We start from the raw sequence: 68,730 nt of genomic DNA, 5'->3' as shown, positions 1-68,730 counted from the left end.
GAGAAAGGCGCAGTGGCAGCTGCTACAAACTTCTTCTGTCCAGACCATTCCATGGCATGCACCCATCTCGAGTTCCCTATCCATGTCAAATCAAGTGTGTTTTTCAGTTTTTTATGTGTTTAAGAATAAAGGCGAAATGTAAGAATCCTTACCTAGCCAATTGCAGATGAGATCATACTCTCCTGCATACACCAGCAGCTTGATTCCATCCTCCAGCATTGCAGGGATTCCTACTTCAAGATTCCTCATCCAGTCCGTCACCATAGCCTCGTACACCGTGGAGCTACAAGACACGAAGTCTATGTCTCCGACACCAAGACCATCTCTCACTGATCTGAGGTTCAAGAAATCCTCCATGGTGGAGAAGTCGTAGCACAGGTCACCTTCACACTTCTTTCTTATGTCGTAGTACTGCATATGAAGGTGAATATGATGCTTTCATCACTGGTTCATAAGGCCTCAGTGGAGATTCTGAAAAGTAATGCTTACATTTTTACCACCGGAGAGGTCCACTATGCGGTTGAAGATGCGGTTGCAGACCATGTAGGCAGCCAAGCAAGACGATCCACCATCAGCACCTAAAGAAGCAAAATAGAGTCATATTTTGCCTCAAGCAACAAAATAGAGTCATATTTTGCATCAAGCAAACTAACTCACCGCAAAGCTTGATTGCCTGTTCACAATCTGAAACTGTCTTCATCATCCTGTTGTAATCCGATTGCTGGATCAATTTCATGTCCAATGCGTAGTCAGTATACGCTTTGTACTGTATCTCAGGGTTAGTAAGCCCGTTGCCAATGGCGAAGCCCTGAGAAGTGATGAAACAAGGCAAAAAACAGGATGAAAACAGATTTGAACAAAGGGTGCTAAAGGCAGCAGTTCAGAAACAAAATATACCTTAAGATTAATGTGAAGTCCCTGCTTGTCTTTGTTCCCTTGATGAACACGAGCAGCGAAAGCAGGAATATAGTGCCCAGCATACGATTCTCCAGTAATGTAGAAGTCATTCTTCAGAAACTGTGGATGTTCCTTAAAGAAGGCCTACAGAGAAGAGCATTCATCAGCGAAAACCAATGCAAAAATGTGGCCAGATTCTGCGCCTACATAAATAGGAGACGAACCTGTAGGAAGTCGTATAGATCATTGCTAACACCCTCCTCATTGTGCCTGATATCTTCATCATCAGAGCTGTAGCTGAAACCAGTTCCAGTTGGCTGGTCGACATATATAAGATTTGATACCTGCATATGAAAGAATTTGAATCTATATTAATATGCTAACAACGCTAAGACAGAGGAGATTATGAGCAATCAAATCTTGCACCAAAGAAGACCTTATCCCATCCAAAATCATTCCATGCTAAGGACATGTTGCTAGTTATGTGGAAGGGGCCATTTTCGTAGAACATAGCCAACTCACTGCTGCATCCTGGCCCTCCTGTTAGCCATATCACTACAGGATCCGCCTTGTTGTTCCTCGACTCGAAGAAGAAATAGAACATCCTGCAACCATCATCTCACCAAGCTAAGCATCTCAACTTGCAAGAAGCAAAACCCTCTTCACTTGTCATTTATGACAACAAAACTAGATTTGTTTAGCAACACAGATGGTGTTCATTCAAGATGTCACAATTCAGCTATACCTAAATATGGCTATCACAATAAGAATGGAATCTTTTTTTGGTCAAGGAAAAAACTTTAAATTCAAAACCATTGGTACCAGAAGTACAATAAGAATGGAATCTAGACAAAATTGTCAGCAACTCTGCTTATGGAAAAATCATCAAGTTGGGAGACTTAAAAAACACTTTGTTTTTAATGAATTGGATGGTTGTAGATTCCATTCACTCATATGTAAACTAGTTCTCACAAAATTTTGATACTATCAAACATTTTATGTGCTTCATATACTACTATTAATCATATCCCGCCTCATGAATAGAGATAATCAAATAATTATTTTCTTAGCAATCAAACAATTAAATTTTTAATAAGATGTTTCACTTATTCATCAATGATCCTACGCAACACGCACATACACACATTCGTGTGTGAAAAAACAACGTCAATCAGTTGCAAAAACACAGTGAACACGCAAAATGCACAAAAAAGTGTATACATGCCTCGATATATTCACCGTATGCAGCATCTCTCTCTCTCTCTCTCTCTCTCTCTCTCTCTCTCTCACACACACACACACACACACACGCACACGCACATATACACTCACGCGAGTGAGCGAACACATACCTTGCATCCTTAGTGTGTGGGAGTCTATAATAGCCAGCATGGTGGCCCAAATCCTTGACGGAAGGCTCCGAATCCGCCATGAAAGGGAACCTCACCGGCTTCTCGACGATCCGTGAGGCGCCGGCGAGATCGTCCTCGCGGCCGGCGTGGTGGTTAGCGCCCTGCTTAGGGAACAAGTTGAGTGATCTGATGAGTTTCTCCGCCTCGATCTTGGGGAACTGAAAATTGGACGAGAAAGCAGAAGCCCCGACGCCGTCGTCGGCCGTTTCTGCAGATGAAACAGCCGCCAAAACCAGAAAAACGAACACGAAAGGCGCAATGCGACGACGGAGAGAGATTGTTGAAGCCATTTTCTCTGTGGATAGAATGCAGAAAAACAGTTTTTCTGTGAGTTGTATATATAGAGATCAGAGATGCAGTGAGAGATTGAGTGAAAAATCAGAAATGTGCATTGCATTTGTATATATATATATATATATATATATATATGCGTGTCTTAATGGACACTAATTATTTGCCGATTTCTACTTCTCTCTCCCTCTTTTTTTTTCAATATATGCTGAGATAATCCATTTTTTGCATTACTACAAACAAATGTTGACTCCTAGTCCTAGATAGGAATAGGATAACATTTAAAATAATACTTAATGTGTAACAAATTTCAAAAATTAAAATAAATCTCAATAAAATCGAAGGGAATGTTGTAACAACTAACAAATTATGATTTGGGTGGTGGGACCCCAAAATATCCAGATTTTAGATTTGTTAGAAGATGACTTAAAGCTTGATGAAGAAATTTCTTCAAAGAGGAGGAAAAGTTTTGACATTTAAATTATTGCAAAAATGTGGCTTCTGCGTCATAATCATTAAGTTGTTTTTATTGCGTCTCTATGAAATGATAGTACTAAATAAGAAGTGTCCCCGCAGATTTCAAAAGAAATAAATTAATCTCATTCAATGTTTTGACGAAATTCAATGCCCATACTTGAAAAACAAAGTGTGTTGGTATTCGTTGCTTGTGCTAATTAACTTAATTGTACGATGATTATTATTACTATACATTGTATTAAAAGTATATCAATAATATGGATTCGTGGAACGTCTTTTTAAACGAAATAATTTATGAAATGTAATTGTTTGGCTTCCACTTTAGAGAAAGCAGCGGAGATATTGAATCAAACACACAAAAATCTAGTGTAAATAGGATTAGTTCTTGAGTTTTTTTTAAAAAAAAATTGTAATCTACCAATGCCTTTAATCCTTTTATTTTATGTAACATTTTTTAATTTCTAAGACTGCTTTTAATTTTTGAAAAGTAGTCTTAATAGATAAAAATAAGTAGATTAATTTTTATCATTTGAGCTAGTTTTGATTTATTTATATTACATTGAAAGGATAAAATTGAAGAAATTCTAATATTGAAATTAAAAATACTCAAGATGTATTTTGTGTAACAATTCTTGAACAACACATATTGAATTTTAAAATTGTTCGTGAGAGATGTGCATGTGTTGCCAATCGGTAAGGGGTTAATGCTTAAGGCCAAAAGTCTTGGGTTCGAGTCGCGACCTTTTAATTTCCTTATTTGATATTGTAAATTTATCAAAAAAAAAATGTTTATGAGAGAGAGAGAGATTTTTTTTTTTTGAGATAATGAGAGAGAGAGAGATCATAATTCATAAAACTTGCTTGCCTAAGATTGAGCTTAAATAGAGGGCCTAATTCCGCAAATCTCGGAACAGATGTTGCTTCTTTAATTATTTGTGAGAAAGAAAGTTGACTCATACACACCAACTATTTGCTTATTACTTTTTCTTTCAAAAATGTTAATAAGAGCATCTACTTGACTAACCTGATGGATTGACTCGAATTAGCCGATGTTATGAGTCAACCAATGTGGACTATCTCGACTCGAGATGGATGAGATGAGTCAAACTCGTTTCCCTTTATAATTGGCGTGTGTGTATCATAAAATAATTTACTCTACCTTAACCTATTTTGTTACTCTTTATTTTATAAGCAACGCTTATTTTACAGAAATAACTTAATTATAATTTTTTATTTTTATCATATATCTCCTCTGTCCACAAAAGAATTTCTTAGGAGGGAGTGACACAAGTTTAAAAAAAAAGTTGTTGTGAGAAAATATTGTTGAGTGTATTGAGAGTGGTGAAAATATGTTGTAATTAGTATTGGGAGTGGTGAAAAGTAAGTGATGAGGTATAGTCTAAAAATAGGTAGGAAGTTCTTTTGTGGACGTCCCAAAAAGAAAAAATAAGAAGTTCTTTTGTGGACGGATGGAGTATCATTCCAATTTCATCTCTTTTCGATTTTCTCTCTCTAAAAAAATTTATCTTTCTAACTTATAAGCTCAATTATTCAAGCACGTTGACAATCACATCTTATAAGCTTTTGAAACATCTTAATTATAACTCTTTAAAATAAGCTTAGTCAACACCCTCTTAGTATGAAAAACGAGCACAAATTGCTAACTGGTATATTCCCTCCCATACACCAGTAAATACTCGCCTTAGAACCAAAAAATATTAGTTGGGAGGTCATAAGGCTTGCGTGAGGGCTTTAATCTTAGAAAATATTGGGAGTTACATGTTTAAGTGCAATTTCAGGGACAATAGCATGTAATCGACAGTCAATAATGTGCTATAGGAGTAGGTATAGACTTTATTTATGATTGTCCTAGGAAGAAGCGAGTCCCATAATGAATAATCGATTTGAATGTGTTTGATTTCCTGAATCTTTTGAAATTGAAGTTCTAGGATATCTTTATCTCTTGTTTTTTTTCGAAAGCATCTTTATCTCTTGCTAATTTCTCATTTACCCTTCTAGTGTTGTCTTCATTATTATTCTCTAGTTTAGTTATAAAAACCAACTCATTTACCACTCATCTAGATAAAGAATAATAGTTTGAGATAATAATCATTTTAGTTTTTCAATCTGTGTGAAATACGATCTTGCTTACTGTTATACATAATTACATTCGTACATTTGCATCATGTAACTATATAAGCAAACATTTTCTTAGTTCAAATCTTCTATCTTGGAGTTTTAGAAAGTAGAATGTATTTTATTGCAACTGTATTGAATCTAAATATCGGCCTCTTGTTAGTGTCGTTGTTGAGGTTATCAGGATCAAGTCTCTTCTTATTGAACTTAAATTTTCTCTTTCTCAAGCTCATGTCTTTGGCGTGACAATAAAAGTATTGTTGCCATTTTCTCTAATCCAATGTTTCATGCCCGCACGAAATATATTGAGATCGATGCTCATTTTGTCCGCAACAAAGTTATAAACGAAGAGTTGGATGTTCGATATGTTCCTTCAAATGATTAATTAAGTTGCACATATATTTACTAAGCCATTTCCATCAGCCGCTTTCAACAGCCTTGCTCACAATTTTTTACTTAAGAAAAGGACAGTTACTCTTCTGTTGGGAGTTGTATTAGAATTAGTTCAAATTTTGTTAAACAAGCATTAGTTGAGCTGTAAAGTTTCCTTGTGTAAGTTATCAGTCCATTTTGATGTAGATAGCAGCTCTATAAATAGATCTTCAGAATTAAGTCTTCAATACTATTTTTCTCTAAATTGTGATACATGAGTTTCTAATTCAACACCTTGGCACCAATCATCGCTATATGTTGGATGTATTTACTTTGATGGATAAATTTATCATAGAAAAATGAGGGATAATAAGAATTTATGTCTTTAAATGCTTTCTTTCTTTTTTTCACATTTTATACAAAAGAGAAGTTCACAATTTTTCCTTTATTATTTTCATTTCAAGGAGGGATAATATTATCCTTCCAAAAAAGTGAAAATAAGGAATGAAAAATAGTGAACTTCTCTTTTGTATAAAATATGGGGGGGGAAATGAGACATTTAAAGGCATAAATTTTTATTATCTTTCGTTTTCTCATGATAAATTTATCCATCAAAGTAAACGCACCATAAGAGTTTTCCTATTGCTTTTTCTTCAATCTCATTTCTTGTCTTCAATTTAATTTTTTATCTTTCAGATTTTAGTTATTTCGCAAACAATATTTATAATTTTCTTTTAATTTCAATTGTTATCCTAAGGTTAAATAAAAAAGTAATTAAGTGAACCTCTAATCTAGCAAGAAATGTTTTGTTGATAAAGTGCAGATAAAAAGAGGTATAACACAATTATGAATTAGATTGAAGCAACTCATGCACAACATGTAAATTCATCGACAAACACATGGGAAGAGGTGAAAAATCATTATAGTAGAACGAAATATGAGATTAAAAGACGAAACGTGGTATGAAATGAAATGATAGGTTGAGTAGACTACATGAAGTCTATATGTTTGCTCAACAAATTCCGAAACTCGTGATGGGGAAAGTTGATTAGTTATTTCTTGTCGATACCTTTTTTTCTTCACGAAAATATGTGGGTTCAGGTTGGGATGAAAAACAATACTCCATCAATCCGAAAGAAAAGATAATATTAATCATCATTATTACTATTGTTGCTTCAAAGGCATCGAAAACCTGTTTTGAGATTTGGTAAAGTTGTAACCGTAAAGCAATGGGCTCACCTTTTTAGTACCGGTCTAGTCCATTCACATTCTTTTAAATGTATAAAAATTCTATTTTTAAGGATTAAAATATTTAATTATACATCCTATGAGTCATTCAAAGTAAAAGGGGACTCATTAACTCAAATTATGTATCTTAATAAATAATAACCACAAATAACTAATAAAATGAAAATATAAGTTATATCAAACTTAAATAAATAGGAGTTTCCGAGGTAGAAACAAAAATCTGATATTGATGGGAATAACTTGTGAATTTAGTTTTCCGGATTGAGGATTTTCCTCGAAATGGAAAAGGGTTGGTGCTTTACTCATGCCTCTAGAGTTTTATGGGTGAGAAAATTATGGAATCAAGGTTGGTGTTTTACTCATGCTATTGTTTATTACATTATATATTCGTTTAATGTTATAATTAGTAGTTTGCTGGAGGGACTCACTTTGGGTGATGAATAAGATACTCAGATGTTCTAGTTTAAATTAAAGTAAAAATAAATAAATCTAGATATATCATTCTTGAATTTTAGTTTCTTCACTGTATATTACTTCATCCGTCCTTAATTTAATAGGTCACAAGGCCTAAATAGGGATCTTGAGAAATAAATAATAAAATTAGAGAAAAGAATTAACTTTCGAAGATATATTTGTCAAGAAAAATGACAGAGATAAATTAAATAATGAGTTATGTGAAATAATTTATTATGGAGTATTGATTTTCAATTTTAATAAGTGATCTATTGAAATGGAACGCCCAAATAAAAAATGTGACCTATTGAATTTATTTATGGGCTTATAGCCTTGAGGCCCAAAAAGAGACGACCCAAAAAAAATTGGGCCCAGCCCATTTACCCTAGCCACCTCATGTCGCCTATCACAAAAGATTCGAGTCATACTCATATTCTCCTACCGAATTCAATAAAAATAAATTAATTGACGTGCACTTAGGGGGTGTATTCGTTGTGGATTTCAACATACTTTAAAAAGTTCATGGAATTTAAATTTCATGGAATTCATATAGATTCCAGATGACTTTCAAAGAATTCGTGGTTGGATTTCACCCCGATTTTCACTGATTTTCGAAGACTTTACGGGATAATTTTGGAATTGAATTCCATGAAACCAGGGCCCGCGGAGAACCAGCACCCGCTAGAAAAGACCTAGCGACCGCTGAGTTCCAGCGAGCGCTGGAAACCCAGCGACCGCTGGGTTCCAGCGAGCCGCTGACCACCGGACGAGCAGCAGCAACTCCAGGCCGTCGATCTCAGGCAGCTCCAGAGAGATGGGGATACTGTTTGATGATGCTGTGGTAATTCGGCAGTCCGAGAAAGAAGAAGAGCCCAGTGTTATTACCGTAAATTGTCCCGACAAGACCGACCTGGGTTCTGATCTTTGCCGCATAATTCTCTTCTTTGGCCTCACTCTTGTCAGAACTAGTATGTTTGATTTAACGCCCACCAAACTCAATTTTATTTATGAAATTCGCTATTGTTCTTGATGAGATTTTTCTGCATGTTATAATTTTGTAACTCTTTCATAGGATTCAACCTCGCATATTGCTAAATCTCTCTAGGTGTTGAACTTGATTTTTTTTTCCCCCTTCATTTGTTTGTATTTAGCTGTAGCCAAATTACTCTCCCAACTGAAATCGAGCAAGGTGTTTGAAAGTTGTTTCCTCCTCTTGGACAAGATTGTTTAGTTTTTATCTGAGATGATAAATTTTGTGTTTACTGTTTTGTTGGGTGCAGATGTATCTACGGATGGAAAATGGTGCTACATAGTGTTCTGGGTAGTGGGAAGAGCGAATACGCGGTGGAGTTTGCTGAAGAAGAGACTGATGGAGGCATGTCCCTCCTCTTCCTTGGCTTCTGGAATTCTCTTTTATACCGACTCACGACCTCCTAAGCCTCCTGATGTCTTCCTCTTGAAGTTCTGTTGCCACGACCGAAGAGGCCTTTTGCATGGTAATCAATTCTGTTTTGCAATCTTGTTATTGATTTTGCTAGTTAGGTTTGAAGTTTGATTCTACATCTTAGAGCTGTGTGATGTTCTGTTTTTAGTAGTTTCTCGTATCTCAAAATTTTTGGTGTGTTATTTGCCTAGCTCTGTCATATTGTTTGATAGTAGGATGATATACATTAGTTGAAATTCAGAGTTTTTGGCAGATGTCACGGAGGTTCTTTGCGAGCTCGAGCTGACAATTAAAAGAGTAAAGGTTTCGACAACTCCAGATGGGAAAGCTTTTCCCCTTTTTTTATCTCTCTGCAACCTTTCTTCAGTAAGTTTGATTGAACGATTGCTGAGTTCCAGCGCTCGCTGGCTTCTTGGCTGCGGGCGCTGGAACTCAGTGCTCGCTTAAAACTTCATGGATTTCAATTCTCGTGGTTCTTGGCCAGATTTCGTCGTATGTATTTTTAAGATGAAATCCATGAAAGTCATTCCGGATTTTAAGTCAATGGAATAACGAATACACCTAGATTTGTATGGATTTTAAAAAGTCTTGAACGAATACACCTAGATTTATATGGACTTTTAAAAGTCTTGAACGAATACACCCAGATTTCTGCAGACTTTTAAAAGTCTTGAACGAATACACCCAGACTTTTAAAATCCATAGAAATCCATCAAATTTCACAACGAATACACCCCCCTTAGTTTAATGTAATTTAATTTAAGTTTTTAATGTACTCAAACATTAGAGCCGAGAACCCATGCTAAACCATTCTAAATATGGGCTTAATTTATATTACAAAAATTAGAACTTGGGCTTATAGTATACCGAGATAAACTCCTATATGGGCTAAATTTGTTAGGACCAGCCCACTTGGATTTGAGCACATTACAAGGGAAAATATAGTACATGTATATCCAATATATTTTATTTATGGCTTAAATATTACACAGAAAAGAGTTTGCCCAATATGCATTTCTGGTAGCCAGCCACTGCAAGTTTTTCTCGTAGATGAAAAAAGTATGTAATATGCCCTAGATATTATGAGATTATAATTAATTATAATTCGTATTTAAATGTTGTAAGTCTAGTCGAGCTAAGCTAACGATGAGATGGGAGACCTGAAGGCCACGTCGGATTTCCTGGAAAAAAATAAGAAAAAGAAAAGAAAAGAAAAAGTGACAGACCATTATATTATAACCTCGAATGTGAAAGCGACAAACTAAATTTTCAAGTAATTAAGTCAACTGATATACTCCCTCCGTCCCATTGGTCTTGTCCCGTATTCTTTTTTTGTATGTCACACTGATCTTGTCACATTTCTATAAATAGTAACAATTAACTAAACAATAAAAATTCTTAATTACTTTTTCTCTTCTACTTTATCACATTCTCTTTCCTACTTTATCACTTTATTACATTTTTTCTCCTACTCTCCTTAATAATCGTACCGAAACCAAATGGAACAAGCCCAATGGGACGAAAGGAGTACTATAATTGGAATATTTGACATTTGAAAAAGTTCTACAACTTGTAATGTTTTAGCTTCGTCTTCGATCATGCGTACATACAATTATGCATGTTATAGTTGACTTCTGCCGATTTATATTTATATTATTGTCTATATATTCAAATTCAATGGTGTCTTCAGGGTTCCTGAAGAGAGCAGCACCTTTCATGACTGCTTAAAATATATGATGACAACATGCTGTTCTAATTATTCTTTATTTGGTGTATATATAAAAATAAGTGAGCTATTTGTGGTCTACATTAGCTGATGCTATTTTTTTTTTTTAAATTACAATAGGGTATCTATTATATAATCAAATATTAAACAATTCACACGCAGGCAGAACCTCTACACCACACTACAGTAAAAAAAACTATTAGCATATAGGTGGGATCACTACTCACACAAATGTGGGAAAACTATTCGCACGCAGATGAGATTGCACTTAAAACCTCTCATAAAGCAGAGTCTTTGTATATCTCAACTTTGCCACTTGAGTTAGGTCTTCTAAATATAATTTTCAATTTCGTTTTATGCCATCAGTATGATAATATTGTATGAGATCGTCTTATTGTGACGTGGTTTCAAGATTCAGATCAAAATTCATATTTAGGCACATTTATATTATAAATATTAATAAAATTACAAAATATACCATTAATATATGGATTCGGAACTGGATTTTATTTAATTAATTAATTTCACAATGAGAAGATCTCACACAACTCTTTTAATTTGTTGATATGTGCCAACAATGATTCTAAAATAACAATTATTGTCGCTAAAATAAACTACGAGATTGTAACAAAGCTACGGAGGATCCGAAATAAATTTATCCTCGTTTAGGGATCTTTAAGTTAATAATTTTTGTTTAGCCTCTGGAGATCTATTTAATTTATTAATTAGAGGTCAACGATCCATGCATTTATAGAATATATATATTTCGATACATGTCACTCTGTGTTGTCGCCTGTTTCAGTTAATTTTTATATATAATTGTATGTATAATAGCATGAGAAGACCCGTTTATATATGCTAAAAGGTAATAATTGACCTAATTCATTTCAATTCAATAATATTCTTCACCTTCGAGTTTTGCAAGAGACACTTTTATAAGTAGTTTTTAATGTTGATGTAAACTGTTGTCATTTGGGTACTGCATTAGGCACATGCCACGTTACTTTTTTTTCATAAAAAAATTAAAAAATATGTGAACATTTTATTTATTTATTTTATTTAATAGAAGTAGAATAGTCTAAAATGGCTCATGACCCATTTATCACAATAATTGGCCCTTTGTATTTTTTCATGAACATATAATTTGGATATTTTCAACCCAGCTTCTGATCTAATACTGTAAAATGTCATTTTCTTTTATATAACTTAATCACGGGAAATATACTTTTTTCAGTCCTGACTTCAACGTTTTTTATACTTTGTGACCAGATTTTTCATTTCCAAAGAAAATTAAATAAATAAAAAGGTAAAGATTGTTTTCATTTGTGCGAGGGTAAAAAAAGAAATTGATAGGAAGAAAAATACTAGTATTTGGAAATTGGAATGTAATCTGAAAATTCATAAATTTTGATGCGTGTCTTGTAAAATCGAGATCAATCATGTCGGTCGTCCTCGTTTTTTTTTTTTAGTGTAGTAGCAAAAAGTAATTGATGCAGTAGTTAACAGTTCAATAAAAAAGATGAGAATTGCTAAGATAATTAATCTCGGCAAAAAAAAAAAAAAATGAGATTTGAAAGAACAAAGTAGAAAATACTGATTTAGTTGCACGTGAAATTCATGAGAAGTAGTTATATATGATTATAGGTTCCGTGATCAATGGTAACAAAATTCATGAGATTGTTCAGGTTGGAAGATATCGTCTGGATTTTATCGAATTAATTATTTTCGAAGAATATTCGGATTTAGTTATGGTGAGACGATACGAATTTGATTTGCAAATTAAAGGGGCCCTTAAATTGATAAACATATTAATTAATTTGCAATTTGTCCTTTATCATCCCAATTAAATATTTTGAACCAACGTCGATTTGTGGTGCTTTGCACGTACAAGAATTAGGCTAGAGCCATTGTGCCACTGCATCATTGAAAAAAAAAAAAGAAAAAAAAAAGAAGAAGAAGAAGGAATTAGGCTAGAGCCTTCATATCGCTAAAAAAATCTGAAGGAATTGAGAATATGATTATATACCGAAATTTACCGGTCGGTCCAAAGCCCCGGGCCAAATCGGGCGGAATCAATTGACTTGAATAAAGTCAGATCAAGCTTATTTTGGCAATTTTATTATTTTCTCGTAATTAGAAAAATGTACTATTCTCATCTTTACATTGAAAATAATTTTAAAAAATTAGGTAAAACAATTTACCAATTGTTCAGAGAACAATATTTAAGCCCCAGAATTCTAAGAAAAATACTATAGTAATAAAAAGTACTTTTTTAATGGGTTAAGTACCAATTTTCCTTCAACGTTGCTAGGGAGGCAGGCCCGGGAGAAACTGGGCTCAGTTTGATTTTAGGAGAAAAAATTAGGGCTCGATTCTCTGGCCATGGTGGTGTTTGAGAGGTTTAGAGGAGGGAAAAGGGCAGCGCCGGCCTCCTCGGTCCCTAAGCAGCAGCGGAATTTCAAAAGTGAAAAGGGAGGATGGCGGAGGTGACGAAGGCGTCAACCTCGTTGAAATTCAAGAGAGCAGCGACAGATTAAGTAAAGAGAGGAACGACGCAGAGAGTCATCGAATTTCAGAAGCCGCGGTAGCGGCGACGAATTTAAGAGAAGGCGGCAGAGGAGCGATTACTCTGTTCCTTGTGAGGATTTTGAAACAAGAAAGAGAGAGATGAGCTTTTGTTGTGCATTAGAGGGAGAAAGAGAGAACGAAAGTAGAGAGAGGGAAACGGTTATTCAGGGAGGCGGACGATGGTGAGCCTCGCCGAAATTGAGAGAGAGAAAGCGAGTTGGGGCCCACCTTAATTAAAAACAAAAAAAAAATATTATTTCAGACGGTGTAATTAAGCACCGTTAAATGGCGGGGGTATATTTCATCCCTATTTGACACGTTGAGGTAGTAAACATCACTGACCCTGAGTATAAAATGCTAAAGGCGATGGGAGTAGCAATATGTGTTATTTGGGTAGTGTAGAAAATAGGATGACGATAAAAGAATTAATGCAGAACCGAGGCGAGATAAAATCTCTCTCCGTAAGGCAAAATTACTTCCGCTCTTGTGCTTGCGGATCTATAGTAATTGCCCCCAAGATACAACGGTATAGGGTCGATAGACGATTCCTTAGCACTAGGAGATCGTTATCCGGTCGAACGGCTCGATACTCGGGACTTGAGTATGAATACTAACTAGTATGATAGGAGATGATGTGAATGGAATGATTTGAACCACATCCTGGAGGGCCTATTTATAGTATGTAGAGGGGTGCGGTGGAAGGGTGCGTCTGTTGGGAGAAGGCCTTGACCGAACCATCACAGCCATTCGGTCAAGGGGTGCCATGACCGAACCATTGCAATGGTTCGGCCCAAGCAGCCGCCCAGCCCTGCCACGTCAGCGGAACCGCCTGTGCCACGTCACCCGGACCTTATCCGCCATGTCATGGAACCGCCTGTGCCACGTCAGCATCCGCCCACTCTGCCACGTCACCGAACCGCCGAGCCATGTTGCCACGTCACCTGAGCCACCGTTTCATTTGTCAAAACTAAAGGCTCCTCAATGCTCCTCGCGACGACGCGAACGAGCGAAGTGCAAAGTGCGCCTACAAAGCGCCCATTGCGACAAGTGCGACGTGCACGTGCTCGGCCTCGGCCTCGGACTCGGACTCGGAAGGTGCTTCGCACCTTCCTCGTAGGAATCGAGTTTTAGCCTTAAAAGGCTAAGTCAAAACCTACTTGGGTGCACCATAGGTCCACCATAGAGGAGCACACTTGATTGTTCCTTTATGGTGGAGAGCACTTTATAAATAGCTTTACACTTCCTTAATTTTCCAATGTGGGATGACACTCCACATTTCCATCTTCAATGGCTATCTTTGGGCATTAATTACTCATTCAATTCTTAATAGATTTGAACAAGTAAATATACCAAATTAATCTACTCAAAATGTAGATTCCAAATATACCATTTAATTCCATTAATTACAAAGTAATTATGGACTAATAAAGCCATTTATTCCAACAATCCCCCACATGAATGATGATTAATGCAAATGCAAAAAACTAAGTCCCGACGATCCATTATTGCATTAGGATAGGTAGTTGTTAGCTTTGAACCTTCCTTAGTGTAATGCCATCGGATTTACTCGTTGCTCGGTGAACATGATGTCTTGAACCGGTCAACTTTTGTGTAAACCTAGTCAACAACATACACACAATAATAGATCTAATATCTTTCGTTCTCACGTTGTGTCCATTTCGGCCTTGGACCATTTCTTGGATTCACAAGTGTTTATTGATAATTTGAAGCGGCCCCACTTCTTCACTTGTATAGGTGATCTCCTATAAAGAGTATCCTGCCATACTCCACCTAATAAGGCTATAGGAATCATTAAAAGCTTTTGATGGCTTACCCTTTACCACAAGCTGCAGGCTTTGCACTTGAGTAGCTATGAGAATGGATTTTGAAAGTTTCAAGTGCTCAACTTGAATTTCCATAATTTAGTTGTCTCATTGAACCATGTTCTTGGGATCTCCAGTCATCATGGTTGAGTTACCACTATGAAAGTTCTTAACGTGTGGATTTTAATCCCATTCCCCTTATTGCGTTATACAATTGATCACGATTAATACCTTTAGTAAACGGATCCGCAATATTGTCTTTTGACTTTACATAGTCAATGCACATTATTCCTGTAGTGATCAATTGTCTAACGGTATTATGTCTTCGACGAATATGTCGTGACTTACCGTTATACAAACTATTCTTTGCCCTCCCTATAGCAGCCATGCTGTCACAATGTATCATAACCGGAGGCAAAGGTTTTTCCCAACAGGGAATATCTTCTAAGAAGTTTCTTAACCATTCGGCTTCTTCGCCGGCTTTGTCTAAAGCAATAAATTCCGATTCCATTGTAGATCGGGCTATACATGTTTGCTTAGAAGATTTCCATGATATTGCTCCTCCACCAATGGTAAATACGAACCCACTTGTGGATTTAGAGTCTTTAGTGTCGGATATCCAATTGGCATCACAATATCCCTCCAAAACTGCGGGATATCTCGAATAGTGTATACTATGAGAGATTGTGTGCTTTAAGTATCTCAACACTCTTGTCAATGCGGTCCAATGATCCTTCCCGGGATTACTTGTAAACCGACTTAATTTACTAATCGAATATGCTATATCAGGCCTTGTACAATTTGACAAGTACATTAGGCTTCCAATAACTCTAGCATATTCTGATTGTGATACGGGTTCTCCTCGATTCTTGGCTAAGTGTATACTTAGGTCAACGGGCGTTTTAGCCGGAGGCAGATCAAAAGCTTTGAATTTCTTAAGTACATTCTCAACATAGTGAGATTGTGATAAGACTATTCCATCGGGTGTTCTAAGGATTTTAATTCCTAGAATCACGTCAGCTAATCCCATATCTTTCATGTCAAAGTTTCTCTTTAACATCTCCTTGGTTTCTATGATTATTCTATTGTTGCTGCCCATAATTAGCATATCATCAACGTAGAGACAAACAATGACAAAATTGTCGGATGTTCCTTTAACGTATACACATTTATCACATTCATTGATTTTGAATCCGTTTGCCATCATTGCTTGGTCAAATTTCTCATGCCACTGTTTGGGAGCTTGTTTGAGTCCATACAAAGACTTTACAAGTTTACAAACTTTCTTTTCTTGACCAGGAATCACAAACCCTTCGGGTTGTTCCATATATATCTCATCTTCTAAATCTCCATTTAGAAATGCTGTTTTTACATCCATTTGGTGTATCTCAAGATTATATAATGCTGCTATAGCAAGTAGCATTCTAATGGATGTAATTCTAGTGACTGGAGAGTATGTATCAAAATAATCATACCCTTCCTTTTGTTTGTAGCCTTTAACTACCAAACGTGCTTTATACTTATCAATAGATCCATCGGCTTTATATTTCTTCTTAAGAATCCACTTGCAACCCAAAGGTTTATTTCCCGGAGGAAGATCAACAATAAGCCAAGTGTGATTGGATAAGATTGACTCGATTTCACTATTGATAGCTTCACGCCATAGATCGGCATCAGGACCAGACAATGCTTCCTTGATTGTCTTTGGTTCGTCTTCTAAAGTATAAACTACGAAATCCGGACCAAAGGTTTTCGCAGTTTTTGTTCGCTTTCCGCGTCTTGGTTGCGGTGTTAGTTCACGTGTTGGTCCGTTATTCTTAAGCGAAATTTCATCATAAGTTCTCTTTTTCGAACTTATGTCATTCTTCTCTTTCTTGGGGAATATTTTTTCAAAGAATATGGCATTTCTTGATTCTATAATCATTCCCTCATTCATATCGGGTACTTCCGATTTGTGTACCAAGAATCGGTACGCACTGCTATTGTTTGCATATCCAATGAAGATGCAATCAACAGTTTTTGGTCCTATTTTTATTTGTTTGGGTTTAGGTACTTCAACTTTTGCTAAGCACCCCCACACTTTTGTATATTTATAGGACGGCTTCCTTCCTTTCCATAATTCATATGGAGTTTTTTCTTGTTTCTTTTGGGGTAATTTATTCAAAATTTTATTAGCCGAAAGAATAGCTTCCCCCCACATGTTATGTGATAGGCCTGAGCTTATCAACATAGCATTCATCATTTCTTTCAATGTTCTATTCTTTCGTTCTGCAACACCATTTGATTGTGGAGAATAAGGTGCAGTCGTTTGATGAATAATGCCATTTTCACGACAAAATTCCTCAAAAGGTGCAACGTATTCGCCACCTCGATCACTTCGAATCATTTTTATCTTGGTGTTAAGTTGATTCTCAACTTCACTTTTGTATGTTTTGAAAGCTTCGAATGCTTCGTCTTTGCTTCTCAAAAGATACACATAGCAAAATCTTGTGCAATCATCTATAAATGTTATAAAGTAATTCTTTCCACCTCTTGTTTGCACAAGTTTTAAATCACATAGATCGGTGTGAATCAATTCAAGAGGTTTCGTTGATCTTTCCACTGAATGAAAAGGAGATTTTGCCATTTTTGCTTCAACACAAATTTCACATTTTTGATGTTGATTGAAAGACATCTTTGGCAATAAGTCTAAATTTACTAAACGACGTAGTGTATTTAGATTTGCATGTCCTAATCTATCATGCCATAAATTAGGAGACTCAACCAAGTAAGAAACATTTTTCTTTATTTCATTGTCACGTACAAGTACAGGGATAGCATTAAGCTTGAAAAGGCCATTATCTAGGTAGCCTTTTCCTATATAGTGACCATTCTTGGTCATTACAACTTTGCCTGCTTCAAACACTAGTCTAAATCCGGCGTTGCACAAAGCGGATCCTGAGATCAAGTTCTTGCGAATGTCGGGAACATGCAGCACCTTCTGTAGGGTTATCTTGAGTTCCGACGTCATCTTGAGCACAATGGTTCCAACTCCGATGATAGAGGATGAGGTAGAATTGCCCATATACAGCTTTCTGTCGCCGGAGAGAGCTTCATACGAGGAGAACATTGTCTTGTCGGCGCAGATATGCCGGGTAGCACCGGTGTCGATCCACCATCCTTTTGGACTCCCGACCATGTTGACCTCGTCTATGACGGCACACAAGTCAAGTTCGCCTAAGTCGAGGGGCACAGACTTTGTCTCCGTCACGTGGGCTTGATGGTGACCATTGTGCTTGTCTTTCTTCGGTTTGCGACAATCTTTCGCCATGTGGCCGGGTTTGCCGCAGTTGAAGCAATCTCCTTTGATCCTCTTCTGACCTTTTGAGTCGGGATTTTTGCCTTTGAACTTGCGTTTCTTCTTGTTGCTAGACTCGGCTAGGTTTGCTTTTGCCTCCATGGAAGTTTTGTTCGTCTTGTTTTCGGAGATTCTATTGTCCTCTTCGATTCTCAAGCGAACGATCAAGTCTTCAAGTCCCATCTCCTTGCGTTTGTGCTTGAGATAGTTCTTGAAGTCCTTCCAATGTGGTGGTAATTTCTCTATCACCGCGGCCACCTGAAAAGATTCAGACAATTCCATACCTTCGGCAAGAATGTCATGCAGGATCAGTTGAAATTCTTGCACTTGCTCCACAACGGTTTTGCTATCGACCATTTTGAAGTCTAGAAAACGACCGACTATGAACTTCTTCAAGCCGGCATCTTCTGCCTTGTACTTCGTCTCCAAGGAGTCCCATAGTTCCTTGGACGTCTTGGCGCTAGAGTAAACATTATAGAGAGTGTTGTCTAGCCCATTCAGAATATAGTTGCGACACAGAAAGTCGCTATGATGCCATGCATCATATGCTATCCGCAGTTGCGAATCAGTCTCGTCTTCCCCCACAGTTGGAGGAGATTCATTCACAAAACGAGCCATATTCAAAGTGGTAAGATAAAACAGCATCTTAGACTGCCAACGTTTAAATTCAGAACCTGCGAATTTTTCCGGCTTTTCGGCAGCAGCAGGTGCTGGAGCATGTGGAACGTTGGTCGGAACTGGTGGAGCATTGTTGTTGGGCGGAACATTGTTGTTGTTGGTGTTGCTTCCTGTCGCCATCTTTCCACACTAATTTTGCCTTACGATTGTTATTTGGGTAGTGTAGAAAATAGGATGACGATAAAAGAATTAATGCAGAACCGAGGCGAGATAAAATCTCTCTCCGTAAGGCAAAATTACTTCCGCTCTTGTGCTTGCGGATCTATAGTAATTGCCCCCAAGATACAACGGTATAGGGTCGATAGACGATTCCTTAGCACTAGGAGATCGTTATCCGGTCGAACGGCTCGATACTCGGGACTTGAGTATGAATACTAACTAGTATGATAGGAGATGATGTGAATGGAATGATTTGAACCACATCCTGGAGGGCCTATTTATAGTATGTAGAGGGGTGCGGTGGAAGGGTGCGTCTGTTGGGAGAAGGCCTTGACCGAACCATCACAGCCATTCGGTCAAGGGGTGCCATGACCGAACCATTGCAATGGTTCGGCCCAAGCAGCCGCCCAGCCCTGCCACGTCAGCGGAACCGCCTGTGCCACGTCACCCGGACCTTATCCGCCATGTCATGGAACCGCCTGTGCCACGTCACCGAACCGCCGAGCCATGTTGCCACGTCACCTGAGCCACCGTTTCATTTGTCAAAACTAAAGGCTCCTCAATGCTCCTCGCGACGACGCGAACGAGCGAAGTGCAAAGTGCGCCTACAAAGCGCCCATTGCGACAAGTGCGACGTGCACGTGCTCGGCCTCGGCCTCGGACTCGGACTCGGAAGGTGCGAAGGAATCGAGTTTTAGCCTTAAAAGGCTAAGTCAAAACCTACTTGGGTGCACCATAGGTCCACCATAGAGGAGCACACTTGATTGTTCCTTTATGGTGGAGAGCACTTTATAAATAGCTTTACACTTCCTTAATTTTCCAATGTGGGATGACACTCCACATTTCCATCTTCAATGGCTATCTTTGGGCATTAATTACTCATTCAATTCTTAATAGATTTGAACAAGTAAATATACCAAATTAATCTACTCAAAATGTAGATTCCAAATATACCATTTAATTCCATTAATTACAAAGTAATTATGGACTAATAAAGCCATTTATTCCAACAATATGTTGGGGGAAATTGGTACTTAATCTTTTTTTACTACTGGCATCCATTGCATAAATATGTATAATTGTAATTTTTGTAGATATTTACTTCATGTTATAATTCTGTTTTTTTAAAAAATGCTTTCAATGAGCCGACCTATAATGATTTATTCAACAAGTATCCCAAGAACAAGAATAAGAATAAGAACAAAATATCATGTATATTATGTATACCTAACATGTAAAGGTTTATAAATCATTTGCAATATTGAGCATACAAAATTGATTGATCTTTTTTACCAGAAAACAACACTACACATGATAGGATAATTAATGTTCTAGTATATTTATATGTATCTAGATTTCCACTCGCAATTTTTTCATCGTGTGTCCTTATTTGACAGATAACACGAGATGGGATTCATTTTATTTTAATTGAATTGTCAAACATAGTTGGTTCTTCAAAAGATGAAAAGTAAAAAAGTGGGCAATTAATATTTTTTTAATGAATTCGTTTCAAAAAAAATATTTTTTTTAATGAAAAGCCACTCATGCCTTCCATGCCACATACCTTGATGACACCAACTTTTTTGACATGTCCAAATTGTCGCCAAATAGAAAATAATAATGTAATTATTGTGTGATGAAGTAAGATGTCACTCCTATAATTTTCAAATTAATATCATGCAGATCATCTACATATAGAGTAATAAATATATACAGAGACCAATTCCAACTAAAATATTGAATTGTTTTATGATGATGATGATGTTACATCTAGCCATCTTTGTCGAATTCAATCTAGGAACATTCTTGAAATATATTCTACCAACATTAGCAGTCAATATTCTTGATTTAAGACTGTACACGTATATCAATATTGGTCAAGTACAATTTGGAACTATATATGTGAATAGCTGTTCAAATGTATACTGTGCGCGCGTGTGTTTGTTTAATCTCCATTTTTCAATCAAATTAAAATCTTTAAATTAGTGTCAGTTATTTATTATTTAATAACTAATTTACATGGGGTGGGAAGTTTTGAATCTTCGTTAACCATTTTCTTATTTTGAAAAGAAAATAAGAGAAAAGTAAAAAAGGAGAACATCAAATCTTCCCTAGTGTTGTCATTATTTGACCTAACAAAAGATAAAAGGAAAAATATCATTTTACAATTTATACTCTATCCTTCGAATTTTTTACAGTCTCATCTCAACACATGTAAACTTATAAACTAACACACACACACACACACACGTTTTATTAGTGTTAACAATTAATTCTATCATACCAATAAAAAGTTAAAAGTCATTTTTCTTTTCTTTTTTGCACTGTCAATTTTGACTAATCCATCCAGCACTGCAGTCGATGTAATCCTCTTGACTTGAGCAACAAATTTCCTAAATTCATTTTCCAATTTAGCATTAATTTGATATCGTAATTCCATGTCGAGCTACCTCGGAATTATAAGCCCCTCACTCAACAATGTCAAATTATATTGATGACATATTGGAAAATTGGTTTGAAGTTTTTTATTGTTCAAGTCAAGGGAATTCAGTTTCAGCCACTAATGATCAGATCGAGCCGAACTTATACTGCAAGAAAATAAAATTTTCTTTTTTTATTGTTAACATCAATATAATATAAATATGAATTTATAATTTTATTATTATTAGACTATAATTATAAAAAAAAATCAACCATCCAAATATAAAATAGCATTTTCCCTAATAATAATAAGACCAATTAGCACTTGAAAGTTAGGCTTGAGCACTACACTTAAATTAGTAATTACATAGATTTTTATATTTCTTCCCCCAACAAGGGCCTATATTAGTAAGTGTGAATATTGTCAGAGACAAAATAATATCAATGATAGTTGGTTTTGAAAAGAAAAAAAAAAATAGTATGACAAGATGGTATGATATTTATAGGTAGGCAATGGAGGAGTTGAAACCACATGTATCCCCCAATATGTGAAGCCTTTTACCTATTAAATAAAAGAGAAGTAAGGATCAATGAAAATGGGATGGTCCATAATTCTTGCTAAAATGATTCTCCAATATCCACCGTTGATTTGCAGACTAAAAGCGAATATGTAAAGTTAGTAAACGACATTGGATGGATAAAGGAGAATCACTATCGGGATAGACTAGTGTATCAACCAAACAATCATTTAATCCCACCTTATTGTAAAGTCCTTATTGTAAAGTCTTCTCTACCAGTGGCGGATCCAGGATTTTAAAACTGGGGTGCAAAAAATAATCTTATAAACATTGACGGAGCTAGGATTTTTTTAAGGGGGCTGAACTTTTACGGGGGTTCGGGGGCGGTAGTCCCCGAGAAATTTTTTTTAGGCCTTCAATACATTTTAGATATTTTTTTTACTAAAATACAAATATAATTAGTAATAACTCTGCATTCCAAATACAAAACGTGTACGTTCAATTTTTTTATTTAATTAAGAATTGAGGTAAAGGATTGATTATACTATGTTAATTTGGCGGAGCTAGGATTTTTTTGGGGGTATTGGGATTAGAGAAAGGGAGTTAAAATATGTTAATTTGGTGTTTGGTGTTTGATGTCTGTAGGCGTGTAACTTGTAAGTTGCTTAGGGAACACTCCAACCTTTGTATCTAAATATATTATACTATGTATATATACTAAAAAAAAATTTTTTTTTTTGGGGGTACAGCTGTACCCCCTTGCACCCATCTGCGTCCGCCCCTGTTCTCTACACCTTAATATCATTTAACTGTTTTTTTTTTAAGCGAAACCGTCATATGTATTCAAATACGTAAGACATTCTTCATGTTTGTATTCGAATTCGTGCGTGTGTGTGTGTGTTTTTTTTGCTGAATTAAATTTTATAAAATAAAGAGAAAATAAAAGTTTATAAAACTTTTGAAAGCATAGAGACGCTAACTAGTGTTTAATAACATATTTATAATTCCCTAAAAAAAAAAAATAACATAGTTATAATTTTAATGGCATTTGATTGTATTTACGCTCACGTAAATACAATTGAGATTGTTTTTTTAATCTTATGTATGTTGTTGGCATTGAGATTCTATTATATAAAGAAAGTCTTGACTCTTGAAAGTTTTAAATTCGTAATCTTTCTGTCCACGAAAAAGTATCTTACTTATTCCTTTTTCTTTGTCCATAAAAAGTGCCCAATTTATCATTTCGTACATTCATATCCTTTATTTTTCAACTTATTTACAATTTATGCCATTAATAAACCTACAATTTTATTTAACTCACGCAATTAGCACTACTCATACTCTCTAATTTTTTACTCCATTCAAAATAACTTTAACAACTTTTTTAATACCGTGTGGACACTCAAATGGGAATGCTTATTTATGGATGAAGGGAGTATTTTATACTAAGATGCTTAAAATAGAAATTATATACATCGATTTTTATGTCATCTTTTATTTTGAATTAGCAAAAGCGATGTCTCCTTCAAGACATGGGTTGAAATATTTGTGATTGATTGACACATCTGACTTCTAACTACTATTGCACAATAATAATAAAAAAGTCCCATCTTTCTATTTTTGAGAACAATATCATGTTTAGGAATTACTCCATCCGGCAGCATAAAATATTATTTAATTTGTCATTTTAATTTATTCTCATAAAATATATTTAATTTATTTTTGATAAGTTTTTCACTCATAATAAAGTGAGACTATTACTCCACTCACAATTTTAAAAATTTCTGTAATTTATAAATGAATACTTTTTACAAGGATAGTGAGAATATAAAATTATTTTACATTTTTTATTTTTATTTTTTCTTAATTGGATTAAGAAACATATACTTATTTTATTGACTCACTTCTCTCGTTATAATCTATTCAAACATTTCAAATATATAAAATGACATTTTTAGTATTTTGTATATTTATGTATGACAAATGTCGAGAGTAAAGAACTAAAGATTTAAGAATGTCTCAATTTCAGTGGAAAAAAAATGGACAAAAAAATATGAGCAATTTGATGCGACTTAGCGACAACTTTAATTTAATTTTTGGATTATTGGTGTCTAAATGCACAAACTTTGGGTCCATTTTAGTTTTTTCCACTAACTTTGAAAATTATCAAAAAAATATACGAACTTTGACTCGTTCTATTTTTTCCGCAAAATTTGAGAATAATCAAAAAATACACAAACTTTGGCTCATTTGATTTTTTTCCCACGAAATATATTGTTATAAAAAATAATACAAATATTTTTTTTCCAAATGACGTTGTTTTGATTCCGAAATATATTTTAAAATTAAAAAAATCATGTCACTCATAAATAATTGCATCTATCATTAACTAAATAATTTAAGCTAGCTAGTTAATTATACAAGAATTATTTGAAATATTTTTTTTATAACAATATATTTCGTGTGAAAAGTAAAATGAGCCAAACTTCATATATATATATATATATATATATATATATATATATTGGCAATTCTCAAAGTTTTTGAGAAAAAACAAAATGAGTAAAAGTTCGTGTATTGTTTGACAATTTCAAAGTTAGTGAGAAAAATTAAAATAGACCCAAAGTTCGTGTATTTAGGTTGCCAATAATCCTTAATAATTTTTTGAATAATTATGTTAAACTTTTTAATATCGCCTTTCATGTGTAATCGTTTTTAACCGAATCACGCAGCTTAAGACAGCTCTGCTACGAATTCGGCTGCACCAAGACGCTTTCGTCGATCGTTTCAGCTTAACTCTATTGACCACAAGTTAGGAATCCTTGAAATTTTATTCTTTTTTTTTCTTTTTTTTTTAGAATCATGAAATTTTATTCTTAAAACAAGGGAATCCAGAAATTTCCGAAATTTTGAATAGGAACATAGAATCTATTGATGATAAATATATTTTCTTTTGTTGGAACTTGGAATATTTTAAGCATTTGTTTCTTTTGCCCAGCTTTTAGATATGGTTAAGGATTATATTTGTATTGTTTTCGAAGTAATTATTTAAAGTTTATCTTCGCCAAAAGAAACACAGCCCTAAAAGTAAGAATAAAGTCCATCCTTGGTTTTATTTTTACATATCAGTGCCATTTTAAAATAAAATCAAACATATGCACCGCATCGTTCTTTTTTAAATACATTTTTCCTCAAAAATATTCTCTTCCCTAGAATATTTTGATAAAAACATTATATATGTATTTATTTATATGATGAATAAAGATAAAGAGAAAGATAAAGATAGATAGAACCGAAGTTCTATGGAGATCTGATGTACTAATGCTAAAGATTAATTACTTCACGAATTCTCAAGTCAATGTTGCTGCCACAATTTTTTTCTAGTGACACTATGTATATTTAATAATGAACTTGATATGATTTCAAAAAAAAAAATAATAAATTTGATATATAAGGAGTAGAGCTGTCAAATGTGCCGGGTCGGACTAGCCCAACCCAGTCCACTGGACTTTCGAATTATACCGGACTAGCCCGGCCCGGCCCGAAATATGATCAGGCATCAATTTTGAATGTGGCAAATTAAATCATCATCTTTTCAATTTTTACAAATTTCGCCCTCTCGATTTTTTCCGATCATTAGATTGTTGAGTTGGAGCATAAATAGATTAATTTGTCATATAATATTCATTTTACGACGTTATTTTCTATAAAATTGCTGAATATTTGTAATTATGGTGTAAATACGGGATACAGTTTCTTTATAATTTGAAGAAATTTTAATTAAAATTATGCAAAACAACGTTGTTTAAACCTCACAAAAACGGCGTCGTCTTTACTAATTCATGTAAGTTCCAATTGAACACTATGACGACTGGAAAAAAAAGATTAGAGAAATAAAATTGTAAAATTTCAAAAGATGGTAATTTAATTCACCACACTTCAAAAATTACGTTCAAATTACAAAATCAAAATAGCTCGTGATTTTATTTGTCAAAACTCAACAACTAAAAAAAGAAAAGCGAAGCCTAATTGCTAATGCGTTGATATAATCTTATTAGACTATTAGTTTTTTTTTTTTTTTGGGGGGGGGGGAGTTAGGGAGGGGGAACAGTGAGGTTTGAACCGGAGACCTCACTGTTCACACACATAAGATCGCACCGCTTGGTGTCTCCTTGGGGACATTAGACTATTAGTTAGTGTACAGTGGTTTGGCATAAATTCTCCAAATAAAGTTACTTTAGTAACAGCTTACTTTTAAATAAATTATATTATGCTTAGAACGGGAATAAAAATTCACATCAATTTTAAGAAAAGAGAACCACTTTTACTTTAATGGGAAAGTATTTGGAACAAGACATCCCACCTCTTTTAGAAGTAAAATTAAGATATTAACTAGTTGGATTTAGAATTAATAATCTCTCTCCTTGTATACATATATTAGCCTAATGATAGAGTTATTAATGCATAATTTCAAAAAAAAAAAAACAATAAAAAAAATTGGGTTCTTATTCAATGTGACAGTCTTAATATATATATATATATATATATATATATATCTCCTGTTGGGTCAAAAAAGGGTGATATTATGCAATTACACTATGGCTAACTATAAATTAATCAAAATGGTTAAAAAAAATTGATTTATTTATTATAAAAAAATAAAAATAATTTAACTATTTTAATGTATTGTCCACATTGCCGCATTGATTTTTTTTTTTAATACAAAATAAAAATTATAACTACAATGTGGGCAATACATTAAAATAACTAAACACTCTTTTTATTTACAAAAATAAATTAAATACACCAAGTTTTTTTTTTCTTATTTAATGAACTTATGGCTAGCCATAATATGACTACATAGATTTATTGGGAAAAAAATCGAGCATTAAATTTTTAAGAACCTTAACATTTGCATTTTGCATAATATATATAATTGCTTCCCTACCCATTTGATGTCTCCACTATTCATGTGGCAAAAATGTAGAGGTATTAATAGTAATTAAAGTGGTAATTATATATGATCTTTCAAGGTTTAATTCCCTTGCTTGCTTGGCATTGCTATATTACCGATGGGTATATTAACTTGTTCACCCCATAGATATGAGTAATTCAATCGGATAATATATGATCACTCGAGGTTTAACTCACTTGCCTGCTTGACATTGCCATATTATAACAATGAACACATTACTTTGTTTATACGATCAGCATGAGTGGTTCTAACTATATATTCATAATATAATTTTTTTACTGTTGTTAAAAGGTAAAAAATATATTGATAATTCAAACTTTAATAGGTAACAACATATGTAAATATAATTAAAGAAATTAAAATTAGGTTCGAACACCTCCAAAAGTGATGGACGTGTCTCCATAAGCATTCATTTTCTTAAGATCAATTTGTTGTTTACTTTCACTAGTAATATTATTAAGTTATACTCTCTCCGCCCACGATAAGTGTGATTTATTTTATTTATTTTTTGTCATTTTCGTCCCAATTCATGATGAGTGTAATCTTTTTGTTATTTTTATCAATTAATAATAAGAATGATCTTTTTATGTTAGGACATAAAATCTTATATTTGATCATATTCACACAAAATATTTACTAAAAATCTATCGCACAAATCATTTATTAATTACTTAACAAATCAATTTGGTGGGGCCTTTATCTATTTTATACACATCTTCCAATATTTTCTTAAAACTTGTGTCCTCTCATTCACACGATACTCATTGTGGACGAAATGAGTACAAATTTTTTGAATCAGTAGTAGAGTTCTCATATAATAATAATAATTATTATAATAATAACTGATGTGACTTCTGTCACACCCTAAAACGAGTTGTAAAAAGGTGAAGTTAGAATTTTACTGAATATTGCTAATGAGGCCTTGCTCTAGTGGCAAAATTGAGGCACTCAAAGTCTGTTCTTTGTGAGAGGTCTTGAGTTCAATTTTGCTCACATGCGGTGATGTTTTTCCACTTTAGGTGGTCTTGTATTGTTTGGTGTTGAGGTTTCATATGCAGGGTGTTTGTTTTCCCATTGTCTGGGTGGTAGTGGGGTTCCACATGTGTGCATGTTGCATAATTAATTATATTCAGATACATCTTATAATTTCAAAGAAAAAAAAAAAGATTTTTAGTGAATATTAGAGTGGCAAAAAAAATTGTTAGTAATTAAGTTAAAAGTTTGCGGCAAGGGTTTCGGAGGCGGCTGAGTGGGTGACAAGTGGGAGGTGTAAATAATATCCTACGCCAATATTGGTGGGGAGCTATGGAATGGTGTCCATGTGCGTAATGCGCCCCTCTGATGGTCACGGTTTCACCTGTCTACCGTGCGCACTTGGCATATCTGCCTCCAACTCCTTCAAATCTTCATCTCCGGGCCGGGCCGGGGCGGGGCCCCTTTTCAATGGCCTACGATTAACATAGTCAATTTGCTTTTATTCCGTTTTTTCAAGTGTTATATTTTGTCTATTAAGGGTGTGTTCTCTTTGGTTGTAAATTTATTATGGGAAAAGGAAGGATAAACAAAATTTCACACTTTAAATCTTTCATTTCTTTTCCCATATTTCCTATTTGACCCTTACTCATTCCTCATTTACACTACAAAGGAGGGATAATATTATCACACCATTTTTGGAGGGATAATATTATCCTCCTTTGTAGTGTAAATGAGGATTGAGTAAGGGTCAAGTAGGAAATGTGAGAAAAGAAAGGAAAGATTTAAAGGGTGAAATTTTGTTTATCATTCCTTTTTCTATGATAAATTTACAACCAAAGAGAACGCACCCTAAGTGTTTAATTTAAAAATTTAAGAGCGAAATTATGATATCTTTCCTGTTTTATTAATCTTTAATACTTCCGTAAAAAAACAATTAATCTTTAATACTTGTTGTAATTTGATAATTAGTTATATGTATGTACTCCCTCCGTCCTACGAATCTTGACACGTTTTTCTTTTTGGACCGTCCCACGAGTCTTGACACGTTTCCTTTTTGGGTATTTTTTTTTTTGAGCAGGCAAAAGGGACTTTATTGAAGGAAACGGTACAAGAAGTACCAAAGGTAAAACACAGAGAGAGAAACAAAAGAAGCAACTCAGCGAAAGGCTATCTGCTAAAACTTGCAGCACTAAACCAACTCCTGAAATCGCTTGGAGTTTTCGCAATATTGTGAACATTCATCCAACTCCACATACGCGATTTGAGTTCGGCAACAGCACGGGTCTTGTTCCATTCTCCTTGCTGGAATTTACACTCATTTCTGTTCTTCCACAGAACCCAGATCACACCAGCCCACACACCAAGCAACGCACGCCTTTTTGGGTAATAATTATTACATTCTCTCTCCTACTTTATCACCTTTATTATATTCTCTCTCCTATTTTATCACTTTTATTATCTTCTCTCTCCTACTTTATCAATTTTATACTTTATTAATTACACACTTAAAACACTATTCTACAACTCCTTAATTCCCGTGCCGAACCCAAACGTGTCAAGACTCGCGGGACGGAGGGAGTATTTATCATAACAATTAATAAGGTTATAAAGATAAAATTTCTTATTTCTTTAATATTTACAATTTGACGATTACCAACTCTCAAAAAAACAGACTACAAAGCGAAGTGTTTAGATTATGTAAATCATATGAAGGGAATGCTCTACAAATTTTTGCACGACGAGTTCGGCGTAGAAGAATATATAGTAAAAATTTGAATTTATAATGTTTTAATTACAAATTCACACATTTTACGGTTTTACCAATTATGATATGGCGATTTATTATTTAAATAATATTTTTGTTTAATAACCATAGTCCAAGTTTCATGTGAATATATGGGTAGCGACGGTGTCTTTAGATGCTACATTCAAATCTACGGTAGGTTTTTACAATTTACTTGTAGTTTTGCGCGTGTATCGTATTGTATATTAAATTATGCTAAATATTAATATAGCTGGTTATGATATGGACAAATTCAAATGAATTATTGAAAAAGGAGATTGCGCCAAACCACCATATTGTATGTCGCCTTTCAGGATCTACTTCTTCATGAAAAATTTGCTCAATTTGTTTTTTTTTTGTTTTTTTTTTTTTAAGATAAAAGGGAGCAAATGTATTAATTCAATAAGGATATATGATATATCCATAATGATTTCTTGATATACACAATATGGATATAGCCATCATGATTTATCGATAAATTAGAGGATTTTAACAAATAATAACGACTAAACCATGAGGGGTATATTTTTATAAAAAAAATTATATGTCTATATATAGCAGATCGATAAATAGTATAATAATGTTATCAATTTCACTGGGGTGATTTAATTGAAGAAGCACTTCATATCTAAAGGGTTTATAAATTTAATTGATGACAAAATATATATAAATAAAGCACTCGTGTCAATTTCCCTCCCAAAAAAAGAAAAAGAAAAAAAGAAGTACCATTGTCAAATGTCAACTATGTACGAGACAGACATAACTATTTCAATGTTGATTTTAGTATTCATGTCACGATTCATCATTGATTCATATGAATTTTAAATATTTGAGGCATTTTTTGTTCTATTTGACTTCCTTTTTTTGAACTTCTATTTATATCCAGTTAAGTTAAGATGAGGGTGAATTAAATTACTGCTTATCTTTTCACTATATAGGACTGGGATATTATGTCATGTAGTTATTTACTGGTTCCTTTCGAACCTTTAATTTTACATTTTAATGTGTGTGTATGTACATATAAATATTTGATGAAACATTAAAAACTAAAACATTAATGTACAAGACAAGATTTGGTGAAACCGTGAAACACATGTATCATATTATACTAGTATACGCCCATTCGTGCGATGCACGACATACATTGAAGTTAAACGATAAATTTAAATAAATAAATATTTACTAAAAATATTAAAACATAAACAAATACAAAATATGTTTTAAAATAAAATATAATAGTTCACATCAATTACTCAATAAAATCCTGAATTTGAAAATGTAAATTTTCAATTTATAACTTTGATAACTTTCTCATCTTAAATGAAGAAAATAAATTAGAAAACTGCGAATGAACATAAATCTCCTAAATTATAAGCTGAAATCTCTCTTTAATAACTAATCTCCTGAATTATAGCTGAAATCTCTTTTTAATAACTAAACTTTAAATTGTGGCGGCAAATTATTACCGTTGAACTCCCTTTTTATATATAATAAAGATGAGTGATGAATATCATTGTTAAAATAAATGAATGTCCAATGTATTTACTTAGGGACTGTTTACTTTCATTATAGTAAGATGGATAATCTTAAAAAGTGGTATATATCGATGAAATATGTGTATAGCTCAAATATATGAGGGTTATGATTGGATCTTGTGCCCTCTTTGATAAAATGATGAGATTTAGTTGTGAAAAAAAAAAGATCGTCAAAGATTTACCATCTCACAAATATTGGGATGTACACCTAAAATGAATGATAAGATTTGTATATTATGATATTATCCTCATTTCAACATTTTTTGTGGATTATCTAGAAAAAGGAACGAAAAAAAAATCTGCATATTGACCTAATATTAATATACTTTCAAACCAGTTTTTTTTTTTTTTTGAAAACAACTACTTAATTTGGATCGTAAGGAGAGTATTCCCATCACTATTCGCATGACAGATTTCAATTGATTGCATATGTATTTTTGTATTCGTAATTACCCTTAATCATGATTATGCCACAATACTTTCTAACAAAATAAGTATGCATTGTTCGAAGGTTCCCAAAATCTGAAACATTTTAATATTTTATTACTATTTTTTACAAAATGTTTAAATTTTGTCAATTTCCAAATAACAATATACTATAAGTGTCCCATTTAGCTCATTTTTTTGTTTGTGTTCTATTTTAAAATTTGAGAGTATATTTATGACATTTTTCCTATTTTATCCTTATTTAATATTTGTATGAATATAATAATTAGTTGTATATATGCATTTATTATGACAATTACTAAGGTTATAAATGTAAAATATCTTATTTTATTGATATGTGTATTTTAACGGCCGTGAATAAAAAATATAGAGAGTGTATGCTTAAAAAAGGATAATATTTTGTTCAAATTAGGCTTTAATCTTGGGAATCCGACTACCAAGGCCATATGACGGGTAATAACTTTTTCGACAAGTTAGTAAATATACAGTACTCCCTCCGTCCCACCATTTTAGTCCCTTATTCCATTTCGAGATGTCCCAAAAAGATAGTCCACTTTTCTAATTAATACTATATAAAAATAGTGTTTTTACTAAATTAACCTTATTTAATGCTTCACTTAAATGTGAAAAGAATGTGTGAAAATAATAAATAAGGGTATAAAAGATAAAAATATAAAAATTAAATGCATTTTCTTAATATGTGTGAAAAGTGGAAGGGGACTAAAATGGTGGGACGGATGGAGTATCGATTAGATAGTAATGATGGCTAATTCTCACGGTATATTCGGAAATAAGTTTATTAAATATTTAGCGTTTATATGAATTGTTGTATTTACGAATATACTAGTAATATATTATTATAGATATAAAAGTCAATCTAATCATGTTGCACTATTCATGATACTACAAGTACAATATTATACTAATAGGTAAATTTATATCCCTAAAAAAGGTAAATTTATATGAATACTACAAGATTCTACAGTGAACGAGATGAGGTGAATTAGTAAAGTAAAGAACCCAAACATTTTTAATGGTTTGAATTTTCTAAAAGGGCATACTTTTGCCATTATCTTGTTTTAACTTCACTAAGACAAACCACTTATATTTAAATAATTATAAACTTTAAAGAAAATCACAATACTAGATTGTCGAATGCGACGTAGTATTTATTTGCATTAGAAAAAAGAAAAAGTGAACGTATTTAATTATTTATCACGGGTGATTTGAATCTAATTAGCTACACTTTTTATTTAACGTTTTTACATTACAACTGTTAATTAATATTGCCACCTCATTTTGTGATTTACTATAATTGTGACACATCAGCCAGTGGTCCCTACCGGGTACGGACATTTCCACCTAAACCTCCCACGCCCCAAACCCTCGCTTTCATCACCACCTTTTCCTATCAACCTTTTTTCCGCTCTCTACAAATTCTAGACGAATACATTCCGCTCAGTTAAATTTCTAGAAAGAAAAATTGCATACAGAAACACAGCGCCCAGACGCAACGATCAAAATTTGATACTGACATATACCGATTCAGAGCAATCCAGATTTCGGTAGCGGAAAAAGTGTGTTCTATTAGTGCTGTTTTTCACCTGAGAGTTTCTAGTTATACGCTGATCAGGTTGTTTGGAATGCCGCCGGCGGCGGGCGTAGCAGCAGCAGTGCAGGGCGATCGGGCGGCCTTGAAAACGATGGTGGTTCCGGCAGTGATGCAGCAGCCTCAGCTGCCGATGATGACGGCGGCATCGGAGGTGTTCGCCAAGGACGCCATTATCGCCTGGTTCCGCGGCGAATTTGCTGCGGCGAACGCGATTATTGATGCGCTGTGCAGCCACCTGACGCAGCTGGAGGACGGCACCGCGGCGGCCGCATACGAATCGGCTTTCGCGGCGATTCACCGCCGGAGGTTGAATTGGATTCCGATTCTTCAGATGCAGAAGTATTTCTCCATTGCCGACGTGACGGTGGAGCTGAAGAAGGTGGTGGAGAAGAAGAGATCGGAGAATGACGTGGAGATGAAGAAGGCAGAGGAAGTGGCTGACGGTGGTTGTACGGCCGCGATCGATGAGAAAGAGAAACAGAAAGACAACAATCAGGAAAGTTCGTTGGTGAGTAATGAAAATGGTGGAGGTGAGGTAGTTGATGAAGATTTCTCGTCAGAAATTACAGATACAGGTAACCTGTCCGATTCAAAGATCTTATATTTTTAAGATTCTAATCCATTCTTCTCGTCTCTGTTTTTTGCAAATTAAATATTGAAACTGGTTTCATTTCGATCTAACATCGACTTTTTGCATTGTAACTTTTTTGAGCAATTATTGTCTTCGTTTTTCCCCCGTGATATCGATTTTTGTCGAGCTTGTTTCACATAACTGACATAAGAATTCAACTTCTAACTATAACAAAAGTTAACAAGTCCATGATTAAAACGAATTCTGATATTTCTCTGCTCTTTGATTGTGATTTGGAGTCATCAAATAGAAAGAATCTAGAATTTCCAGGATGATGTGGTTATCTCTGTTCCACAATTTCACTTGATTTCGCTGTCAATTTTACTGAACAGGAAACCAAACTTGTCATTCACGACTTACTCCTACTTCTTAGTTGTCAATTTAATGCTAAAGTTATTTATTAGCTTAGTAATTACAATTTGGTAATTTACTACTTTGAAGCGAAATCTGACGCTTCATAAATTTACATCTCATGACTTCAAACCAGATCCCGTTCAGAAATTAACTACTCCTATCTTGAATCGTTTTCTCCGGGGGCTAAATCGGTTGTTCTTTTCCCGAGGATTTCATGGATAGTTTAGAAAATCGAGGAAATGTAAGTTGAGGTAGAGTTAGTTGAAGACTGCAATCCTGCAACCTAACAGAGTTGGTTCCTGGAGCAGAATTTGATCATTAATTAAGGTCCACCTGGAGATGCGTGAGGTGCCACTTAAATTATTTTTTCTTTGACTTATTTGATGAGGGGGCGGCGGAGTGGCCTCAGCCGTCGATCATTGACGCAAGGCGTGGCTGCCTCTACTTGGTTTTGTCGCCCTGTGGTTGGCCCACTCCCCTTCTTCACTCCCACCCTCTCTCATGTGGATATTCGGATCCCTATGTTGGGCTCTTCCTTGGTTCTAGAGTACTCGGTGTGTCTAACTCGTTTGAGTCAACTCGCCACCTATTAACTATTTTCTAGGTTTTTAAATTTTGATGACATTTTTCAGAGTGAACAGAGAATATTTTGGTTCGTGATTTATATTCCAATTGTGGCATGGAATAGAGAAGATTTGCGACTATTTAAAAGTTTTAATTTCAAGGAAGGAAAAAGTCCTAAAAATTTATGCCCATTCACTACAAAAGGTGCTTGGCACTGCTTACCTTTTCCTTCTTTTTTATATTTGTCTGGGCATGTTAGTGGGAGCTCTCGGTACAGCAAATATGTGTCATCGTATCTTTTTGTTCTTAGGAAAAAGCTAAGAAAGTTTCAAACGGCAGCGAAAGGGAAATAATGTTATATTTTTGGTCTGTTCTTTATTTTTATAGCAAAATTGCAAAATAAACTTAATTAGCCCCGCCACCCTTTTTATTTATACTCATATTTTAAGTAATAACATAGGAAAAAAGTCCAGGGGATACCTGAGGAAGAAAAGAACAAAAGAAATAAGCAAATCGTAATTCTTTTTTGCTACAGTTCAACGGTACAATGTTGGAGGTGCAGTTTGTATGCACTATCCCGTACTTCGTTAGTCCCAAGAGAAATGAATGCTTCTTTATGACCACAGAACGGCACTAGCGATGAATATGGTTGGCTCCGCACATTGCAGGGTTAATGGGCTACAATTGTGTGCTGCTTAATTTTTCTCCATAATGGGTCAGCCGAGAGTAAGTACCCATGAGTACCATTTTGTCAATTCTAGTTGATTTCGGAACACGAGATACTTTTCGTAAACTGTCTGGTAATCCTACAACATTAGATGCAGTAAAGATGCAATAACCATAAATGGTTTCCCATTTCATTTATGTGGGTCTGGTTAATTGATTATCAGGCCCGATTTAATATTTCTTCGGTACTGTATTTCAATCTAAGTAGCTGCCATTAACGAGGACTTCATGATTAATTAGTTTTGATGACGTTTTAAATGTTTTGTCCTTCTCATGCCTGCGACTTCTGCTCTCTTCACCTTTTCTTGATACTATCTGGATTATAATGTTTCCATTTCCAGCTATATATTAATTACCATTTTGAGATGCTAAGGATTCATTATTCCCAAATACACAATTGGTAGAAATTTCACATATTGCTAAAGAGGATTAACATTTAAAATCACTTGAATTGAACCAAGAACATGAGAATATAAAAATAGCTTAAAACGTCTGAATGATAGACCCCCATGGTTACTCAAAGAAATTTGTATATGATTGAAAAAGTGACAACTAGAATGGTGGTTGTTTCTACATCCAGGATAGGAAGATATACAGGAAGCTTTTATCACTTTGGGCCCACCAGTTGTACAAGGGAATGTTTTCTTCACTTCAGACTAATCTTGTGTTTGAGTATTCCATAATCAATCCTCTTTTGATTTGAAATCCAGGATCGCAAGAAGTGCAACCCTTCTCAGAACCTGTTGAGATCTGTTCTAACCATGAAAAGTGTGAGGCACGCCGCGCCCAGATCAAGATGACAAAAGGTTTTGTAGCAAAGGAACCAGTGAAAGGGCACATGGCAAGTCTTTTCTTGATTTTGCATGGTGAAATTTTACATGCTGCGGTAAGTAGGATAACTAATGGTATTTTTCAACTTGCAGGTTAATGTTGTTAGAGGTCTTAAGTTATATGAAGACATATTCACTGAAACCGAGCTTTCTAAATTGAATGACTTTGTTAATGAACTTCGAGTTGCTGGTCAGAATGGTGAACTCTCAGGTGGATCCTGTGATTCGTGATGCTTTTATAGTTAAACTAGTTGTTTCCTTTTGGGCCGGAAGTTATGAGATTGTAAAGGGCATCTTCTATAGGTTTGCTTGAGCAGGTTTGGGCATTTGTTTTTACCTTCAGAATAAACTTATTTTATATGGATCGCACAGAACGTTTGATTTTAACTCAATTTCTTGCCAATAAATGAAGATATTGAATATCTATTATCCTATAAATTTACCTTGCTCCAGCTTGATTTACACAATCACATCTTCCTTTGAAATGCAGTTATTCTTTAATTTCTACCTGGTCTAATTTAATACTTCCGATTGGTTTCAGGAGAAACCTTCATCTTATATAATCAGCAGACAAAAGGAAACAAGAGAGAGTTGATTCAGCTTGGCGTTCCCATTTTCGGGCACGTTAAAGAAGATGACACAAATACATTCCAAAGAAGTATGCTAAGTATCTTTTTCATATTTATTACTAAAGTTCTGCTGCTTGCGGTTCCACTACTAATGTTTTAATCTATTTGCAGACTATATTGAGCCGATCCCAGTGCTTCTCCAAGGTGTAATTGATCACTTGATTCAGTGGCGCTTGCTTCCGGATAATAGGAAACCAAACAGCTGCATCATCAACTTCTTTGATGAGGTATTCATGCGTCCAAGTCTTGGACTCTTGATTAATAATGCAATTACATTGTCCATATCTATATCACACTTATTACAAGTATTGAACCAAATAATTTCTGATTTGATCTTTTATAGGGGGAGTATTCTCAGCCTTTTCTGAAACCACCCCACCTGGAGCAGCCTCTTTCTACCCTCCTCCTCTCTGAATCAACAATGGCCTTTGGCCGCATGCTTGTGGGCGACGGTGAAGGGAATTATAGAGGACCTCTCATGCTCTCTTTAAAAGAAGGGTATGTATCACTGTTGAGAATTTCAAAACATCTATCTATGGTAAGAAACGAAAAATTAACTCGAGAGGTTTCTCAGGTCTCTTCTAGTGATGAGGGGAAACAGCTCAGATACAGCAAGACACGTGATGTGCTCCTCTCCAAACAAGAGGGTGAGCATCACTTTCTTCAAAGTCCGAGCGGAGATAGAAAGTAATCCATCATCCGAGATGACCACTTCGTCCAAAGGAATGACTCTATGGCAACCTGGCGTCCCTATGCCAAATAACTATGGGCCGGTAAATATGATGCCCAAATGGGGTCTGCTGCGTTCTCCCATGGTGATGTTAGCCCCTATACGCCCGGTGATGGTGAACCCTCGAAAGATTCCACGTGGTGGTACTGGGGTATTCTTGCCATGGAACGTTGGTTCGCGGAAGCATGCAAAGCATCTCCCACCGCGTGCACAGAGAGGGCGGTTTCTGGCTCTACCTCCCCCGGCCGATGGTAATAAACCTGAGAACTGAGACAACTCTTAAAAAGATATTTGCTGTAAGTTGAGTTTTCTGTCTATTGCAATTTCTAGAGTTATTTGGTGAGGAACGAGTCTCTTTTTTTTTATGTTTTTCTTTTAGACAGCTATAGGGTGTAATGTTGGTTACATATATATGTGGTCATGTTCAACGAGCTAGAGGCTCCGGAAATAGTTGAGCTTGAAGCTAAATCAACAGCATTTGGTCGTTGATAGAGGGTTAAATATTGTACCAAATTTCTTTCTTTTTGGCGATAACGATCTATTGTTCCTTTCTTTACGAGGAAGCACCTGTTTCTTTTTTCTTTCGAATTATCCACATTTTATCAAGTGTATTCAACTACAATAGCTGATTAGCCACAATATTTTGTTGAAATAAATCCTGGGCACCAGATTTAGTGCTTAAAAAGTAGCACTACTTTTGGGAAAAATGTCAGGGTTCTTGTAATGTTATTTTTTTAGAGAAAGGGTTCTTGTAACTTTAATACTCTCCCACTTTACACTGTTTTTGTTTTCTTTCTTGTTTTAATCTTAGATCCACTAAAAGTGGAGCCTTTCATTGCCTACTTCACATTCATTCATGTCGTGTGTTGACTGTAAGATCCACTGTGTAAGCACTAATGAAAGGTGAGCCCTGCAATCAAAGTTCCAAAATCCTCAACAGTCATGAAAACACTAATCTCAGAACATAAGAGCAGAATTTAGTTGAAAAAGAATACCACAACACACTTGTTTAAAATTAATCATGAACAGAACAGAGTGGAGCTTTACCACAAATGGAAACCAACAGTTCCATTAAATTCACAAAGAAACGCAAACGAATGAGAAATAATGAAACAAATAATCAGATTAATTCATTTATGTTCCTGTCCTGATATTTACTTGGAGAAGCCGTTACTGAATCTTCTATCCCAGAATTCCACTGCAAACCAAATTCATAATTACATTACTAAACATTTATCGGCCATTAAGCTTTCACGGGCTCATCATCATCCTCAATACCCCAATTCAAATCGTCATCGTCATCTTCTTCCACAGCCAACGGCTTCCGTAAGTCGTCTTTCTTCGGGTTCCCACCACCATGAGCGGCCGAGGTTTTCCTCTCATGGCCACTACCAATGTCCCCGATTTCGTCCCACCCCAAATCCTCCTCCTGATTCGACACCACCACCTCCTCACCTTTCTTCTCCACACCCACTTTCTCATCATTCCCATCTTCATCAACTGTTCCACTCTTCCCCTCTCTCTCATGCACACCACTCTTCTCACTCAACTCAACCTTTTCCCCATCAACGGCCTCAGTTTTGCCTTTCGACTTCCCATCACTAGCTACATCATCATCATCATCGACATCCCACGACAAATCCTCATCATCATCATTCGAAATCGCCATCTTCACGATACTCGCCCTCATTTTTTCTTGCTGCTTGAGCTTCTCCACTCTGTAAAAGTACCTACACCAAAATGTGTCCTGATCAACAGCATTGGGAACGGCCTTCCCATAAATACCCTCCATAATCCCATTTTCCCCGATCAAACCCTCGATCGCATCCTCATAATCCCCCAATTCAAACCCTAGTTTCCACTTCCCGTAATCCTCCGCATCCTCCGGCTCCATGCAGAAAGTATTCAAATCACTCTGAATCGCGATCAGCTGCGCCTCGAACCGACTGTAGCGACCCGAATTCAGGCTCCGATTCGTCCCCGGCATCTCGGACTCGCCGTCCGAAGAAAACCCCAGCGCTTCTTTATTGATCATACTCGCCGTCGATTTCAGCACCACGTCGATTGCCCCCTGTGCGGCTTCGAGCGAAGCCGGCAGGTCCTTGACGGCGCGGCTGGCCGTCTCCCGGAGAATTTCGGTCTCTTTCTTGAGACCCGACCCGAATTCCTGGAGATCTCTGCGGTACGCCTCGATCACGGATTCGGATTGCATCGAGAAAGATCTGACGAAACCCCCGAAACTCCAGGCATCATCGGCGTCGTTGGGATTGCTCACTCCGCCGGGTGAATCCGGGTCGGATTCGGAAGTCGGAGCTTCCTGATCGTCTGTTATAATGGATTTGAAGAAATTCATGGCAATTGGAGGATTCAGTTACGTTGAAGATTGTACTTCAATTTCTTTTTCTTTTTTTCTTCTCTCTAAAGATGATGAATTCGGGTGCCTTTGTTTATTTTTAGCTTATGATTTGGGATGCAAGCCCAAAACTAATTGGACTCTTAAATTCTAAGCCCACTTCATAAATAATTAATCGTCGGAAATACTTCTTTATCTAAATCTATTTCCTTTATACTACTCCCTCCCATTGATCTTGTCATTTTTTTATTTTTTTTTGTCTCATTGATTTTGTCATATTTCTATTTGATAATAATTTCACTATAAATAATATGACTCCAAATTTTTACACACTTTTATTACACTAATTATACTCTCCGTAATAATCGTGCTCAAAAGAAATGAGAAAAGCCTAATAGGACGGAGGGAATAGTATTTTCTAAAACAATGTAATTATTCCTAAAAAAAATATTTGAATACCACCTTTTATCATACTCCCTCCGTCCCATAAGCTTAGGCTGATTGGGATTTTCACAAAGATTAAGAAAAATCATTGGAAATGAAAATATATAAGTAAATTTCCTAGTATGCCCATATTTATTATTTAATGATGTATTAAAGTGAGAGTAAATTAAAGAATTAAATAGGGATATAATAGTAAATGAGTAAAAAAATATTACTTTTTATGGAAACAAGCCTATATAAATGGGACATTTAAAAAAGGAAAACAAGCCTATGCTTATGGGATGGAGGAGTAATTTTTTTTGCAATGAAAATATTTTAAGAAAAATTCAACAATAAGACATTAAGACTACGTTATTTAATTAGAAATGATGTCTCATGTGGTCCACGTCGTTCCTTTTCCCCTAGAGGTTCGATTTAAAAGTAAATGCTTAAAAGCTCAATAGTTAATTTATGATTTAAATTAACAATAAAATATCTATAAATTATCTTAAGTGAAATTACAGATTGAGCTCATGTTTGGAGCTCTAAGATCTGAAAGTAACTGCAAATCTCGGTTCATTAGAGTTGAGTTATGCGAACCAAAAAATTACAACAAAGAAAGAAATCGGACATCAAGAAAAATGTCAGACCTAAAGGCAAAAGTCATGTTTATAGAAGATACGAAGCAGGGGCGGATCCACCATGGAACATGGGGGTGCAGTTGCATCCCCAAAAAAAAAAAAATTTTTTTACTAGTATTAATATTTATATATAAATTATTTTAGATCTAGTTTTTGCACCCCCAATTAAAAGTTTTAATCCAAAATAAAAGAGAAATTCAGTTTTTAAAATCCCAAATTCCATTTACCCAACTAAAAAGAGAGCTCACCATCTCTTTCTTTTTCATTCTTTTGATCAAGCCCATCATTTAATCAATCAATTACCTCAATTCTTAATTAAACAAAAAAGTTGAAAGTATACATTTTGCATTTGAAATGCAAAGTTATTATTATTATATTTGTATTTTAGTAAAAAAAAATGTCTAAAATGTATCGAAGGCCTCAAAAAAAAAAATCTCGGGGGCTACCGCCCCCGAACCCCCGTAGAAGTTCAACTCCCTCAAAAAAATCCTAGCTTCACTAATGTTTATAAGATTATTTTTTGCATCCCCAATTTAAAAATCCTGGATCCGCCACTGATACGAAGACACTTAACGGATTCAAAGACTTAACACGTATTAATATCACTGTCAGCATTGAAAGATAAAAGTTATTGAAAGATATTTTTACTATTTTTTGGGCTAATGGGCTTTAATATTATGTTTAAATGATGGCCTATAAATTAAAGTACTATTCAAACGTAGGACTATCTTTTCACTGAAATAAAAATAGACGAAAAAGGAATTTCTTACTCTACAAGTTTTCTTTGACTTCAATTTCTTAACTTGTTTTCTCCCATTCTTTCATAATTGGATGTTGAATTCAAAACCCGTTTCACTGTGTCTTTTCAATAGTATACATAACATAATGGATCACAAACTTTGATAAAAAAAATTGAGTGTTACTATTGCAAGTAGTAAAAAAATGCAATGTTGCAATTGCAACCCTTTAAAAGACGTGCGAAATTTGTAAATTTAGAGAAATATTTTGTTGTTTTGAACAAATAACGTTCTTGTGAATATCTGTTTTTCACAGATTTCGAGTTCAACAACAAATATTTAAATGAGGTCTATGATGATAAACATGATCCAAACTGGACTAACAGCAACAGTGTCACTTGGAATTGGGACAAATTGGCTTTTGTTGATTCTATGCACTTTGCTTCCATGTCACATTTATTGACCAAAGATTACTAAAGTCTCAAGTAATCTATATCTCTACATAATAAATAATCAATTCTCTTCTTCTTCAGCCCAAAATCTTCATATAATTAGAGAAATGACGCATAACTTTGTGATCTTGTGGAATAATGATGAAATTTTTGACATGATAAATCTTCACCCACACGTACTGTACTGCAATTTTAATACTGATAGCTGTTTATTTTTTTTTTCTGAGAGTGATGGGCTCGTGTTAATATATTTTATGAATATATCTTTCTTTTTGTTAGGAAATTCTGGTTTCCAATAGGAAGAATTATCCTTCATTCTGGTTGAATTATGCAATAGCTAGAAAAGTGGATGCTGCAATTACTCATACATGAGAAATTAATGATCATTATTCTACCAGTTACGTCTCTTATTCTTTTAATACATGCGTCGTGTATGAATATATGAAGTTAGATTAATAAGATATACGTGGTTCCGAATAGTGTAATCATACTATCCCTTTAAAACGGTCTTAGTGTTAAAATGAATATTTTTTAGGCCAAAAGTTTCAAGTTCGAATTCTATTGACGCTCTTATAAGTCTGACAAATTCGCATGCCGAGGCTACTCAGACACGTTTGTCCACTATGCACAAAAAACACAAGGAATAATCATACGATACAATAGATAACGCACCATTTGACGACACAATATACGTAAACAAGAGATTCTTGGCTAGTGTTTCTCCTATTAGAGAATGAAGCATGTTTGAAGTAAGGTGGATACCTCCCTTTTGGAATTTATAACTTGGTAGAAAATTGAGGGGAAGATGTGGATATAGATTCTCTCTAGCTGTCTCACGCCTTTTGACTATAAAACCCAAAAAAGACAACATCAAACAATTCACCCTATCCATCTATCAAAGCATGAAAAACATTTCAGGTATATGATATTGTAGAGAAAGATATAGATAACAAAATGGATAGATACCATCCCATTTTGCTTTTCCAGAAAGAATAGAATAATCTTGTTTGATAAACAGACCTAACTAGCTCTGTTCTTGAACTACAATTCAAGATCCAAAAAATGGAGAGCAATCCTGAGGCCTCAGGCATCTGCCAACGCCTCTTGAGGCTCGTGTTTGGGACGCTGAGGCGCCCCTCTGCACTCCCCGCGCCTCCAACTCGAGCAATACACGTGGAGGGATCTGAGATTGCAGTTGAGTTCAACCACAATCTCAGAGGAAAGATGAGCATAAAGGGAAGAAGAGTAGTGTTTGGTTTGAGGAAGAAGCTACTACAATGGCGAGGGATGATCACGATGACACCAAGACGAGGCGGCATTGGCCTCTTCTTGGTGTGGCCTCAAACATAAATGACAAGTCCGAGGCCTTCATACAGAGGAAGAAGAAGGCCATGATGGCTAGAAACTACAGCCTTGATCAGGATCGCACCAACTAAAATAATTTCATTCATTCATTGCTTATTTTCTATATATCCAGAATAAGATACTCTTTTCTATGTGATTTCTGTTCAACCCATTGCTTATGTCTGCCCTCTTTTGTTTTTGGTTTTTTTTTTTTGGTATTTTTCAGTTTCATCTTCTTCAAATATGAAATTCATCCTAATTCCTATCAATCTATCTATGAGATAGCACACGACCAGACAAAATCTCAAGTATGATCACAGACTTCGATTACTTATACCCTTCTAAGTAATTAAACCAGTTTTAAACAGAACCAAAAATGTAAAAAAGTTGCACAACTTTAAATCAAGGTTCATGAAGTAGACCTGCTATACATTTTTTGCAAAATTAATTTAATTCTCTTGGTCGCGGGTACCCGCCACCAATGATCAGCCGCCAAAAATACTATGTATGCATCAATACATGCAATTTTGTTGTTGTTCCATATACTATATATAAAAAAAGAAAAGAAAAGAAATCATAATAGATGCATACAAATTTATAATGCTATATTCATCCTACAATACATGATTTTTATAATGTGATTAATGATTGTTAGTTTTCAAACAAGAAAGAAAAAATATATAAAGATTCAATCCCCAAATCCCCCAATTACAAATTGACCAAATAAATAAAAACAAAGAGTCACCACTAGCATTTTTTTTAATTGTCGTTCATTTTATCTTTTTCTTTGTGTGTGGGGCCGTGGGGATGGTGTATTAAGGGCCCATAAAACATAAAGCCCAATTGAAACGAAACCGGGCCCGGTAACATTAGTGAAATTCGCCGGAGCAGCTTCAACTAAAAAACAATTGCCCTAATTTCTATATCTCCAATTAGGGATTAGGGTTTTACAAGGGTTTTCCATCGGATCAACTCTCTCTCACGGAAAATGAGAGGCCTGCAGTTGTCGCTCGACAAAGGCCAAAAACTGAGATTCGAGAGAGCGTTCGAGCTGCTGGATTCTCTCTCCTCCAAAGCCAATTCCGACGCCTCCGTCATCGTCGCCGACGACATCTCCGTCAACAATGAAGATGCCATTCTCAAGTATACCCTGCTCATGAACTCATATGTTTTTCTCTTTTTTAATGGTTCGTATGAAATTAAGGTTATTTTGGACTGAAATTGATGGGGGGCTGCAGGGGCCACGGCACGGCGGAGATGGATGACCGTTTGGTGGCGACGCTATGTGGAGTTGTGGAGCGCGTCAACAAGCTTGTCTATGTCCGGCCTTTGAGGGCCAGGTTTTTTTTCTTTTTATTATTTTGAATGGAAAAATAAAAATTTCGTGTTTTAGTTAGTGAAGAGTGTACCTTTTGCTGTGGGTTTTGATGTTTTGTGGTATGTAGGTATAAGCCTGAGATCGGTGATATCATCATTGGCCGTGTTATTGAGGTAAAATATGCTTTATCCTGTCAACATTATGAAAAGATGAAAGCATTTCTCAGTTCATATAATGATCTTCTTCCATGGGAAGTTGTTTTAGAGGTCTTTGTCATCTATTAAATTTCCAAATAATGTTACAAATCATCATCATATTTCTGTAATTTCAGTAATTGGTCTTTCAAGTTGTTGATGATCTGGATCTGTTAAGCTAGTGATTTGGTTTCAACTACTCGAGTTATGACAATATAATGTTGTACCCATTCTTTTCTATCAAGGTTGCATCCAAAGCGTTGGAGGCTGGAGATCAATTTCAGCCAGGATGCAGTGCTGATGCTTTCATCAATGAACTTACCTGATGGCATCCAGGTATCCATCAACAATAACTGTTTTGAGCTTTTATTTCATCGGGGAGGAACGAAAGAGGGCCAATGTCAAAGTTTGTGATTGTTAGGGTCTGAATTTGTACTCCTATTATCTCTAGGAGTAAGACTCCAATACTATGATTCAGTTGACTGTATATATTCATGTATAAATGTATAATGTTTGGGGTTATAAATTTATAATTGCATGTTTACTTAGTTCCCCATTCTCCCTCTTATATGGTCTTTGGCAGATGTTTGTTGTTATGTTTTTCTTGTTAAAACTTTGTTGAATGTTGAAACAATTTACTGATGTTTGCCCTGGTCTTCATAACATGTTGAAGAAACAGATATGTTTGTTGCATGAAACATTAGAGTTTGAACAAAGGAATATCCTGTTATTTTAATTTCTAATAATGGAGAATGTATATCTACTTTTGGTTTCCAGCGACGACGAACTGCAGTTGACGAGCTTAACATGCGCAGCATATTTGAAGAAAATGATGTCATCTGTGTAAGATTCCTGAATGCTCACACTTATTAGCAACTCTGCTAACTATTCTCACTCTTATGCTTGCCGAGCTGAAAAGGGAGCTACAGATGACATGTTAATTTCACTTGCCCTCTCTTTTTGTTTTTTAGACTCTCTAACAAGTGATGCTTTGATTCAGGCTGAAGTTCGTGGCTTCCAACATGACGGCTGCTTGCACCTACAAGCAAGAAGCCAGAAGTATGGAAAGGTTTGTATTTCATTCTATATCCCATGAGGACTTTGACTAGATATCTTGCTTATCAGTCTGTGCCCTCAAATTTCAGTTCATTGTTTGTTAATAATGTTTGTCATCTCATCTAATCTTTTTTTGAGAATATCATCTAATCTAGTTAGGCTGTGATTTTGTATTTTGTTTTTACAGCTCAAGAGAGGCCAATTGCTTACGATACCCCCCTTATCTAGTTAAGAAGCGAAAGCAGCATTTTCACCATCTAGAGCAATATGGAATCGACCTCATACTGGGTTGTAATGGATTCGTTTGGGTTGGCGAACATGTTGAAGTGCGAGATGATATGATGGAGGATCTATCAGATAAATCTGAGCAACAAAAAGCGAAGTCGTGGAACACAGTGGGCGATGAAGAAGTAGAAGAAACACACACTCCACCAGACACGAGGCAAAATATATGCAGATCGGCTAATGCCATCCGAGTGTTGTCTACTTTAGGCTTCACGATTACAGTAGAGATTATCACAGAAATTGTTGAATTGAGTAGGTCTATGAATCTCGATGTGCATGAGATGCTTGGTGCAGAATTCTATGTCATCGTTGCTGAGAAAGAAGCTGAACGTCGTAGCTTGTCGACAAAAAGGAGATGATATATAAAGTAGAAGAGCCTGTAAGTTTTTTTTTCACATGTTGAATTGTAAAAGACAAGATATTGATAGAAGCCATTTTGTAAAACTAATTCTGGAAACGTCACTTTTGTAAAACACAGTCAAATTTTATTTGAGTTGATAGGAATGCCAATTTTCAACTGATTATTACACATGAACTTGTGCATCTCTACCCTAATAAGGGGACGCAAAGTTGCCAAACTGAAACATATTTGTAGAAATGAGAGAAGCTCAAATTTCTTGCAAGACTAGCTACAGTTGAATGCTGGACCTTGGAATATTAGAGCTCATCGTTCTCTTGAGGTGTCTGATAACTCCCTTGGTCCCAAAAAATAGGGGATAGCAATTTGGCAGCAGTGTGTGGCATGAACCAGTCGTCATACACGAACCTGAACTCAAACAATTTGTTACATTGTGGTTTTACTGAGAGAGAGAGAGAGAGATAGAGAGAGGTAGCTTACAGTTTCATTGGCGGCCTACTTATGACAACTAGAAACTTCAAATCTTGATGCTCGTTTGTGTTGACGACCTGTGGTGCAAACAGACATGAGATAGTTTCATCTGTCTCGTGTTTTGTTACATCGATGCACGTCATAGGTACCTGATGGGCGTTGTCAACCGGGATGTGAAACGTCGAGTTTGAGGAAAAAGGCAAGTGTTGAGGGGTGCCGGGATGTTTGAGATGTGAATTAGAGGCAAGATAAAGAGTGCCACTGCCCTCTAAAACCACAAATATTTCCTCACATGAATGCCTGTGGATTGGTGTTCCTGCTCCTGGACCAAGTGTTTGATGCCACACTTCAACCTATACAACACACACTCAATTCTTTTTTCTTCTATAAATACAATTGCTATCAAACAATAACTTTAACTAAATGCTGCTACACACTCTTAATTTTCCAAAATTGCTAAACACTTTTCTGTTGCAATGCTGAAAGCTAAATTCGGAAGGTTCCAAAAGTGAAACAATCAACTAGATTAAGTTGACATTATATTATTAATAAAATACTATTTGATTTTATCTAAATATATGGTGACTATAGAAGTTGAAATAGTAAACGAAACACCATTTATAAATTAATATGATCTCACCTCTTTAAAACCGTGCATGATTGAACCAGCTATGGTGATGTGAGACAAACCAGGAAGACCGTAGCTATCTTCTCCCATCTCACTGATGTTCCTCACGATGGGTAACCCTAATTTTCCAGATGGAAATACAACAAAAATAATTAGGCACACCATGTATTTGTCAAAATAATCCAACGAAAAACGCAGCTGAAGACAAAAGAATAATTAAAAAACTTGCCGTCGGCTGCACGACGCGAGGCCTGGGCCGGGGCGGCGGCCAATAAAAGGGCAGACAAGAAAATATACCATCGGCGGCGGGACATGTTTTTGACGGTTTGATCAAAATTTGTCTCTCTTTTCAAGCTGAGTGTAGAAGCAAACGAAAATTAAATTTATAATCTTAGATTAATGAAGGATCGATCAATCCGCTTCAATGTATACATTTTAATGCAAATAATACTTGGTCAATTAAATGTGAGCCGACTTTCACAATCCGGCCTAAATTCAAATCAATGAAGAAATTAATATTACCAAGAAAAAGATCATATTGATGTTATAGTACATGCCCTATTCAAATCGTGGATAATATGTCATCCCATTTATTTGATAATTTATTATTTTAAAAAATTTATTAATTCATTATTTTTATTAGATAATTTATTTGATGGATATATCTATTTATAAGCTTTATCAATAGCTTAAACACATTATTTGTATCATTTTGCATACAATAGATTAAACACATTATTGAATTACTCATTTAATGTTGGATTAGTTACCCAACTAACTTTCATTTATTTTGCAATTCATTGTGTGAAGTATGTATGTGTTTGACCTTTTGGAAGCGTGTGCAGTTCGAACTAACAAAAACATTTACGATTTAGACATAACATTGATGCATACATGGTATGTAAAATTGGTTGCCCGAGCAGTATAAATTTACGATTGATTGAATGAACAAAAATACTTTTGAAGGTACATATATGTTGATGCAACAAGAATTTGAGCACCTCTATTTTCCACAATTTGTTCAACACCTATCAAGGCAAGAATACCTCTATGCTCCACATTATGATAATCTTGAATTTCTGTACATATTTCCACAAGGCAAGCTGCTTATGAATGAAGAAGGTGTAGAATTCTACTCTCTCTGCGAAAACCACCCGAGCTGCACGACGAAAGATACATGTTAAGGAGGGCGTGTGACAATTGGCACGAGAGATGTAATAAAATGAAATACCTTCCAAGCGTACATCCCAAAGAAGGCCACGACGTCTGCAGACCAAACGACTGCGAATGATTTCAAGAAGAATGGGATGGTGACGTTGAGCAATGGAACGAGGAGGAAGAGATAGTTAAGAGCTTCTTTCTCGTTCTTGGAGCAGTCCCGTGCACGAAGGGAAGGAATGGCTAAGAACAGCAAAATCAGAAACAAAGTAGCAGCACTAAGTGAAAGTGAGAAATGTGAAGTACTTACTGAACATCCATATGGACCACATGCCCATGAGCCTCCATAGATCAGGCTCGTTCGATGGGAAGATGAGATTGAAGGAGAGAGCGCCTCCTAGCAGCAGAGATACGTAGCCTTGAACCTCAAACACCGTGTATAAAACGCTGCCTGGTACAGCAGGGTTTTTGCTTGCAGTCGAAGCCCTTGGTGCAAATGTAGCAGCAGTCTTTTGGACTACCTGCAACAATTCACAACACAAAATAATCGTCTACTCATCATTGTATAGTCCTCAATTTTGCACTGCAACTTCATATCATACTAACATAACTCTTACCTTATCCTACATTAGGTGATTAATTTCCCTAGATAGTAGCAACATGGAAAGGAAGGAAATCGATATCTAGCAGCAACTTGTATAAAACTAAAAAGAGAAGGGAAGGGAAGGAAAACAAGCAAATGAGATGTGATATTGAATAACCGTGACTCAAGATAATAAGCAACATCACGAGGTTATGCCATCACAATTATGATCATCGATTCATCTTCTTCCCACATAAAGAATCAAAGATTCGATATTTCTTTAGCAAAATTGGACTGATACCATTTCTTTCTACAAGAATTTTGTATCGTGTAACCATGTACACAGGAATTTTCTAAAGAAAATGCACTACTTAGATATGCAAAGATGAAGACATCTACTGAAAGTCACTAGTTAATTAACAAGCACAAACTAATATTCATCCATTAATTCCGAATGCGAAGTATGCTTCAATTTATTTATTTCATTGAGAAAGTAAACATCTTTCTATTTGCTAGTATAAATCGAACAGCAGTGAATAAGTTATCTTCTAGAACAGTTAGCTCATTTTAATTTTTTTTATATAATTGAGAGAAATGACTCGCCTTTTTGAGATCTTTGTCTAATGCTGATGTTGTCCCACTTGAATTCTTGCTTCCCTTTTGAGTTCCTTCATCATTATCAGGTTGTTGAACATCTTCTTCAGATTCTTGGTCCGTTTTGATGTGTAGCTCGTTTGAACTCGCTCGGATTCTGGTAATTTTGATGGGAAACCGAATCTTGATGGAAGAATTTCTGGGGTGTGAAAAGGATGAAGATGAAAATCTTAAAATTTGGGAGTCGAAGAGAGAGGATGAGGTTAGAGCGGTCATGTTTGTTTAACGTTGTCGATAACCTCTGTGAGCTGAGACTTGGGACTTGCAAACCAACATTCTTCACTACTACGACGTCGTTTGCTCGCCAAAATTTACAATTTATATTCAGAAGCCCATTTGATTTCGAAGCCCAATATTTTTAGTAATACTAAAGATATGATTCATTTATTTGAATAAAAGTAGGCAAAAGCACTCCCATTTGGTAGGGTGTCCAACAAACCTTGGAATTGGAATTAGTCGAGTTGAAGCTGAGGTTAAATAATCAAATAATAGTATAAATTTTGAAGTCAATGATACTAAACTCAACAAGTTGGCAAGCTTGTTTGGAGTTAATTGGAATTCGAACTTCAAGCAATTTGAATTGTTCTTCATAATGGGTAAATCTATTAAATCATTAGTAAATCGTGTTAAAAATTTCAAATGAATTAAGACATAATATTAATTTTTTAGAACTTTGTATAAAAAATATTAAACGAATCGAGCAGCTCCAAAAATAAAGCTCGTTTAAGTTCAAACCGAGTTGGAATTTAAATTATTTTAGTCAGACTCAGCTCGGCACAATTCATTTAAATTTGACTAAATTACACTCATTGGGCCATTACTTAAGTGGGCCCACTAAAAGCCCACAACTGGTACAGTCGGCCCATTACCGCCAAAACACATGAATCAGAATGACAATTCTCTCTTGCCAATTGCCATAACGGCCGAAGACATCCTTAACAATAATATCTCATTGGCTTAAACACCATCTTTTCTAGCGATTTTAACGTTTACTTTAATATATAATTTTTCGTACATATTTATGTGGAATATCTATAGTAACATTGAGTCCCAATATTAATAATTTTATTAATTTATTTTTGGCTTGTCACGATTATGATGACACTATATATAAGTAGAAAATTTTCAATTTGCCCACTGTTTTTATGTAAATTTTTTCGATAAACTGAATTTAGTGCCTTCTCATTTTTCTTGAACGGCATTGATATTTAATTCTAGATAGAAAACTCTTGATGTTTGTGTAAATACCTATTTCTTGATCAGATAGGTTTGGTTTGCTTTCCTCCTTTTAGTTCTTTTTGACGATGATGGCAATGCAAAAATCGTAGCTTTTCCGGAACATGGAGAAAATATGAGATTGCATGGTGAAAAGGGTAATTATGGGAAGTATTCTGGGTGGGTTTGTATTGCCATTGCTTCTTTTGTCAGGTACTGAATCAAATTTTCTGTGTTTATTACACCAGAAAATGTATTATTGTGGTGATTCCTAGGATTCACGCAAGATTCACGCATGATTGTTTAAGAATTATAATCACACCCTTGAAGGTTGAAGAGAAAGAGAGTGGGCAATTTTGTGCTTGAATGCATGTTTGTGGAGATGAAATCGTATTGTCCCTGTTCTTTCTTTGATTCTTTGAACTTTTTATGATAAATTAGGGATTTAATATAAATTGGGATTAAGTTATAAAGAGTAGATATTGGAAATGATGTAGCATTCCTCAAAATATAACTTGAATATCAATTTGAACGTTGCTCTGCATGATTTCACCTTTTTATGCATTTATAAAGTTTTGTAGTTTGATTCTATTCTTATTATGACCTTTGTGGTTTTTGCAGCTGGGTTACTGAATTGGAGCTTGATTTCTTTCATTAATTTGACGACTTCTCTTGTTCTGCGGTTTACTGCCCCAAAAAGAGGTAGAGCTTTGGCTTTTGGACTTTTGAATAAGGCTACTTCATCAGAAACTTACTTGTTGGCATAATACGTTTTGTGCACTTTTTCTTTTCTCTCTGATTTTTTTTATTATTATTAAAAAGAAATTAAAAATGTTTGCATCTCTCATATTTACTGTGATTGCATGACTTGCTGCATTGTTGTTTTCTTGTTGTATGATTGTCTTATCCCATTTCCAACCAAATGATGTCTGTATTCTTTCTCCTCGTTTTCTTTTGGTGCAGGGTTTCGATTCAAAGGAAGGGTTCTATCCTTGTGGTTTGTTTTCATATTCGCGGCACTGGTTATATTCTTACAAGTGATTTTTCTTACTCTATGTGCTACTCGGGATTCGGAATGGAGCATTGCAGATGCCTGGTGGATAAAGCTACTTGGATTAATGAAGTAGGATTTCTCAAAATTTTGCTACAATTTGTGAATACTGGTAGTTATATAGAACAATTAACTAAGGTGTTAAATGGTATAAAAATGGAGAAGATAAGGTTTCAAGCAAAATATAGGACAATATCTTTACTGCTTCATTATACCTCAGTATATCAACACAAATTGTTGATAACTGTTTAATGTGTTAAATATGCATTTTCAGGTTTCACTCATGGAGATCTCCAAAAGTCATCTATTTCCTGGTTGTAGAATCATTAGTGGGATTCGTTGCTTTAACTGAGATCAACAGGAACAAATTTGGCTTTATAGAATATGGAGGTTCTTTCTGTGGCTTCCAAGATTCTTTCTGGGGCTATATATCTTCAGTTTTTAATCAAATAGGTTCGTCCAAGTTGACTGTGTTTTCGTTCTTAAGTTCAGTATTTGTCAGAGAGAAACAAATTCTAGTCATGCACTTTCTATACATTTTGTGTATCTTCAATTTTATTTATGAGTGAAATGAGTAATATTCTATTTCAAAATTACATGGTCATCTCATAATAATATAGTTTCTTTGTCTTTTCTTTTTCCACAAATGAAGGTTATCATGTTAGGTTAGCTTCTTGCGTCTCGCTGCCTGCTGTTCAGTTGGTCTCGGGGATCAGCTATCCTTCTTGGCTATCTTTGCCATTTTTCATTTGCAGCTGTGTTGGTCTTGTTGATTGGTCTCTAACAAGCAACTTTTTAGGTCTGTTCAGGTATTTCATCCTTTCATAGTTACAGATGTCATCTTCTTTTATAAAGATAATTGGATAAATTAAAGAACCTTATCGCATCAGAGCTTATGTTCTTATACTTGACTTGTAGGTGGTGGAAGCTGCTCTGGTCATATGCTGGTTTCGTCATTAGCCTGCTTTATATTTATCAGCTCCCTGTTGGGTTTCCAAAAATGTTTGAAGTGATTGCTGACTCGATTGGTCTGTACAAAATTTCTCTGGATTCCGACTGGCAACAAATATGTTCTGGTACTTCCCTGATGGTCTTCTATTATATGGTATGCTTTTGTCGTCTAAGTTATCAACTCGACCAAATTTGCCATTTTGCTTATGATCAACATATCAGGGTCTGATCTTTTATTTATGCATTTCACGTCATTTTAACGCATATAAATCCTAAGCGAATAGTCTTGGATCAATAATGTGCCTAACATTTACTTTACAAACTTAAAATCCCTGACATGAAATCATACCTCAAAGCTAAGCATGTTTTATGGGGTTCCATATGTTACACTAAGTAGAGGAGACAGTTTTTATATTTGAATATTTTTTGCTATTGACTCGATTGGTATCTACCTTGGAGAAAATGTCTCCAATAGTGTAGTATGACCTTTAGCATGAAGACACAATAAATCTATTTGGACTATTTCTTCCAATCTTGCCTAAACTCAACATGAATCGTGTAGCAATTACTTACAGTTTCTGCTGCAAATCATAAAGAAGGCAATGATCCTTCTACTTGCAGAAGTAGTGACTGATTGATATCTGTGCAGCTTTCTTGTGTGAAGCATGATTTAGAAGACATGGAATTCATTATGTCCATGGGAGAAGGCAGCTTGACAGAACAACTTCTTCCCTCAAGAAATTCTTTTTTTGTTCGTCAGCTAAGGTGCGCTGATTATGAGACTTGTTGTTATCTACTGATTGCCTCTTCTGATGGAAATCTCTAGTGCTAGACATTTGAGCAACGGACTTGTTGTCTATCTGCTCCATCAGGGAAGCAAGCACAGCTCTTATTCATCTGAATATTAATTAGCTGTTTTCTTGTCCGCAGGTCTGGTGTAAGGCATACCAATATATTATTAAGGGGACCGATTTTCAGGATTTTTAGCATCAACTGGTTTACTTATGGCTACCCTGTACGTGTTGTAAAACATGATAAATAATCCTTTGAGGATAGAACCAAATATCCCAAATGTTAGTGGTCATATGTATTTTCCTTGCTTATATAATGAAGTTTCAGATGTGAATATGGCAGATATCCTTGTTCGCTCTTTCATATTGGAGCTTCCACTTTGCAAGTATCTGTGCATTTGGATTACTTGCATATGTTGGGTATGTTATGTATGCTTTTCCGTCCGTGTTCCATCTTCACCATTTGAATGGTCTGCTTCTTGTCTTCATTCTCTTGTGGGCTGTGAGCACGTATATTTTCAATGTGGCTTTTGCATACGTGAACTGGAAACTTGGCAAGGTACTTTCTTGTATTCTAGATCTTCAATTTGAGTTTGGAAGCTATGGTTGTAAGCCATTCATGGAAGTTGTCATATATCTTAATCAGGATATGGAGATCTGGGAGATGGTTGGGCTGTGGCACTATCCAATACCCGGCTTCTTCCTTTTAGCACAGTTTTGTCTTGGGGTTCTTGTAGCTCTTGGTAATCTAGTAAGCAATTCCGTATTTCTATGCCTATCAAATGAGGAAGGGCGATTCTCTACTGAGAGTGAGACTGAGGAAGGTAGACCTGCTTATTCTGCCGTCATCTTCGGAAATTCAAAAATAATTTACATCTGTTTCCTATGTAATTTCAGTGAAAGAAGGCGCAAAAGTATTAGTAGTGGCTACAATTGCTTGGGTGATGCGCAAATCTTCTCGGCCAATAATGCTGCTGCTGATCTTCCTGATCGCCACCAAACCTGGTTTCATTCATGCAGTTTATAGTATGTGCAATTCTGACAGATGAATTTCCTATTTCGTTTTTAACCTAATAAAAATAGTGAAACCTTGCTTAATATTCTGATTAGTTTCTTATCTTTCTCTGTTTTCAGTGATGTTCTTTGTTGGCTATCTTTTGAGCCATAGAATTGATAAAAGGATGCGCCAATCCCTTATTCTTTTGTGTGAGGCTCATTTTGCGATTTTATACATTCTTCAGCTAAATCTGGTCTCCACTAAACTGGAACAGAAAGGCTCCATAAGTTTGGAAGTGCTATCACAGCTAGGTTTGGAATTCCTTCGGATAATTACTTTATTTTTCCATTTTCTTTCACGGATCTTATTTTTGTATCTATGCTGCACTTCTAGGTCTTGTTGAAAGCAACAGTCCCTGGAATCTTCTGGAGATAGCTCTGCTTGCATGCTTTTGTGCCATTCATAACCATGGATTTGATATGTTGTTCTCGTTTTCTGCTATTGTTCAGCACACGCCTTGTCTTCCTATCGGATTTAGCATCCTGAAAGCCGGTTTAAACAAATCGGTTCTTTTGACAGTTTATACCAATTCCGATATCAGAGACAGTTACGGGAGTCATGACCACGGTACTATACCCTTATCCAAGGTTAATTGTTGACATTTCCCATTTAGTTTTCGTATTCGTGAAACTATACCTAGATTTTTAGCATTTGCAGAAAATATGCTTACCGATAGGAGCTTAGAGACATCAAGATCATATTTATGGCGGCTTTTCAAGTCTATTGTGAATAATCTTATCCATTTGCTGATTTCTGTCTTTCAGAGAGAAAGGTGGCGTTGTATCTCAGTGCTATCGGAAGGAAGTTCTTGTCCGTATACAGATCATTTGGAACCTACATTGCGTTTCTCACCATCCTTATAGCCGTGCACCTCGTGAGGCCAAATTACATATCATTCGGTTATATCTTCCTTCTCCTTATCTGGATCACGGGCAGACAGCTCGTGGAGCAGACAAAACGACGCCTCTGGTTTCCCCTCAAAATATATGCTATTGCAGTTTTTATTTTCATCTACTTGCTAGGCATCTTCCCCACTTTTGAATCATGGATGTCGACAAAGATTGATCTCTCTGTTTGCTTCGGTTACGATACTGAAGCTTCTCTGTTGGACAATCTTCAGGAGTCTCTGGCAATTATGATCGTCATGCAGCTTTACAGCTACGAAAGAAGAAAAAGCAAACACATGAAATCGGAAGATCCTGCTCCGCTGCAGCCTGGGATATTGGGGTTCGTCAAACGGTTTCTGATCTGGCACAGTCAGAAGATATTGTTCGTCACACTCTTTTATTCATCGATATCTCCGATAAGTGCGTCCGGCTTTGTTTACCTTCTCGGTCTAGTTCTCTGCTCGGCAATGCCTAAAGAGTCGAGAATCCCATCGAAATCATTCTTAGCTTACACAGGGTTATTGGTGACGGTTGAGTATATATTTCAGATATGGGGTAAACAAGCTAATATGTTTCCCGGGCAAAAGCACCACAATTTGTCTGTTTTCCTCGGCTTAATGGTTTATGAACCGAATTTTCAGGGCCTACAAGAAGGTTTGAGGGCGAAAGTGCTTGTGATTGCTGCGTGTACGCTTCAGTATAATGTTTTCCATTGGCTGGAAAGGATGCCCAGTTTGCATTTGTATGTAGGTCAATCAGAGGAGCCTTGCCCTTTGTTTGTTTCAGCAAGAGACGATTTCACTGCCGTTTCATCTTTGAATGGGGAGAGCCAGCCCATACCCGAGAGTGAGCTGTCCGAACAAAGGGCCGGGGAGGGCTATTCATGGTCGTCTCCTAGGCGTTGTGTCGATAATCATTCTCCAAATTTTTCTACCCTCAGAAGCACTCTCAGTGGCAGCTATAGAAAATATTCACTTGATCAAATCTGGGATACCATTACAGAGAACCATAATTGGAAAAAGAAAAGGATTGTTGCCTTGAGACAGGAGAGATTCGATATGCAGAAGACAACACTGAAAGTTTATTTGAAGTTTTGGATTGAGAATATGTTCAACCTGTTTGGTCTCGAGATCAATATGATAGCGCTGCTACTCGCCAGTTTCGCTCTGTTAAACTCCATATCTATGCTCTATATCGCGTGTATTGCTATCTGCATTTTGTTGCCGCGTCCAACCATTAGCAAGCTGTGGCCTATATTTGTTCTTCTCTCTGCCACCATTCTTCTAGCAGAATACTTGGCGATGTGGAAGAACATGGTGCCGTTTAGTGCACGTGTTTTGACCGAGAGCAGTGCACGTTGCCACGATTGTTGGAAAAACTCACGCGTATACTTCCACTACTGTGAAAAATGTTGGCTGGGTATGCACATGTCTTATTCTGTTAATTTCTGCTGATCATGAAATTTTAACATGATCATGTTAAATAATTGCATTATCTTTGGCAGGGGTTATTGTTGATGATCCTCGGATGTTGATCAGTTATTTCGCTGTCTTCATGCTCACGTGTTTCAAACTCCGGTCAGATCATTCGTTCAACTTCTCATGGTCATTCACGTACGAGCAGATGGTTGCTCAGCGTAAGAATGCTTTCGTTTGGCGAGACCTGTCGTTTGAGACCAAGAACATGTGGACGTTCTTCGATTATCTGAGGGTTTACTGTTATTGTCATCTGTTGGATCTAGTGCTTGCGTTGATGTTGATAACGGGAACCTTGGAATACGACATTCTACACCTCGGATATCTCGGATTCGCTCTCATTTTCTTCCGCATGAGGCTCACTATACTGAAAAAGAAAAACAAGATCTTTAAATTCCTGCGGGTTTACAATTTCACTGTGATTTTCCTCTCTCTGGCATATCAATCTCCATTTATCGGTGGTTTCAAGTCGGGAAAGTGTCAAACCGTTGATTATGTGTATGAGGTGATAGGATTTTACAAATATGATTACGGTTTTCGGATCACCTCGAGATCTGTTTTGGTAGAGATCATCATTTTCATCCTCGTCTCATGCCAATCATACATGTTTTCTTCCTCGGAGTTTGATTATGTGTTCCGATATCTTGAGGCGGAGCAAATTGGCGCGATTGTGAGGGAGCAAGAGAAGAAGGCTGCTTGGAAGAACGAGCAGCTGCAACACATCCGCAAAGCTGAGGAAAACAAACGCCATCGCAACTTCCAAGTGGAGAAGATGAAGTCCGAGATGCTGAACCTACAGATCCAACTCCACGGTATGAATCCCATCACTGCTCGTGGCAGTGTCTCACCGGGTAGCGAAGTGGTGAAAAGGAGGAAAACTGCTTCCCTCAATGTGCATGACTTTGTTAATCTTGAGAAACAGAACGCCAGTGCCGTTCCTGATCCAGGCTTCCCGCTAAACGTGCATGAATCTACCAGGACTGTTCGAGTGGACAATCCGTTATCTGTAGACATTTCAAAGAGCTTACTCGATGCTTCTCTTGGTGAGACTACTGAGGCGGAGGAGTACACAGGCGACAACATTCTTTACAGTTTAGACAGCTCGAGAAGAGGTAGAAACCAATCGATGGAAAACCCTCTGGCTTCTGCTGTGCAGTTATTAGGCGATGGTGTTTGCCAAGTGCAGTCAATTGGAAATCAAGCAGTCAGCAATCTCATAACCTTTTTGAACATTTCGTCAGAAGATCTAAGTGAATCCTCATACATTGAAGAGAGACGAACACACGATGCTAAACGCAGAAACTCGAGCTGTTCTTCATCTATGCAGTCTGAGAAGAGCAGAACTTCAGAGTCTGCAAGTCTGCAGATTGGACTGATTGTCTCTCATATATGGTCGCGCATGCAATCTAATAACGACGTTGTTTGTTACTGCTGTTTCATTCTGGTTTTCCTTTGGAATTTCAGTCTGCTTTCCATGGTATACTTGGCTGGATTGTTCCTATATGCTCTGTGTGTGAACACCGGGCCGAACTACATGTTCTGGATTATCATGCTAATCTATACCGAATTCTACATTCTGATTCAGTATCTGTATCAGATAATGATACAGCATTGTGGTTTCACCATCCAGTCAGACCACCTACATGAATGGGGTTTCCCGACGAAGAAGATAAAATCATCGTTTGTTATCAGTTTGCTGCCTCTATTTTTGGTGTATCTGTTTACTCTCATACAGTGCTCCATAACAGCAAAAGATGGTGAGTGGTTTTCGGTAGGATTCAAGAATTCCAGAGGGGGATTACGCAACCAAAACGACATTGATTTCAGTTCCGACTGGAGTGATAAATTAGATAAGGCTTTCGAATCTATAAAACATGTGGTTGAAATGGTCATCGGTGGCTGTTCCAAATACTGGAAATCTTTGACGCAAGAAGCAGAATCTCCTCCGTACTTCGTTCAGCTCTCTATGGACGTCAAATCATGGCCTAAGGATGGGATTCAACCAGAGAGGATCGAGTCTGGAATAAATCAGCTGCTACAGCTCGTGCATGAGGAATACTGTAAAAGTGAGAAGCCTAGTAATTGCCTTTGTGCCAGCAAGGTTCAGATTCAAAGCATTGAAAAAAGCACTGAAGATACCAACGTGACATTAGCCGTTTTTGAGGTGGTCTACGCCTCACCACTTACTGAATGTAAACCAGCAGAGCAGTTCAACTCTCTTACTCCAGCAGCCGATGTAGCAAAGCAGATCCTTAAAGCAAAACGCATGGGGCTTGCTGAGAAAGTTGGCTTCCCGTATCCTATGATCTCAGTTATCGGAGGTGGTAAAAGAGAAGTTGATCTTTATGCATACATCTTCGGGGCTGATCTGATGGTCTTCTTTCTTGTTGCCATGTTCTATCAATCTGTTATAAAAAATAAAAGTGAAATTCTAGAGTATTATCAACTCGAAGATCAGTTCCCAAAAGAGTTTGTATTTATTCTAATGGTAAGCAATGCCTTCTTCTGTCCTTTTTATGTCTTTGTTTGGTTCCTCAATGGCTTTGGTTCCTCTCGTCTCGTGCAGGTAATCTTTTTCTTGATTGTTGTTGATCGCGTCATATACTTGTGTTCGTTTGCAACGGGGAAAGTCATCTTCTACCTTTTCAACTTTATTCTCTCCACGCGTTCAGTCTCTGAGTATGCTTGGAATATAGACACTTCCCAGCATAATGCTGCTGGTTTTGCCCTTCGAGCAATCTACCTTACAAAGGCAATATCTCTGGCATTACAAGCTATGCAAATTCGAGATGGTGTTCCTTATAAAAGCACATTGTATCGCCAGTTCCTCACTAGTGAAGTTTCTCATGTCAATTATCTAGGATACAGGCTGTATCGCGCTTTGCCTTTCCTGTATGAACTGAGATGCGTCCTAGATTGGTCGTGCACGACTACATCATTGACAATGTATGACTGGTTGAAGGTGAGTTCTTCTAGCATCTATATTTGTCTATAGGGAAAAGTCTATAGAAACTGAAATTTTATATCGTTTTCAGTTGGAGGATATTAATGCGAGTTTATACCTTGTCAAGTGCGACAATGTTCTAAACAGAGCTAACCATAAACAAGGAGAGAAACAGACACAGATGACGAAGTTTTGCAATGGCATCTGTTTGTTCTTGATATTAATATGCGTCATTTGGGCTCCAATGCTGGTAAGTAATTCTTGGCTGTCTGCTGCTTCAGCATAAAAGTACAGTTCTTCTGAAAAAGACGTAAAACAGGTTGTTAAGGAAAGGGACATCCAATCCATACTTCTAGCAACTGTGCTTTGCTGGTGTCCTAATCAATGATCAAATGTTTTTTTTCTTTCTTTCAAGAATTTAGTTTTTTTGGGTCATCAAAGCCTACTATTTCACATTTAAAGACTCGTGTAAAAAAGAATGCATGGAGGGGTTAGAGAACTCTTTTGCTTCTTGTGTTGAATCTAACATTCAATAACTATTATGCTTTAGGAAATTTATCTTGTGCTCTTCAAAATCATTGCTATTTTAGTTCTGGACTTGTTTGGCAAATTTGGAACATCAAAGAGTGTTTTGTAAAATGATAGTTTCGAGTCAAGAAGCAGTTTGTTGCTATATTTGAATGCATGTGCATTCTTTTCAGTATTGGATTGCTTAAAAATGTGAATTTTTCTTAAATGTAGAATAGCTTACTCAGAAAGTTCTCTTGAATCAGAAGAGATTTCTTTTGCTAATAACAGAAGTTCGTCGTTGTCTTATAGATGTACAGCAGTGGTAATCCAACAAACATAGCGAATCCAATCAACGACGCCAGTTTCCAGTTCGACATCAAGACAGCTGCTGGAAGACTGACCTTGTACCAGACAACTCTTTGTGAGAGACTAGGATGGGATGAGCTCAACAAAAATGCCAATTTTGATCCCCAGCATTATTTGGACTCTTACAATCAAAACGACATTCAGTTCATTTGTTGCAAAGGTGATGCGAGCACACTGTGGCACGTCCCTGAAGTCGTCCAGAGGCAGTTTATCCGGTCTCTCAATAGTAGCGACATGGACATGAAGTTTTCTTGGGTTCTTGCAAGGGACCGGCCAAAGGGCAAGGAAAAAGTGAAATACGAAAGAAGTCTCGACCCATCCGACCTTCCAAAACCGTCAGATGTCGAGGGGGTCTTCAATGGCTCCTTGAACAGCTTCAGGATTTCCAAAATTTATCCGAGATTTTTTAGGGTCACGGGCTCTGGGGAAGTCAGGCCTTTCGAACAGGAGGTATGCTTCCGAGTTTTGGTTTATACTGTTTGATGCAGATAAGTTTTCTTGAAAGATATTCCGACTTTCGAAGCTAACTGATGATGTATATCAACAGGTGAGCGATGTTACTGCAGACCTCGTCTTGCACCATGGCAGCTCCCAATGGTGGTCCTTCCACGACGTCAACTCTTTGGACGCGTATGGTTGTGGGAGCTTGTCGGGGCCAATGGCTGTCGTTGTATCGGAGGAAACCCCACGTAAGTACTCAACTTCCTACAATGTAGAAACACTGTCCAAACAAACACCTTTTCTTGATGCTTGTGTTATAAAAACCATAAACTTTCAGAGGGAATTCTTGGTGAGACTCTGAGCAAATTCAGCATTTGGGGTCTCTACATCACATTTGTGCTAGCAGTGGGCCGCTTCATCCGGTTACAATGCTCGGACCTACGAATGAGAATACCCTTCGAGAACCTTCCTTCATGCGACAGGTAATATAGTTACTATACACGTAGAGAGGAAACTTTTTGATCTATAAAAAGAATGTTTTGCTTGGCTCGTGCAGGCTAATAGCCATCTGTGAGGATATATATGCTGCAAGAGCAGAGGGCGAGCTTGGAGTCGAGGAGGTTCTGTATTGGACGCTCGTGAAGATTTACAGGTCACCTCATATGTTGCTCGAGTATACCAAGCCCGACTAGCGTCCTGCAGATTAACGGCCCTTGTATACACGCTGACAAAATCTGACGATAGGATCGACTAACTTCCAGCTGAAGATGCACAGGCTGAGCTCAAGTCCAGTTTCCATTGCCAGTGTAGGTTTGTGAAGGCTTCTTGCTTATGTCTTTTACTGCCAAATATGAGTCATTTGCATGCAGCCTTATACATCTCTTTCGTGTAAAAAGTGGCACATCTGTGACAGATATCATATAATGAGATGCCCATCAAATAAAATGAGATCCTAAGGAATCCAGGTTTATATGTATATTTTCTTTCATATTCTTCTTGCATCTTTGCTTGTTAGTTTTTTTTTTTTTTAATCAATCAAATCGAGTCAAAATTTGAGTAGCTTACCAGTTGAGTTTAATTGACCATGTAAATTTTGTTCAGCATTTGCAACCCACCGGAATTTGCAGAGCTTTGATACATGAGTTGTATCATGTAATCCAACATTTTATTGCAAATGGCCATCAGTTCATAATATTGGGAGATTGTTTAAGAAATAATCAAAATTATAAAATCTTATACACTTGCATAAGTATTTCCAGAGCGCATTATGTCAAAAAAACAAATTTAAACATAGCCAAGGTCACTTATAACAAGAAGATACAATATTTGAAGCTAGTTCCATTATAATATTGTAACACTGTTAACATTTGAAAATCAAGGCTCAAAATTTTGATTAAGCTAAGTGCCATGGATCAACTTCCTCAATCAACGGTGACCTACTGTTTATTGTTCTAATCAAGAATCTGGGAGAAAGAACTCGAGTTGAGAATTTAATTTTGCACATGGATCAATTCTCTCTCAAACTATGAACAAAGAAACTTGATCCTAAAAGAAAACCACTGCAAAAAGAAAACAAAATTTCAGCTTAACCAGAAAAAATAAGTGCGTTGATGTCAACCTAGGTTTCCTTGTTAAATCGTACCTCATCTCCTACATCAGCTAGAACATATTCCTACATAATCTTTGGCCCTGTGAAACTGAAATCAGCGAGTGAAACATCATTTTTGAACTTGGGAAACTTATCCAAGAACTTGAGAACATCAGTTGAGGCCCTCAATCTCTTGCCGTTGGCGGCGTCATAATAGCAGTCCATTTTGGAGAAATCCTTCCGCATTACCAACCTCCTCTTGAATCCCGAAGGAGTTTTTGGAATGCCGGGCTTGTGAATGACCCAAGTCCGGGTGTCATCGCGCTCTATATCAGCTGGATCATCGCAGGAAACGCCAGGTTTCTTGCTGCAAACAAAAGGGTCTTTTGTGAATTTGCTTCTGATTTCTTCAAACTCTTCCTCAGTAGGAATCAGCCTCCACTTGAAACATTCCCCGCACTGCACACTCCATATGTCAACCAAAGTGATACCGTTTGTTGATTGCTGTCCCAACAAAACATCATCAACTCAAAGAAACAGGACTTTAAAAAATTAAGAAATCTGCATATGATCAGATAACATGAGATTGAATTACAACCAAAAAAAGATAGATGAAAAAGAGACTCAACTAAGGGCAAAAATCTTATGAATTATGATCCCTTAAACTCAACAAACGAGTTAACAAATTTTTTAGAGTAACAAGTAACAGCCATTTTTACTACAATTAGCTAGCTCGAGGGCCAACGGATATTTGCAGAGGTCAGCCTGGTACTCCTCATAGTTTGTTCGTGGTCCATGCCGAAACCATTGGATCACAAGTTAGACCACCAAAACCCACTTGAAGTTCAAGCTTCATAACTAGATCACACAGGCTACTGATTCATACATAGTATACAGAAAATTTAACATCCGAATCTTGTATAGGCAAGGTTCCACCACACTTGCTCCCTCTACAGATTTTCTGCCCGATAACTCCAGTCTTCCCAATCAAATGGCAGGTAGCCTCAAGCACAGATTCACCTCCTAATACGTAGTATGTTCCCCTCCACATGCCGGGCATCCGAGTAACGTGCATTCCTACATAATGATGTAAGAATGTACAATGCTCAGATGCTGAGGGTGTGGAAAGGCAGTCCTGAGGCGTATCCGAGCTCGGCTACCGGCTGTCTAATCACACTGCCTGAAGACTGGAGTGAGCCAGCAAAGAATCCCTACTATGTAACAACTTTTCTCAAACGGGATTGAGGCGTTACAAAATGCATTGGGTTGATAGATTTCAAAATAAATAAGCCACTGCCAGACAGCCAGAAGTTAATGAAAATTGAAACAAGAATTCTTCGAAACTGACAAAACAGAGTACCCATTTTCTCAAACAAGTAAAAACGAATTGAAAACGGGAAAAAGAACTACATGAAGGGAGGAAAACGCCTCTCACTCTCTCTCACACACACACCCAAGACATCAGCCAACAATTTCAGGAAATAAAAGAACCAAGAATTGTTAGCATTTAATCAATTATGTAGTTCTGCAGAGGAACATGTTATTGGGATTTCTTTCACAACAAAAATCGACCCAAAAAAATACCGATCAAGAAAAAACAAGAATGAAAAATCAGACAAAAAGATCAAACTGCATGCAGGCATAGATTCGAGTTAAATGGGGGTGGGGGGGAAGCAGTACCCTTTTAGATTGTTGGCTCTTCTTCTCCATATCAGCGGCTTCAAATTTCCCTGCTGCAGGCGGAGTCGCCTGAAGAGTAAAGACTTCTTATATACCTCGTTATTTATTTACTTTCATAAATTTGGAGGGTTATTAGAGCCTAATTAGCCAAAATTTGGAGGTAGTTTGATTTGTACATGAATTTTAAAAGGAGTTAGAAAAATATACAAATTTTTAATGTTATAGTAATTTTATCATAAATTCAAATTATAGATATTCGAATTTTATAAAAAAATCTTATGATTTACAAGTTTAGAGATGTCTTATACGATATCTTTTAGAGATGTCTTATACAATGTCATTTTTTAAAATGTCTGATGAGCACACGTCGATATTTTGACTTGTCACCTCAACTTTAATTTGAGCATAAATTAAATTTGTGGCAAAATTGCTACAATATTAAAATTCATGTACTTTTTACAATTTTCAAAGTTCATGGCAAAACTAAATTACCCTCAAAGATGGTGTATTTAGGCGTTAATAACTCTTAAATTAATATCCCAATATTGAAAGTCCAATATAATACTCTTCCCCTCCAACTAAACATGACTCACTTCTTTTCGACACAAAAATTAGGGAGAAATTGTAAATTGAATAAAAATGGAAGAGCACACAAGAGCATCTCCAATAGGGACTCTATAAGATGATCCCCACCTTAGAGCCCCTCTACAATGCATTGACTCTATAAAAGTATCCACAACTCCAACCCCTTAGCGTCGGATCAAGCCGGCAGGGGTGGAGGCATGCCGCGCTGGAGCGCCTCATTGGCTTGTGCTGGGCGCTTCTGCTAGTGCAGGGCACGGAGGGCAAAATTGTGGAGCACGTGTTGAGAAATAAAAATGATTTATTTAAAATAAAATAAAAAACGACCGTTTGAGCAATTTTTTTTAATACCGTTGGGAGGCAACAACTCTTTCTTGCTTTTTAATTTCTTTTTTCCCCTTCCCTTTCTCTATATATACTGCATCTTTTCCACACAAATTTTTACATCCAACACGATTCTATCTTCACATCTCAATTTATTCTCTCAATTTTTATTTCAAAGTTTTTCTTAGTTATTTAAGTTATTGTAATTTTTATTTTAATTAATGTAATGTTGAATTTTAAAATAGAAGAGTCAAGAGTGAAAATAAGATTAAATGGAAATAGAGATTATAGTGTTTCTTATAGAGCCAATGCACTGGAAAGGAGAGGCGCGCCTCTCCTTAGCGCCTCCCAGTGTGGATGTTCTAAGGGCCTCTATAATCCTCATTTCTATTTTATCTAAAGTTTACTCTTTAATTTTAAAGTTAAACATTTAATTAAAATATAAATTTAAATATTACATTAATTAAAATAAAGTACAATAAAAAAAATTACAATAACTAAAAATTAAGACCTTTTAATGGATCCTTGTTTTGCATAAATATATATATATATATAGGGAAGGGATCAATAAAGAATGCTAAATGTAGAAGGAAACAACGAAGGCTGAATAACTCAATACATTTATTGAATAAATCACGCAAGCGCATGAACGAAAAATGTACGTGTTTATTCAGTAAAATAACTATTCATGCGGTCGCGTGATTTATTCGGTAAATTTATTGACTTATTCAGAACGAAATATAATTACTTCTTCATAGATCCCAACCCTATATATATATATATATATATATATATATATATATATATATATATATATATATAGGGTGTGGTTCTAGAGAGAACTACATTATTTGTGAGAACGGGAGAACCATCAAATCTAATGCATTCACTGTAAAAATTAATGCATCCGCTGTTAAAATTAATGCACTTAAAAAAATAAAAAAAAAATGCTCCCTTCAGGATTCGAACCCAGGATCTGCATTCATCCAACAAGATGATGCATCCACCGTAGATCTTGATGATCGAATGACTGAAAATGGTTCTCCGGTCTTCTTTTATTTATGGTTATTTCCTGAACCTCTCCCTATATATATATATATATATATATATATATATATATATATATATATATATATATATATATGGTGCAGTTATAGTGAGAACCACACTTATCGTGAGAACATAAGAATCATTAAAATCAATGCATCTACTATATAAATTAATGCATTCGCTATTAAATTTAATGCATCCGAAAATAATATATATATATATATATATATATATATATATATAGGGAGAGGTTCACATAAGAACCACTAATAAAATAAGAACGGAGAACCATTTTAAGCCATTCGATCATCAAGATTTACGGTGGATGCATCATCTTGGTGGATGGATGCAGATGCTGGGTTCGAATCCTGAAGGGAGCAAAAAATTATTTTTTTCGGATGCATTAAATTTAATAGCGGATGCATTAATTTGTATAGCAGATGCAGTAATTTTATTGGTTCTTATGTTCTCACGATAATTGTGGTTCTCACTATAACCGCACCCTATATATATATATATATATATAAGACCTCTTCTTTTTATATTCTTTTTTTAGTATAAGACCTCTTATTTAAATACATAGTACCTTTTTAGTTTAATTTTGAATCTAACAGTTGCAGATTTATATGTAGAACACAATTTTTTTATTAATAAATTATATAAATCAATTTAAAAATCACACTACGATGAGAAGACACTTAGAATCTTAAGCTTTGAACATTAACCAGTTATTGTTAATATGTTATAGCACACGCACAATTCTTGTTCTCTAATTGCAAATTTGCAATGCTCCGTCATAATGTGATGGTAACACTTTTTATCATACGTGGCAAAAGTATGTGCTTGTAGTCGTGAAATGGGCCGGTTTCACTACAACAATCTAATGAGGCCAAATATTAATAGGCTTAATTCAACATCAATGCATGATGGGCTGGGCCTGTCGAACAAATTGAACTTGTAAATCTATATAATATATATGAGTTAACGTAAATCTCTTTCCACCAAAATTTTTCTCTCCTCACTTTATTTTTTTTATTTTGATTCTCTTTCAAAAATCATAAACTTTAATTTATAAAAAAATATTCATTATGAATTTTAAATTAAAGATGATGACAAGATCTTTAATTTGATGTAAAAATTATAAAAAATAAATTTAAAATAAATAAGTTATTATCGTTTAAAGTCATAAAATTATGTCACCAAAGGGACACCAAACGGTGCAACCTCCTGTGTGAACAGTGAGGTCCCGAGTTCAAATCTCACTGCTTCCCCTCCCCAACTCCCCCAAGTAAAAAAAAAAGTCATAAAATTATTCTTTTTTCTCTCTCCTCTCCCATTTATCATCTTATCTCTCATATCTTCTTTCTTTAAATGTCACGATTCTTCATTTTTCTTTTCTATTTCATTCCTTT

General features: G+C 35.9%; 9 protein-coding genes across 12 annotated transcripts in view; 4 read left to right on the top strand and 5 right to left on the bottom strand.

Annotated features, from left to right (window-relative positions):
• The window catches only part of LOC131000566 (serine carboxypeptidase-like), a 3,177-nt gene extending 374 nt beyond the window's left edge, over positions 1-2,803 (bottom strand). Inside the window, exons 1-8 of the mRNA XM_057926561.1 lie at positions 2,250-2,803; positions 1,334-1,502; positions 1,122-1,241; positions 898-1,041; positions 658-808; positions 490-578; positions 153-411; positions 1-76 (exon numbers count right to left, since the gene is read on the bottom strand). The exon at positions 1-76 is cut by the window's left edge and continues 374 nt beyond it. Coding sequence (XP_057782544.1) covers positions 1-76; positions 153-411; positions 490-578; positions 658-808; positions 898-1,041; positions 1,122-1,241; positions 1,334-1,502; positions 2,250-2,599 — 1,358 coding nt within the window. The 5' untranslated portion in view covers positions 2,600-2,803. The remainder of the gene's footprint in view (positions 77-152; positions 412-489; positions 579-657; positions 809-897; positions 1,042-1,121; positions 1,242-1,333; positions 1,503-2,249) is intronic.
• A 5,184-nt stretch (positions 2,804-7,987) lies between these two features.
• On the top strand, positions 7,988-9,266 carry LOC131000614 (ACT domain-containing protein ACR10-like). 2 transcript variants are annotated; one of them, XM_057926626.1, is made up of 3 exons: positions 7,988-8,254; positions 8,567-8,782; positions 8,984-9,266. In XM_057926626.1, exons 1-3 carry the CDS (start codon positions 8,101-8,103, stop codon positions 9,175-9,177), a joined length of 564 nt encoding a protein of 187 aa, XP_057782609.1. In that variant the 5' UTR covers positions 7,988-8,100; the 3' UTR covers positions 9,178-9,266. The 2 variants fall into 2 exon arrangements, 1 of the variants encoding a protein (XP_057782609.1); XR_009093751.1 differs by lacking the exon at positions 7,988-8,254 and adding an exon at positions 8,333-8,475.
• Positions 9,267-33,024: 23,758 nt separating this feature from the next.
• On the top strand, positions 33,025-38,307 carry LOC131000560 (RNA demethylase ALKBH10B-like). Its single transcript, XM_057926552.1, has 7 exons — positions 33,025-33,862; positions 36,273-36,403; positions 36,486-36,603; positions 36,934-37,050; positions 37,133-37,248; positions 37,365-37,519; positions 37,596-38,307. The coding sequence occupies exons 1-7, from the start codon at positions 33,319-33,321 to the stop codon at positions 38,020-38,022; spliced, it is 1,608 nt and encodes a 535-aa protein (XP_057782535.1). The 5' UTR covers positions 33,025-33,318; the 3' UTR covers positions 38,023-38,307.
• Positions 38,308-38,711: 404 nt separating this feature from the next.
• LOC131000584 (uncharacterized) lies at positions 38,712-40,297 on the bottom strand. The gene has a single exon (XM_057926589.1). The coding sequence runs from the start codon at positions 40,102-40,104 to the stop codon at positions 38,995-38,997; it is 1,110 nt and encodes a 369-aa protein (XP_057782572.1). The 5' UTR covers positions 40,105-40,297; the 3' UTR covers positions 38,712-38,994.
• Positions 40,298-44,543: 4,246 nt separating this feature from the next.
• LOC131000624 (exosome complex component RRP4 homolog) lies at positions 44,544-47,083 on the top strand. The gene is given in 8 exon segments (XM_057926641.1): positions 44,544-44,844; positions 44,940-45,041; positions 45,147-45,198; positions 45,466-45,549; positions 45,991-46,056; positions 46,214-46,282; positions 46,457-46,483; positions 46,485-47,083. Coding segments are annotated over 8 exon segments (984 nt in total). The 5' UTR covers positions 44,544-44,689; the 3' UTR covers positions 46,914-47,083.
• Positions 47,018-48,581, bottom strand: LOC131000613 (auxin-binding protein T85-like). Its single transcript, XM_057926625.1, has 5 exons — positions 48,241-48,581; positions 48,024-48,130; positions 47,533-47,736; positions 47,393-47,460; positions 47,018-47,320 (listed from the first exon to the last, which is right to left on the bottom strand). Exons 1-5 carry the CDS (start codon positions 48,323-48,325, stop codon positions 47,212-47,214), a joined length of 573 nt encoding a protein of 190 aa, XP_057782608.1. The 5' UTR covers positions 48,326-48,581; the 3' UTR covers positions 47,018-47,211.
• A 341-nt stretch (positions 48,582-48,922) lies between these two features.
• On the bottom strand, positions 48,923-50,735 carry LOC131000607 (protein RESISTANCE TO PHYTOPHTHORA 1, chloroplastic). Its single transcript, XM_057926620.1, has 4 exons — positions 50,356-50,735; positions 49,480-49,690; positions 49,243-49,412; positions 48,923-49,170 (listed from the first exon to the last, which is right to left on the bottom strand). The coding sequence occupies exons 1-4, from the start codon at positions 50,620-50,622 to the stop codon at positions 49,144-49,146; spliced, it is 675 nt and encodes a 224-aa protein (XP_057782603.1). The 5' UTR covers positions 50,623-50,735; the 3' UTR covers positions 48,923-49,143.
• Positions 50,736-51,558: 823 nt separating this feature from the next.
• Positions 51,559-63,070, top strand: LOC131000514 (piezo-type mechanosensitive ion channel homolog). Of its 3 annotated transcripts, XM_057926459.1 has the most exons (21): positions 51,559-51,834; positions 52,243-52,323; positions 52,585-52,744; positions 52,947-53,125; positions 53,325-53,481; positions 53,591-53,777; positions 54,273-54,388; positions 54,554-54,638; positions 54,758-54,973; positions 55,061-55,238; positions 55,312-55,440; positions 55,549-55,722; positions 55,805-56,038; positions 56,236-57,777; positions 57,863-60,321; positions 60,400-60,795; positions 60,869-61,027; positions 61,597-62,103; positions 62,201-62,342; positions 62,432-62,576; positions 62,651-63,070. In XM_057926459.1, the coding sequence occupies exons 1-21, from the start codon at positions 51,768-51,770 to the stop codon at positions 62,784-62,786; spliced, it is 7,449 nt and encodes a 2,482-aa protein (XP_057782442.1). In that variant the 5' UTR covers positions 51,559-51,767; the 3' UTR covers positions 62,787-63,070. The 3 variants fall into 3 exon arrangements, with proteins under 3 accessions (XP_057782442.1, XP_057782443.1, XP_057782444.1); XM_057926460.1 differs by lacking the exons at positions 51,559-51,834; positions 52,243-52,323; positions 52,585-52,744; positions 52,947-53,125 and having other exon boundaries at positions 53,333-53,471; XM_057926461.1 differs by lacking the exons at positions 51,559-51,834; positions 52,243-52,323; positions 52,585-52,744; positions 52,947-53,125; positions 53,325-53,481 and having other exon boundaries at positions 53,616-53,748.
• Positions 63,071-63,558: 488 nt separating this feature from the next.
• On the bottom strand, positions 63,559-66,701 carry LOC131000618 (methyl-CpG-binding domain-containing protein 4-like). The gene is made up of 2 exons (XM_057926634.1): positions 65,363-66,701; positions 63,559-64,186 (listed from the first exon to the last, which is right to left on the bottom strand). The coding sequence occupies exons 1-2, from the start codon at positions 65,390-65,392 to the stop codon at positions 63,767-63,769; spliced, it is 450 nt and encodes a 149-aa protein (XP_057782617.1). The 5' UTR covers positions 65,393-66,701; the 3' UTR covers positions 63,559-63,766.
• Between the last annotated feature and the right edge of the window lie 2,029 nt (positions 66,702-68,730).

This window comes from Salvia miltiorrhiza, chromosome 8, assembly GCF_028751815.1.
Source record: "Salvia miltiorrhiza cultivar Shanhuang (shh) chromosome 8, IMPLAD_Smil_shh, whole genome shotgun sequence".
In the NCBI taxonomy this organism is placed as follows: domain Eukaryota; kingdom Viridiplantae; phylum Streptophyta; class Magnoliopsida; order Lamiales; family Lamiaceae; genus Salvia; species Salvia miltiorrhiza.
This window is presented reverse-complemented; position numbering and strand designations above follow the sequence as displayed.

Excerpts from the sequence above, each read along its gene's own strand:
- LOC131000614 (XM_057926626.1), top strand. The coding sequence starts at position 8,101 with ATGGGGATACTGTTTGATGATGCTGTGGTAATTCGGCAGTCCGAGAAA. Across the intron at positions 8,255-8,566 it reads CCTCACTCTTGTCAGAACTA|ATGTATCTACGGATGGAAAA; the intron begins GTATGTTTGATT and ends TGTTGGGTGCAG. Across the intron at positions 8,783-8,983 it reads CCGAAGAGGCCTTTTGCATG|ATGTCACGGAGGTTCTTTGC; the intron begins GTAATCAATTCT and ends AGTTTTTGGCAG.
- LOC131000560 (XM_057926552.1), top strand. The coding sequence starts at position 33,319 with ATGCCGCCGGCGGCGGGCGTAGCAGCAGCAGTGCAGGGCGATCGGGCG. Across the intron at positions 36,404-36,485 it reads AACCAGTGAAAGGGCACATG|GTTAATGTTGTTAGAGGTCT; the intron begins GCAAGTCTTTTC and ends TTCAACTTGCAG. Across the intron at positions 37,249-37,364 it reads TCATCAACTTCTTTGATGAG|GGGGAGTATTCTCAGCCTTT; the intron begins GTATTCATGCGT and ends GATCTTTTATAG.
- LOC131000613 (XM_057926625.1), bottom strand. The coding sequence starts at position 48,325 with ATGTCCCGCCGCCGATGGTATATTTTCTTGTCTGCCCTTTTATTGGCC. Across the intron at positions 47,737-48,023 it reads TCATGCACGGTTTTAAAGAG|GTTGAAGTGTGGCATCAAAC; the intron begins GTGAGATCATAT and ends TGTGTTGTATAG. Across the intron at positions 47,321-47,392 it reads AGTAGGCCGCCAATGAAACT|GTTCGTGTATGACGACTGGT; the intron begins GTAAGCTACCTC and ends GTTTGAGTTCAG.
- LOC131000618 (XM_057926634.1), bottom strand. The coding sequence starts at position 65,392 with ATGGAGAAGAAGAGCCAACAATCTAAAAGG. Across the intron at positions 64,187-65,362 it reads AGAGCCAACAATCTAAAAGG|CAATCAACAAACGGTATCAC; the intron begins GTACTGCTTCCC and ends TTGTTGGGACAG.
- LOC131000607 (XM_057926620.1), bottom strand. The coding sequence starts at position 50,622 with ATGACCGCTCTAACCTCATCCTCTCTCTTCGACTCCCAAATTTTAAGA. Across the intron at positions 49,413-49,479 it reads GTGGTCCATATGGATGTTCA|CCATTCCTTCCCTTCGTGCA; the intron begins GTAAGTACTTCA and ends TGCTGTTCTTAG. Across the intron at positions 49,171-49,242 it reads TTGGGATGTACGCTTGGAAG|CTCGGGTGGTTTTCGCAGAG; the intron begins GTATTTCATTTT and ends TTCGTCGTGCAG.
- LOC131000584 (XM_057926589.1), bottom strand. The coding sequence starts at position 40,104 with ATGAATTTCTTCAAATCCATTATAACAGACGATCAGGAAGCTCCGACT.
- LOC131000514 (XM_057926459.1), top strand. The coding sequence starts at position 51,768 with ATGGTGAAAAGGGTAATTATGGGAAGTATTCTGGGTGGGTTTGTATTG. Across the intron at positions 54,389-54,553 it reads TTTTTTGTTCGTCAGCTAAG|GTCTGGTGTAAGGCATACCA; the intron begins GTGCGCTGATTA and ends TCTTGTCCGCAG. Across the intron at positions 55,723-55,804 it reads GGAAGTGCTATCACAGCTAG|GTCTTGTTGAAAGCAACAGT; the intron begins GTTTGGAATTCC and ends CTGCACTTCTAG.